Source organism: Triticum urartu, chromosome 5 (assembly GCF_003073215.2).
Source record: "Triticum urartu cultivar G1812 chromosome 5, Tu2.1, whole genome shotgun sequence".
Classification (NCBI taxonomy): domain Eukaryota; kingdom Viridiplantae; phylum Streptophyta; class Magnoliopsida; order Poales; family Poaceae; genus Triticum; species Triticum urartu.
The window spans coordinates 620,062,577-620,134,665 of record NC_053026.1 but is presented as its reverse complement, the minus strand read 5'-3'; the positions used below and the strand labels follow the sequence as shown (position 1 = coordinate 620,134,665).

Genomic DNA, 72,089 nt, shown 5'->3' with positions numbered 1-72,089 from the left:
CCCAAAAGAGGACGGGCTACAAGCAAGAAACAATCTTAGGGCTAGACACAAAGAGGATGCCGGTTTACGGCGACTCCCTCATGATGATAATGAGACCTAGCCTCAAACAGCATGTAGGGTTGTCACCGGATGATGTTTCCCGGGGCCCGAAGCTGTATAAATCCCTGTCTTGTGTTGCGTCTCTCGATTCCGCTCAACCCCTCTCAAGCTACCATATAGATGCGTTGGCCTCGCGACTAAGTCCTGACACTAAGGACATCTGCCGTGACAATTCCACGACAAGGGGGGTGATGTGCGGCGTCGGGGCCTGGACATCGATCCCGTTGATCGGGTCTTTGATGATGAAGCAGGGAAACAAGGACAAGGTGGGGGTCACTGATGGATCACTAACCAACCTATACTAAGAAGTTTAGGATAAGCATGTAAGGTATGAAAGTAGGTAACAACAACAGGCTATGCATCAGAGTGGGATCATACAGAAAGCAGTAGCAGTTCTAATGCAAGCATGAGAGGGAAAGAAATAGGCGATATCGGAATGCTCAAGGGGGGTTTGCTTGCCTGTTTGCTCTGGCAAGGAGGGGTCGTCGTCGACGTAGTCGATCACAGGGGCGACATCGGTCTCGGGGTCTACCGGAGAGAAGAGGGGGAAGAAACAGTAATTACAGAGCAAACAATGCATCACAAGGCATAACATGACGATAGGCAGAGCTTGGGTTGCCCTAACGTAGTACTACACGTTGCAGACGGAGGGGATAAACATCCGAGGATGAATTCCCAACGTTAGTTGGATTCCGGACAGAGGAAAAGAGGGGGAAAGTTCCATGTTCAGCATGCTAGGGGCATGTGACAGATGAACTGACCGCGTATTCAGATTCGTTGGATTTTTTGAGCAACTTTAATGTAGAAAACATTTTCATCGGAGTTACGGATTATTTTCTATGATTTTTCAAAGATTAAAGCAATAATCTGGAATTATTTATATTAAAAGAAAATGAATTATGACGTCAGCAAAGTGTCAGCATGACATCAGCAGGTCAACAGACCCGCTGACTGGTCAAACTGACCAGTGGGTCCCTACATGTCATAGACAGAGGGCTAACAGTGGGTTATTTTAATTAAACATGGTTAATTAGCAGCTGGCCCCCACATGTCAGTGAGTGATTAGGTTAACTAATTAATTTTAATTATAAAAATGTTTTAATTAACTTAATTGTGCGGTGGGGCCCGCTTGTCAGGGACACGGGGCTGCCCAGTCAACTAGGGCCCATGGGGCCCACTGGTAGTGGCACTTGGGTGGCCCCAGGCCAACCACGTAGGTGGCGGCCGGCGTTTCGCCGCCGGCTACGTCAGAATGCGGCGGGGGGCACCCGGGCCTCGTCAGGATTTCGCTACACGGTGTCGTTCGTCGTGCGGCTTGGTCCATTCGAACGGCCACTCGATGTCGCGTCGAGTGGTGGTGGTGGTATGGCCGGGCTTTGCCGGAAATGGCGGCGGCGAGCGGCGGAGCGGACGCCGGAGCTCGGGCGTCGTCGGATACGACGCTGCATGGCACGGGAGAGCGAGCTAGCTAGCGCTACGGGGCCCTACACGCGTGCTGAGCATGACTGCGAGCTCGGACGAGCTCATCGGCGAGCGTGGCCACGACGAGGAGCTCGACGACGGCGCTGTGTTCGGCCACAGCAGAAGCGACGAGCTACGGGCGCAACAAGCTAAAGGAGGAAAGGGAAGAGGTGATGGAGCTCACCGAGCGGCTCAAGGTGGCCCGTGGAAGCTTTGTAGCGCAGTGGAGACGACGAATCGATGGCGGCGATTTGCGATGGCCGAAGATGCGGACGAAGGGGGAAACGGCGCTGCCGCGCCTCCGAGATCCAGCTGAGGCCACCGGTCGAAGGAGTCGACCCCCGCGGAGCTCACCGACAGGGTCAGCGGGCGCAGGGCCGTGGGTGGCCGCGACAACGACGGAGGACGGCGGCGACCGCGCTCGGGCGTGGATGGGGAACCGGGGGAGAGGAAGCGAGCGGGGAACTGGTGGGGAGAGGGACAGGCAGAGAAAGAGAGGGAGCAAGTGGGAGAGATGGGTGGAGGCCGAGGCGTCGGGGCGGCCTTGTCCTCTCCCGCGTTGTCGACGAGGTGATGCGGCGCCGACCGTGGGCGAGAGCGCCCTATAGCGGCCGAGTTCGAGGAACAGGAAGGAGGGGGAGGCAACCGGTGCAGGGAGTTGGGCCGTCGGGGGTAGGTGGGCTTGCTCGGGTGGAGGGGGGGCGAGGCTCAGGGGGAGTCAGGGGCCTTCTCTCTCTCTCCCTTTTCTTTTTTTTCCAGCAGCTTTTGTATTTTCCTTTTTGCCAAAAATGACTTTGCAAAATTATGCCACTGGACAAAACAAATTCCTAGAATTAAAGTGCACTGCCACAAAAAGGTTGGGAGGCTTTTGGAATAGTTGTCAATTTTATAAATTAAAAAGGGCATTTAATTTATTGCTTAGGTCACTGTCTTAAGTAGTGTAGGCCACTCAAACCCTTTGCAAAAATGTTGGTCCACCACCAATATTAGTTGTGGAATATTTGGCACATGATGGACATTTTAGTTTTCATGTTTGAGCATTTTGAATTTCACTCATAATTTGAAAATGAATTCAACTGGAATTTGAAAGAGTGAGGAGACAAAGATGATCAAACACTTGTTTAGCAAAATGATTAACTTAACCCAGGGGTTACTGTAGCATCATTACACCGGGGTGTTACGTATATTGAAGTGATGTCGATGAAAGATGTTACTGTGATATGTCTAACTTTTTGTCCCTTTCGAGCCTTGCTGGCATATGTGCTAATACCATGGAAATATTTTGTACGTGTGGTGGTCGGATCACAAGCTTAAGAGACTATTTTTAGTTGTTCATGCCTTATAGTATAGCCCATGTATAAAAACATATACTTTCTTTGATCCATATTAATTGTTAATATAGAGCGAAGGGGGTATTTCCTCTTTATGTATGTTGTTATATGAATTATGTCATATGTTGCATGAACTATGTCCTACTACATATGTAATTTGAACTATGTCTTTGTGTGTGATCTACGTCCTATGCATATGCGCATTGCATGAAGGAAGGAGAAATGGGGATTGCCGAGAGGAGAAATGAAGCTCACCCCCTGCTTTCCACGGACATATTCGAACATGTCCGCAGACATACGTGGGAAAATATATTTTTTTGTGTGTGACACACCCTTGGAGATGCCTTTAACTACGCGACCGGATATTCAACTGAGTGGCGAGCATGCAGAATGCCCATGGATCACGTGAAGCTAGTTAGCCGGGGAACGCAAACCTTTCCATCAATCTACATCAACGTAGAAATAAACCGACCAAACGGTCGCCGGTGTTCACACACCACAACGAGGCCGTGACCCGTGAGGCGTACGTACATATGTAGGCTATAGGCCAACGACGGTCGTGAGTTGTATGCATCGTCGCAGGTCCGCAACACATGATGTATACTTGCGCTCGTGATGGTCAACAGTCTACTCTTCTCCTCGTACAGTGCTAGTCCGGTCCGTTGTTCTTCCAGGTCCGCCCGGCGCGTACCTACTTGCGTGGTTACGGTCGCCGTCGCCGTCGCTTCCGGTGTCCTTCCAAACTCCCCGGTCGCCGTCGCATGAGGCGACAGCAGCTCGGCGTCATGGGCTGCATTTGGAAGGCCCACTTTGGTCTGTCAATTGGAAACCGAACAAGAGTGCATGGCCCACGAGCTGATGGGCCTGGTTGATTTACACCATTCTGTAAGGGTGTTCTGGAAAGTGTTCGGGATGAGAAAGCAAACACTCCAAGTCCCTAATGAATCTCTAAATGAGAAATATTTGGGTATGCCTTCAGATGTGGGATCTTCAAAGAACGGTGCTTTTAAGTTATTGAAGGACAGATTATGGAGTAAAATACAAAGTTGGATTGAGAAGACTCTATCCATAGCAGGTAAGGAAGTATTGGTAAAATCAATGGCGCAAGCTATTCCTGTTTTCTCAATGTCTTGCTTTAAACTTCCTCGGGGATTATGTGAACATCTCAACATGCTAATAAGGAAGTTCTGATGGGGTAGCAAAGAGGGGCACCGGAAGCCTAGCTGGGTTTCTTGGGAGGCGATGACACAACCCAAGGCTATGGGTGGATTAGGTTTCAAGGACTTTGAACTTTTTAATCTCGCAATGTTAGCTAAACAGGGCTGGAGGATCTTGCAACAGCCACACTCGTTGAGCGCTCGGATTCTAAAAAGTGTGTACTTCCCAAATTCAACAATACTTCAAGCCGAGTTGGGCTCTCGGCCAAGTCAAGTATGGAGAGCGCTTAAGGAAGGTGTTGATGTTTTGAAACTTGGACTGATAAAACGTATCGGTAATGGTAACGGTACCGATGTATGGCTGGACAACTGGATACCCCGAGATGAAATGATGCGCTCTTATGGAAGCAAGATTGTTAATCCACCCAGGTTAGCTTCAGATTATTTCAACTTAAGCACCGCTTCATGGGATAAGCAAAAAGTTGAAGAAACCTTTATGCCTATGGATATTGAAGCTATCCTAGCGATTCCTATATGCACCCGCAACTTTGATGCTTTCTGGGCTTGGCACTTTGAAAGGAATGGTAAGTTCACAGTCCGGTCAGCGTATAGAATGATGGTGGCCATACGGAACAGAAGGGGCGCTTGGCTTGAAGGAGCGGCTGGACCCTCGACGGCACGTAATGAGGAGAAGTCATGGAAGCAGCTTTGGAATGTGTAGGTACCTGCAAAAATCAGGATGTTCCTATGGAGATTAGCAAGACAATCCCTCCCTACTGAGGATGTTTGAGCTCACCGCAATATGTCTACTACTAGCTCCTGTAGTTTCTGTGGCTCGCACGACTTGTGGAGACACTCCCTCCTTGAGTGTTCAGTAGCGCGGTGTGTATGGGCCTTGGAGGACGGCGAAACGGTGGATCGGATGATCGCTACGATGGAACCAAATGCAAAACAGTGGCTCTTTACTCTCATGGCATCCTTGAGTCATAGCAGCTTCGTTCGGGTGGCGGTGACTTTGTGGGCAATCTGGACGGCTCGGCGAAAATATATACACGAAGGAATCACCCAAAGCCCGCATGCTATCTTCTTGTTCGTCAGCAGTTTCATCCGAGAGCTAGAATTGGTTCAGGCAAAACCACAGCGCAATTTACAGGGAACCCCTCGAACAATTCCAGTGGTACATGTAAGGCCAAAAGCACCTCCGGAGGGATTCGTGAAAATCCATGTGGACAGAGCGGTCTACCGAAATCGACGTGGGACGGCGGCGGCAGTATGCCGTGACCAGACGGGCAATTATCTGGGCAGTTCGGCGTTGGTCTTGCCAGGGATCACTGACCCACCCACATTGGAGGCGATTGCTTGCAGAGAAGGATTGGCTTTGGCGGATGATTTTCTCTTGGGGAACCTAATAATCGCGTCCGACTGCAAGCAGGTTGTTGATGATATCAAGCTTCGTAACCAGGGTTCTTATGGTTCGGTGATTACAGAAATTTTACTTTGCTCTTCGGATTTTAATTGTAATTTCGTTTTTGAAAGCCGTTCTTCAAACGGTGACGCTCATAGGTTAGCTAAGCATGCACTGTCTCTCGGTGTGGGGCGCCACATTTGGTTGGCCAACTCTTACAATCCGAATTGTATACCACTCCATGTGGATTTTGATCAATAAAGCTTAGCTTTTGCCCTAAAATTTTTTTACACCATTCTGTACAGTTTGTTTTGCCGATGAAGAAGAAAAAGGAACCCATAGCCGAAATACTCCTTTCAAAGATCACTCCCACATTTTCAGGTTGTGACAAGTGACACACTGCATGTGCTTCACTTATCGCAATCTGGGAGTTTTCCCTTTTTTTCATAGATTCCTTTATTCAAAACGTTTTATCTCATAAACCGTGCGTCCAAATCTTGAACCGTTTTTATCATTGGTTTATACATGTCAAGATCTTCAAAACTAAATCCCATATTGATAGGTTTTGACGAACTTTTTTCTATCAAACAAAACCAAACCGGGAGCATGTTTTTTCCCTTTCTGTAATTTCCGATACGCACGGCTGTGCCTCTCATCGAAGCTAAACTATGCCTCCCACTGAAAAAAGAATGAGAAAATATTTTTTTTGTTTCCTTGAGGCACTGCCGTGCGTCTGGTGGAAGCAAAACCATGCCTCTCACGGCAGGGAAAAAAGAGAGAGAATTTTTTTTCCCGAGAGGCACAGCCATGCCTCTCGCGAAAGCAAAACCATGTCTTTCGTGGAATCAAAATCATGCCTCTCACGAAAGGAAAAAAAGTAAATACATTTTTTTCGTTCTCGAGAGGCACGACCGTGCCTCTCGCAGAAGCAAAACCAGGCCTCTCACAAGAGGAAATAAACTTGTTTTTTCGCGCAAAAACAGTTTTTTTTATAAAAAAATCATCGAAAAGCTAAGAAGGCCGATAAAAAACCGAAAAGCCGAAGAAACCCATCTAAAAATCCGAAAACACGTGAGAATAAAATCCAAAGGGAGCGCCCAGAGCATGACACATGGCGATGGCTGAGAGCGTGTCTAGCTCACACGCAAGTGATCGTTGGGAGGCTTCTGAAGCAGCGCTCCTCCTTGATTAGTTGCTCTCACCCATAGCATATTTTTTCCTTGACTTCGGAGGAGAATGGCCAAGATATGGGCAGAGCTCCTATACGCTGCCCGTGTGCGTCCGATCGTCGCAGTTTCGCTGAATCAATGCGCACACGGGCCAGCGCAATTATCACGAGGCAAGCGAAAATTCCATAAAATAGAATTGCCCGCGTGGGATCGAACCACCGACCTCATGTTGGATTCTAGCGAGGCTAGCTCGGCTAACGACCTTGAACGATATAAACGCAGTGCTAAGCTTAAAGTAGAAAGGACAACGGTAAGTCCTTAAAAAGACATTCAACGTTTTTATAAAATAGATTGAACAAATTTTCAAATTGAGTGAGTTTTTCTGTAAAAAAAATACTAAACAAAATTGAAATACACAAATGAACATTTTATAGTAAACGTGGAACAATTTATTAATAAACGATGAAAAAAATTTAAATACACAATAAGCATTTTCTAATATATGTTGAACAATTTAATAATACATGATGAACATTTTTATAATGTAAGGTGAACTATTTCATAATATACAATGAACATTTTCTTAATACGATGGAGACTTTTGTAATACGATGTGAACTTTTTATACAATACGCAATAAAGAGAAGAAGAACATAAACAGAAAATAAAAAAAAGGAAGGTAAAAGAAACAAGATGAAAGGAAAACAAAGAACCAAATCAAAAGAATGAAAAAACGAAACAAAACAACTGAAAATCGCCTAAAAGGCTAAAAAAACTGGAATCAAAAAATACATAAAAGAAAAACGAAAAAAACACCCCGCAAGAGACAAGGAAATAACAGCGAACCAAATCCGCACGTGGGCCGGCCCAAGTGGTGACTCTCTTCAGCGAAGGCTCGTCCTTTTTTTTGAGCCGGGCATAACCCCTTTCCATTACTTAGCATAACGGAAATAAAGGGAAGCGAGCTCAAAGCACCGCTCGAAAACCCACAATGAGCACTCGTCATCGAGCAGCTCACCATGGGGCGAAAACCCAACGACACCCTAAAACCAGCCGACTAACTCTAACCAGGAGAATTCCAACAAGTTTTAGGAGGGTTACTCCAGACATAAACCATGAGCCCACGCAGGGGCGAAAGGACTATTTTTCCAGATATAGTTAAGTACTCACGCAGGAGCAAACGAACTATCTTTCAGCAGCAAAACGCTTCAGCTCTCAGTTTGAGGTTCCCCTCGGCGCTGCACAGATCCGCATCATGTTCGACGCATTGGTCCTCAGTATCTTGGCTCCGCGCTCCATCATCTCTCGATCATCTCCTGTCATCAAACCTGCCCAGTAGGTAAGAAAACCACATGCAGAGTAAACCACATCAAAAGGCGACCTCATCTGTTTAGACTCAAAGGTAACACGGTTACGATTAATCCACATCGCCCAACAGAAACCTGCTAGACCAAAGGTATAAAATTTCTCCCCATCAGGTAAAAACATGTAAGCCCATGAATAGTACTGCCAAATGTTACTTGGACACAGATCCGTGCCCAGTACACAGCCTACAGTCCTCTAGAGGACTCTGGCCACAGGGCAAGTGAAGAAGAGATGCTGGGATGTTTCTCTCTCCGCACAGAAGGAGCAGGCAGGATTTCCCAGCCACTTTCGTCTACTCATCACATCTCTAGTTAGGATAGCGTCCTGAAACAGTTGCCAAAGGAAAATTTGAATTTTAAGGGGAATTTTTGCTTTCCATATCCACTTGTAGTTTGCCCCCGCCACATTTCTTTCCAAATATTCATAAACGGATTTCGTAGTAAACCTACTTTTCTTCCCCAAGGTCCAAACCACTTGGTCGGCTTCGCCAGTCATCGGCCAAGTCCCCACTATAGATTTGATATTACTCCATTGCTCAAGCATGGGAGGGTGGAGTTGCCTTCTAAAAAAGCTTTTTTCCTCCACCCCTTCCCTGAACTTAGCAACCGTGATATCCTTGTTGGAAATATGCCCTAGAGGCAATAATAAATTAGTTATTATTATATTTCCTTGTTCATGATAATCGTTTATTATCCATGCTAGAATTGTATTGATAGGAAACTCAGATACATGTGTGGATACATAGACAACACCATGTCCCTAGTAAGCCTCTAGTTGACTAGCTCGTTGATCAATAGATGGTTACGGTTTCCTGGCCATGGACATTGGATGTCGTTGATAACGGGATCACATTATTAGGAGAATGATGTGATGGACAAGACCCAATCCTAAGCCTAGCACAAGATCATGTAGTTCGTATGCTAAAGCTTTTCTAATGTCAAGTATCATTTCCTTAGACCATGAGATTGTGCAACTCCCGGATACCGTAGGAGTGCTTTGGGTGTGCCAAACGTCACAACGTAACTGGGTGGCTATAAAGGTACACTACAGGTATCTCCGAAAGTGTCTGTTGGGTTGGCACGAATCGAGACTGGGATTTGTCACTCCGTGTAAACGGAGAGGTATCTCTGGGCCCACTCGGTAGGACATCATCATAATGTGCACAATGTGATCAAAGAGTTGATCACGGGATGATGTGTTACGGAACGAGTAAAGAGACTTGCCGGTAACGAGATTGAACGAGGTATTGGGATACCGACGATCGAATCTCGGGCAAGTAACGTACCGATTGACAAAGGGAATTGTATACGGGGTTGCTTGAATCCTCGACATCGTGGTTCATCCGATGAGATCATTGAGGAGCATGTGGGAGCCAACATGGGTATCCAGATCCCGCTGTTGGTTATTGACCGGAGAGCGATCTCGGTCATGTCTGCATGTCTCCCGAACCCGTAGGGTCTACACACTTAAGGTTCGGTGACGCTAGGTGTATAGATATGTAGTATGCGGTAACCCGAATGTTGTTCGGAGTCCCGGATGAGATCCCGGACGTCACGAGGAGTTCCGGAATGGTCCGGAGGTAAAGAATTATATATAGGAAGTGCTATTTCGGCCATCGGGACAAGTTTCGGGGTCACCGGTATTGTACCGGGACCACCGGAAGGGTCCCGGGGGTCCACCGGGTGGGGCCACCTGTCCCGGGGGGCCACATGGGCTGTAGGGGGTGCGCCTTGGCCTATATGGGCCAAGGGCACCAGCCCCAAGAGGCCCATGCGCCAAAAGGGAAAGGAAGAGTCCTAAAGGGGGAAGGCACCTCCGAGGTGCCTTGGGGAGGGATGGACTCCTCTGGCCGCACCCTTCCTTGGAGGAAGGGCCAAGGCTGCGCCCCTCTCCCTTGGCCCTATATATAATGGGGGGAAGGGAGGGCACCACCTAAGCCCTGGCGCCTCCCTCTCCCTCCCATGACACATTCCCTCCTCCCGCAGCGCTTGGCGAAGCCCTGTTGGAATCCCGCTACTTCCACCACCACGCCGTCGTGCTGCTGGATCTCCATCAACCTCTCCTCCCCCTTGCTGGAATCAAGAAGGAGGAGACGTCGCTGCTCCGTACGTGTGTTGAACGCGGAGGTGCCGTCCGTTCGGCGCTAGGATCATCGGTGATTTGGATCACGACGAGTACGACTCCATCAACCCCGTTCTCTTGAACGCTTCCGCGCGCGATCTACAAGGGTATGTAGATCCACTCCTCCCTCGTTGCTAGATGACTCCATAGATTGATCTTGGTGACACGTAGGAAAATTTTGAATTATTGCTACGTTCCCCAACAGTGGCATCATGAGCTAGGTCTATGCGTAGTTACTATGCACGAGTAGAACACAAAGTAGTTGTGGGCGTTGATTTTGTTCAATATGCTTACCGTTACTAGTCCAATCTTGATTCGGCGACATTGTGGGATGAAGCGGCCCGGACCAACCTTACACGTACGCTTACGTGAGACCGGTTCCACCGACTAACATGCACTAGTTGCATAAGGTGGCTGGCGGGTGTCTGTCTCTCCCACTTTAGTCGGATCGGATTCGATGAAAAGGGTCCTTATGAAGGGTAAATAGCAATTGGCATATCACGTTGTGGTTTTTGCATAGGTAAGAAACGTTCTTGCTAGAAACCCATAGCAGCCACGTAAAACATGCAAACAACAATTAGAGGACGTCTAACTTGTTTTTGCAGGGTATGCTATGTAATGTGATATGGCCAAAAGGATGTGATGAATGATATATGTGATGTGTGAGATTGATCATGTTCTTGTAATAGGAATCACGACTTGCATGTCGATGAGTATGACAACCGGCAGGAGCCATAGGAGTTGTCTTACTTTATTTATGACCTGCGTGTCAACATAAACGTCATGTAATTACTTTACTTTATTGCTAACCGTTAGCTGTAGTAGTAGAAGTAATAGATGACGAGACAACTTCAAGAAGACACGATGATGGAGATCATGATGATGTAGATCATGGTGTTATGCAGGTGAAAAGATGATCATGCAGCCCCAAGATGGAGATCAAAGGAGCTATATGATATTGGCCATATCATGTCACTATTATATGATTGCATGTGATGTTTATCATGTTTATGCACCTTGTTTACTTAGAACGACGGTAGTAAATAAGATGATCCCTCATAATAATTTCAAGAAAGTGTTCCCCCTAACTGTGCACCGTTGCGAAAGTTCGTCGTTTCGAAGCACCACGTGATGATCGGGTGTGATAGATTCTTACGTTCACATACAACGGGTGTAAGCCAGATTGCCTCGGAACACATGCGAAACACTTAGGTTAACTTGACGAGCCTAGCATGTACATACATGGCCTCGGAACACAAGAGACGAAAGGTCGAGCATGAGTCGTATAGAAGATACGATCAACATGAAGATGTTCACCGATGTTGACTAGTCCGTCTCACGTGATGATCGGACACGGCCTAGTTGACTCGGATCATGTAATCACTTAGATGACTAGAGGGATGTCAATCTGAGTGGGAGTTCATAAGATGAACTTAATTATCCTGAACATAGTCAAAAGGTCTTCGCAAATTATGTCGTAGCTCGCGCTTCAGTTCTACTGTTTAGATATGTTCCTAGAGAAAATTTAGTTGAAAGTTGATAGTAGCAATTATGCGGACTAGGTCCGTAAACTGAGGATTGTCCTCATTGCTTCATAGAAGGCTTATGTCCTTAATGCACCGCTCAGTGTGCTGAACCTCGAACGTCGTCTGTGGATGTTGCGAACATCTGACATACACATTTTGATAACTACGTGATAGTTCAGTTAAACGGTTTAGAATTGAGGCACCGTAGACCTTTTGAAACGTCGTGAAACATATGAGATGTTTCGAGGGCTGAAATTGGGATTTCAGGCTCGTGCCCACGTCAAAAGGTATAAGACCTCCGACGAGTTTCTTAGCCTACAAACTAAGGGAGAAAAGCTCAATTGTTGAGCTTGTGCTCAGATTGTCTAAGTACAACAATCGCTTGAATCGAGTGGGAGTTGATCTTCCAGATGAAATAGTGATGGTTCTCGGAAGTCATTACCACCAAGCTGCTAGAGCTTCGTGATGAACTATAATGTATCAGGGACATATATGATGATCCTTGAGATATTCGCGATGTTTGACACCGCGAAAGTAGAAATCAAGAAGGAGCATCAATTGTCGATGGTCGGTGAAACCACTAGTTTCAAGAAGGGCAAGGGAACAAAGGGATACTTCATGAAACGGCAATTCAGCTGCTGCTCTAGTGAAGAAACCCAAGGTTGAACCCAAACCCGAGACTAAGTGCTTCTGTAATAAAGGGAACAGCCACTGGAGCAGAATTACCCTAGATACTTGGTAGATAAGAAGGCTGGCAAGGTCGATAGAAGTATATTGGATGTATTACGTTAATGTGTACTTTACTAGTACTCCTAGTAGCACCAGGGTATTAGATACCGGTTCGGTTGCTAAGTGTTAGTAACTCGAAATAAAAGCTACGGAATAAACGGAGACTAGCTAAAGGTGAGATGACGATATGTGTTGGAAGTATTTCCAAGGTTGATCAAATATCGTACGCTCCCTCTACCATCGAGATTGGTGTTTGCGTTGAGCATAGACATGATTGGATTATGTCTATCGCAATACGGTTATTCATTTAAGGAGAATAATGGTTACTCTGTTTATTTGAATAATACCTTCAATGGTCTTACACCTGAAATGAATGGTTTATTGAATCTCGATCGTAGTGATACACATGTTCATGCCAAAAGATAGTAATGATAGTACCACCTACTTGTGGCACTGCCACGTAAGTCATATCAGTATAAAACGCATGAAGAAGCTCCATGTTGATGGATCTTTGGGCTCACTCGTTTTTGAAAGGTTTGAGACATGCGAACCATGTCTATTGGTGTATATGCATGAAGAAACTCCATGCAAATGGACCGTTTGGACTCACTTGATTTTGAATCACTTGAGACATGCAAATCATACCACATGGGCAAGATGACTGAAAGCCTCGTTTTCAGTAAAATGGAACTAGAAAGCAACTTGTTGGAAGTAATACATTTTGATGTGTGCAATCCAATAAGTGCTGAGGCATGTAGTGGATATCGTTATGTTCTTACTTCACAGATGATTTGAGAAGATGTTGAGTACATTTACTTGATGAATCACGAGTCTGAATTATTGAAAGGTTCAAGTAATTTCAGGGTGAAGTTGAATGATCGTCGTGACAAGAGGATAAAAGATCTATGATATGATCATAGAGATGAATATCTGAATTACGAGTTTGGCACAGAATTAAGACATTGTGGAAATTGTTTCACAACTAATACAGCCTGGAACACCGTAGTGTGATGTCCGAACATCATAACTGCACCCTATTGGATATGATGCATACCATGATGTCTCTTATCGAATTACCACGATAGTTTATGGGTTAGGCATTAGAGACAACCACATTCACTTTAAATAGGGCTCCACGTAATTCCGATGAGATGACACCGTATGAACTATGGTTTAGAGAAACCTAAGCTGTCATTTCTTAAAAGTTTGGGCTGCGACGCTTATGTGAAAAAGTTTCAGGCTGATAAACTCGAACCCAAAGCGGATAAATGCATCTTCATAGGACACCCAAAACAGTTGGGTATACCTCCTGTCTCGGATCCGAAAGCAATAAGGGATTGTTTCTAGAATCGGGTCCTTTCTCGAGGAAAAGTTTCTCTTGAAAGAATTGAGTGGGAGGATGGTGGAGACTTGATGAGGTTATTGAACCGTCTCTTCAACTAGTGTGTGGCAGGCCACAGGAAGTTGTTCCTGTGGCACCTACACCAATTGAAGTGGAAGCTTATGATAGTGATCATGAAACTTCAGATCAAGTCACTACCAAACCTCGTGGGATGACAAGGATGCGTACTACTTCAGAGTGGTACGTGATCCTGTCTTGGAAAGTCATGTTGCTAGACAACAATGAACCTACGAGCCATGGAGAAGCGATGATGGGCCCGGATTCCGATAAATGGCTCGAGGCCATAAAATCCGAGATAGGATCTATGTATGAAAACAAAGTGTAGACTTTGGGAGAACTACTTGATGGTCGTAAGGCTGTTAGGTACATATGGATTTTAAAAGGAAGACGGACAATGATGGTAAGTATCACCATTAAGAAAGCTCGACTTGTCGTTAAGATGTTTTCTGACAAGTTCAAGGAGTTGACTACGATGAGACTTTCTCACTCGTAGCGATGCTAAGAGTCTGTTGGAATTATATTAGCGATTACTGCATTATTTATGAAATCTTGCAGATAGGATGTCAAAACATTGTTTCCTCGACGATTTTCTTGAGGAAAGGTTGTATGTGATACAACCGGAAGGTTTTGTCAATCCTGAAAGATGCTAATAAGTATGCAAAGCTCCAGCAATCCTTCTAAGGACTGGAGTAAGCATCTTGGAGTTGGAATGTACGCTTTGATTAGATGATCAAAGATTTTGGGTTTATACAAAGTTTATGAGAAACTTGTATTTCCAAAGAAGTGATTGGGAGCACTATAGAATTTCTGATGAGTATATGTTGTTGACATATTATTGATCAGAAATGATGTAGAATTTCTAGAAAGCATATAGGGTTATTTGGAAAGTGTTTTTCAATGGAAAGCCTGGATTAAGCTACTTGAACATTGAGCATCAAGATCTATAAGGATAGATCAAAACGCTTAATGGTACTTTCAAATGAGCACATACCTTGACATGATCTTGAAGGGGTTCAAGATGGATCAGTCAAAGAAGGAGTACTTGCCTGAGTTGTAAGGTATGAAGTTAAGACTTAAAGCTCGACCACGGCAGAAGAAAGAGAAAGGACGAATGTCGTCCCCTATGCTTTTGTCATAGGCTCTATATGGTATGCCATGCTGAGTACCGCACCTGATGTGTGCCTTGCCACATATCTGGCAAGAGGGTACAAAGGTAATCTAGGAGTAGATCACCAGATAGCGGTCTAAATTATCCTTAGAGGAATAAGGATATGTTTCTCGGTTATGGAGGTGATAAAGAGTTCGACGTAAAGAGTTACGTCGATGCAAGCTTAACACCTATCCGGATAGCTCTGAGTAGAGATACCGGATACGTATAATGGAGCAACAATTTAGAATAGCTCCAAGTAGAACAGTTATTTGAAATGGCTCCAAATATAGCGTAGTAGCTGCATCTACAAGATGACATAGAGATTTGAGAAGTACATACGGATCTGAAAGATTCAGACCCGTTGACTATAACATCTCTCACAAGCATAACATGTTCAAACCCAGAACTCATCGAGTGTTAATCACATGGTAATGTGAACTAGATTATTGACCCTAGTAAACTCTTTGGGTGTTAGTCACATGGGGATGTGACCTTGAGTGTTAATCACATATCGATGTGAACTGGATTATTGACTCTAGTGCAAGTGGGAGACTGCTGGAAATATGCCCTAGAGGCAATAATAAATTAGTTATTATTATATTTCCTTGTTCATGATAATCGTTTATTATCCATGCTAGAATTGTATTGATAGGAAACTCATATACATGTGTGGATACATAGACAACACCATGTCCCTAGTAAGCCTCTAGTTGACTAGCTCGTTGATCAATAGATGGTTACGGTTTCCTGACCATGGACATTGGATGTCATTGATAACGGGATCACATCATTAGGAGAATGATGTGATGGACAAAGACCCAATCCTAAGCCTAGCACAAAATCATGTAGTTCGTATGTTAAAGCTTTTCTAATGTCAAGTATCATTTCCTTAGACCATGAGATTGTGCAACTCCCGGATACCGTAGGAGTGCTTTGGGTGTGCTAAACGTCACAACGTAACTGGGTGGCTATAAAGGTACACTACAGGTATCTCCGAAAGTGTCTGTTGGGTTGGCACGAATCGAGACTGGGATTTGTCACTCCGTGTAAACGGAGAGGTATCTCTGGGCCCACTCGGTAGGACATCATCATAATGTGCACAATGTGATCAAAGAGTTGATCACGGGATGATGTGTTACGGAACGAGTAAAGAGACTTGTCGGTAACGAGATTGAACAAGGTATCGGGATACCGACGATCGAATCTCGGGCAAGTATCGTACCGATAGACAAAGGGAATTGTATACGGGATTGATTAAGTCCTTGACATCGTGGTTCATCAGATGAGATCATCGTGGAACATGTGGGAACCAACATGGGTATCCAGATCCCGCTGTTGGTTATTGACCGGAGAGTCATCTCGGTCATGTTCTCGGTCATGTCTTGCATGTTCCCGAACCGTAGGTCTACACACTTAAGGTTCGGTACGCTAGGGTTATAGAATATTATACTGGTTAACGAATGTTGTTCGGAGTCCCGATGAGATCCCGGACGTCACGAGAGTTCCGGAATGGTCCGGAGGTAAAGATTTATATATGGGAAGTCTTGTTTTGGTCACCGGAAAAGTTTCGGTCACCGGTATTGTACCGGGACCACCGGAAGGGTCCCGGGGGTCCACCGGGTGGGGCCACCTGCCTCGGGGGGGCACATGGGCTGTAGGGGGTGCGCCTTGGCCTATATGGGCCAAGGGCACCAGCCCCAAGAGGCCCATGCGCCAAGAGAAGAGGGAAAGGAAGAGTCCTAAAGGGGGAAGGCACCTCCGAGGTGCCTTGGGGAGGAGGGACTCCTCCCTTGGCCGCATCCTTCCTTGGAGGAAGGGACAAGGCTGCGCCCCCCCTCTCCCTTGGCCCTATATATAGTGGGGGAAAGGGAGGGCAGCCTCAACCTAAGCCCTGGCGCCTCCCTCTCCCTCCCATGACACATCTCCCTCCTCCCGCAGCGCTTGGCGAAGCCCTGTTGGAATCCCGCTACTTCCACCACCACGCCGTCGTGCTGCTGGATCTCCATCAACCTCTCCTTCCCCCTTGATGGATCAAGAAGGAGGAGACGTCGCTGCTCCGTACGTGTGTTGAACGCGGAGGTGCCGTCCGTTCGGCGCTAGGATCATCGGTGATTTGGATCACGACGAGTACGACTCCATCAACCCTGTTCTCTTGAACGCTTCCGCGCGCGATCTACAAGGGTATGTAGATCCACTCCTCCCTCGTTGCTAGATGACTCCATAATAGATCTTGGTGACACGTAGGAAAATTTTGAATTTATCTACGTTCCCCAACACGGGAGGTTACCGGAACCCCCCGGGAGGTATATGGGCCTTAGTTGGCTTTAGTGGAAGAGAGGAGAGGTGGCCAGGGTTGGGCCGCGCGCCCCTCCCCCCTAGTCCGAATAGGACATGGAGAGGGGGGTGGCGCCCCCCTTTCTTCTCTCTCTCCTCTTTCCCCTCCCGAATCCTATTCCAACTAGGAAAGGGGGGAATCCTACTCCCGGTGGGAGTAGGACTCCTCCTGGCGCGCCCTCTCCTGGCCGGCCGCACCCCCCCTTTGATCCTTTATATACGCGGGCAAGGGGCACCCCTAGACACACAAGTTGATCCGTGTGATCATATTCTTAACCGTGTGCGGTGCCCCCTTCCACCATAGTCCTCGATAATATTGTAGCGGTGCTTAGGCGAAGCCCTGCGACGGTCGTACATCAAGATCGTCACCACGCCGTCGTGCTGACGGAACTCTTCCCCGACACTTTGCTGGATCGGAGTCCGGGGATCGTCATCGAGCTGAACGTGTGCTAGAACTTGGAGGTGCCGTAGTTTCGGTGCTTGATTGGTCGGGCCGTGAAGACGTACGACTACATCAACCGCGTTGTGCTAACGCTTCCGCTGTCGGTCTACAAGGGTACGTAGATCACACTCTGCCCTCTCGTTGCTATGCATCACCATGATCTTGCGTGTGCGTAGGAATTTTTTTGAAATTACTACGTTCCCCAACATTGGTATCAGAGCCTAGGTTTTATGTGTTGATGTTATATGCACGAGTAGAACACAAGTGAGTTGTGGGCGATATAAGTCATGCTGCTTACCAGCATGTCATACTTTGGTTCGGCGGTATTGTTGGATGAAGCGGCCCGGACCGACATTACGCGTACGCTTACGCGAGACCGGTTCTCCCGACGTGCTTTGCACAAAGGTGGCTAGCGGGTGACAGTTTCTCCAATTTTATTTGAACCGAGTGTGGCTACGCCCGGTCCTTGCGAAGGTTCAAACAGCATCAACTTGACAAACTATCGTTGTGGTTTTGATGCGTAGGTAAGATTGGTTCTTGCTTAAGCCCGTAGCAGGCACGTAAAACTTGCAACAACAAAGTAGAGGACGTCTAACTTGTTTTTGTAGGGCATGTTGTGATGTGATATGGTCAAGACATGATGCTAAATTTTATTGTATGAGATGATCATGTTTTGTAACCGAGTTATCGGCAACTGGCAGGAGCCATATGGTTGTCGCTTTATTGTATGCAATGCAATCGCGCTGTAATGCTTTACTTTATCACTAAGCGGTAGCGATAGTCGTGGAAGCATAAGATTGGCAAGACGACAACGATGCTACGATGGAGATCAAGGTGTCGCGCCGGTGACGATGGTGATCATGACGGTGCTTCGAAGATGGAGATCACAAGCACAAGATGATGATGGCCATATCATATCACTTATATTGATTGCATGTGATGTTTATCTTTTATGCATCTTATCTTGCTTTGATTGACGGTAGCATTATAAGATGATCTCTCACTAATTATCAAGAAGTGTTCTCCCTGAGTATGCACCGTTGCGAAAGTTCTTCGTGCTGAGACACCACGTGATGATCGGGTGTGATAGGCTCTACGTTCAAATACAACGGGTGCAAAACAGTTGCACAGCGGAATACTCAGGTATACTTGACGAGCCAAGCATATACAGATATGGCCTCAGAATACGGAGACCGAAAGGTCGAGCGTGAATCATATAGTAGATATGATCAACATAGTGATGTTCACCAATGAAACTACTCCATCTCACGTGATGATCGGACATGGTTTAGTTGATTTGGATCACGTAATCACTTAGAGGATTAGAGGGATGTCTATCTAAGTGGGAGTTCTTAAGTAATATGATTAATTGAACTTTAATTTATCATGAACTTAGTCCTGGTAGTATTTTGCAAATTATGTTGTAGATCAATAGCCTGCGTTGTTGCTTCCCTGTGTTTATTTTGATATGTTCCTAGAGAAAATTGTGTTGAAAGATGTTAGTAGCAATGATGCGGATTGGATCTGTGATCTGAGGTTTATCCTCATTGCTGCAGAGAAGAATTATGTCCTTAATGCACCGCTAGGTGACAGACCTATTGCAGGAGCAGATGCAGACGTTATGAACGTTTGGCTAGCTCAATATGATGACTACTTGATAGTTTAGTGCACCATGCTTAATGGCTTAGAATCGGGACTTCAAAGACGTTTTGAACGTCATGGACCATATGAGATGTTCCAGGAGTTGAAGTTAATATTTCAAGCAAATACCCGAGTTGAGAGATATGAAGTCTCCAATAAGTTCTATAGCTAAAAGATGGAGGAGAATCGCTCAACTAGTGGGCATGTGCTCAGATTGTCTGAGTACTACAATCGCTTGAATCAAGTGGGAGTTAATCTTCCAGATAAGATAGTGATTGACAGAATTCTCTAGTCACCATCACCAAGTTAGTAGAACTTCGTGATGAACTATGATATGCAAGGGATAACGGAAACGATTCCTAAGCTCTTCGTAATGCGGAAATTGACAAAGGTAGAAATCAAGAAAAATATCAAGTGTTGATGGTAGACAAGACCACTAGTTTCAAGAAAAGGGCAGAGGGAAGAAGGGGAACTTCAAGAAGAACAGCAAGCAAGTTGCCGCTCAAGTGAAGAAGCCCAAGTCTGGTCCTAAGCCTGAGACTAAGAGTTTCTACTGCAAAGGGACTGGTCACTGGAAGCGGAACTACCCCAAGTGATTGGCGGATAAGAAGGATGGCAAAGTGAACATAAGTATATTTGATATACATGTTATTGGTGTGTACTTTACTAGTGTTTATAGCAACCCCTCAGTATTTGATACTAGTTCAGTTGCTAAGATTAGTAACTCGAAACGGGAGTTGCAGAATGAACAGAGACTAGTTAAGGGTGAAGTGACGATGTGTGTTGGAAGTGGTTCCAAGATTGATATGATCATCATCGCACACTCCCTATACTTTCGGGATTAGTGTTGAACCTGAATAAGTGTTATTTGGTGTTTGCGTTGAGCATGAATATGATTTGATCATGTTTATTGTAATACGGTTATTCATTTAAGTAAGAGAATAAATTGTTGTTCTGTTTACATGAATAAAACCTTATATGGTCACACACCCAATGAAAATAGTTCGTTGGATCTCGATCGTAGTGATACAAATAATCATAATATTGAAACCAAAAGATGCAAAGTTAATAATGATAGTGCAACTTATTTGTGGCACAGCCGTTTAGGTCATATTGGTGTAAAGCGCATGAAGAAACTCCATGCTAATGGGTTTTTGGAATCACTTGATTATGAATCAGTTGATGCTTGCGAAACATGCCTCATGGGCAAGATGACTAAAACGCCGTTCTCCGGAACTATGGAGCGAGCAACTAACTTATTGGAAATAATACATACTGATGTATGAGATCCGATGAGTGTTAAGGCTCATGGCGGGTATCATTATTTTCTGACCTTCACAGATGATTTGAGCAGATATGGGTATATCTACTTAATGAAACACAGGTGTGAAATATTTGAAAAGTTCAAAGAATTTCAGAGTGAAGTGGAGAAACATCGTAACAAGAAAATAAAAGTTTCTACGATATGATCGCAGAGGTAAAATATTTGAGTTACGAGTCTGGCCTTCAGTTAAAACAATGTGAAATAGTTTCACTACTCACGCCACCTGGAACACCACAGCATAATGGTGTGTCCGAACATCATAACCGTACTTTATTAGATATGGTGCGATCTATGATGTCTCTTACCGATCTACCACTATCGTTTTGGGGTTATGCATTAAAGACAACTGCATTCACGTTTAAAAGGGCACCATCTAAGTCCATTGAGACGACACAATCTGAACTATGGTTTGGCAAGAAACCAAAGTTGTCGTTTCTTAAAGTTTGGGATTGTGATGCTTATATGAAAAAGTTTCATCCTGATAAGCTCAAACCCAAATCGGAGAAATATGTCTTCATAGGATACCCAAAGGAGACTATTGGGTACACCTTCTATCACAGATCCGAAGGCAAGACATTCGTTGCTAAGAATGGATCCTTTTTAGAGAAGGAGTTTCTCTTGAAAGAAGTGAGTGGGAGGAAAGTAGAACTTGATAAGGTAATTGTACCTTCTCCCTTATTGAAAAGTAGTTCATCACAAGAAATCTGTTCCTGTGACTACTACACCAATTAGTGAGGAAGACTAATGATGATGATCATGTAACTTCAGATCAAGTTAATACCGAATCTCATAGGTAAACCAGAGTGAGATCCGCACCAAAGTGGTACGGTAATCCTGTTCTGGAAGTCATGTTACTAGACCATGACGAACTTGCGAACTATGAGGAAGCGATGATGAGCCTCGATTCCATGAAATGGCTTGAGGCCATGAAATCTGAGATGAGATCCATGTATGAGAACAAAGTATGGACTTTGATTGACTTGCCCAATGATCGGCGAGCCATTGAGATTAAATGGATCTTCAAGAGGAAGACGAACGCTGATAGTAGTGTTACTATCTACAAAGCTAGAATTGTCGCAAAAAGGTTTTCGACAAGTTCAAGGTGTTGACTATGATGAGAGTTTCTCACTCGTATCTATGCTTAAATCTGTCCGAATCATGTTAGAAATTGCCGCATTTTATGAAATCCAGCAAATGGATGTCAAAACTGCATTCCTGAATGGATTTCTGGAATAAGAGTTGTATATGATGCAGCCGGAAGGTTTCGTCAATCCAAAAGGAGCTAACAAAGTGTGCAAGCTCCAGCGATCCATTTATGGACTGGTGCAAGCCTCTCGGAGTTGGAATAAACGCTTTGATAGTATGATCAAAGCATATAGTTTTATACAGACTTGCGGTGAAGCCTATATTTACAAGAAAGTGAGTGGGAGCACTACAACATTTCTGATAAGTATATGTGAATGACATATTGTTGATCGGAAATAATGTAGAATTATTCTGCAAAGCATGAAGGAGTGTTTTTAAAGAAGTTTTTCAAAGAAAGACCTCGGTGAAGCTGCTTACATATTAAGCATCAAAATCTATAGAGATAGATCAAGACGCTTGATAAGTTTTTTCAATGAGTACATACCTTGACAATATTTTGAAGTAGTTCAAAAATGGAACGGTCAAAGAAAGAGTTCTTGGCTGTGTTACAAGGTATGAAATTGAGTAAGACTCAAAGCCCGACCACGGCAGAAGATAGAAAGAGAATGAAAGTCATTCCCTATGTCTCAGCCATAGGTTCTATAAAGTATGCCATGATGTGTACCAGATCTATTGTATACCCTACACTGTGTTAAGCAAGGGAGTACAATAGTGATCTAAGAGTAGATCACTGGACATTGGTCAAAATTATCCTTAGTGGAATAAGGAAATATTTCTCGATTATGGAGGTGACAAAAGGTTCGTCGTAAAAAGTTACGTCGATGCAAGTTTTGACACAGATCTGGATGACTCTAAGTCTCGATCTAGATACATATTGAAAGAGGGAGCAATTAGCTAGAGTAGCTCCGTGCAGAGCATTGTAGACATAGAATTCGCAAAATACTTACGGATCTGTATGTGACAGACCCGTTGACTAAAATTATCTCACAAACAAAACATGATCACACCTTAGTACTCTTTGGGTGTTAATCACATAAATGATGTGAACTAGATTATTGACTCTAGTAAACCCTTTGGGTATAGGTCACATGACGATGTGAACTATGGGTGTTAATCACATGGCGATGTGAACTCTTAGTGTTGAATCACATGGCGATGTGAACTAGATTATTGACTCTAGTGCAAGTGGGAGACTGAAGGAAATATGCCCTAGAGGCAATAATAAAGTTATTATTTATTTCCTTATATCATGATAAATGTTTATTATTCATGCTAGAATTGTATTAACCGGAAACATAATACATGTGTGAATACATAGACAAACAGAGTGTCACTAGTATGCCTCTACTTGACTAGCTCGTTAGTCGAAGATGGTTATGTTTCCTAACCATGAACAAAAGAGTTGTTATTTGATTAACGGGATCACATCATTAGGAGAATGATGTGATTGACATGACCCATTCCATTAGCCTAGCACTCGATCGTTTAGTATGTTGCTATTGCTTTCTTCATGACTTATACATGTTCCTATGACTATGAGATTATGCAACTCCCGTTTGCCGGAGGAACACTTTGTGTGCTACCAAACGTCACAACGTAACTGGGTGATTATAAAGGAGCTCTACAGGTGTCTCCAAAGGTACATGTTGGGTTGGCGTATTTCGAGATTAGGATTTGTCACTCCGATTGTCGGAGAGGTATCTCTGGGCCCTCTCGGTAACGCACATCACATAAGCCTTGCAAGCATTGCAACTAATGAGTTAGTTGTGAGATGATGTATTACGGAACGAGTAAAGAGACTTGCCGGTAACGAGATTGAACTAGGTATTGAGATACCGACAATCAAATCTCGGGCAAGTAACATACCGATGACAAAGGGAACAACGTATGTTGTTATGCGGTCTGACCGATAAAAGATCTTCGTAGAATATGTAGGAGCCAATATGAGCATCTAGGTTCCGCTATTGGTTATTGACCGGAGACATGTCTCGGTCATGTCTACATTGTTCTCGAACCCGTAGGGTCCGCACGCTTAAGGTTTCGATGACAGTTATATTATGAGTTTATGCATTTTGATGTACCGAAGTTTGTTCAGAGTCCCGGATGTGATCACGAACATGACGAGGAGTCTTGAAATGGTCAAGACATAAAGATTGATATATTGGAAGCCTATATTTGGATATCGGAAGTGTTCCGGGTGAAATCGGGATTTTACCGGAGTACCGGGAGGTTATCGAAACCCCCCAGGAGGTATATGGGCCTTAGTGGGCTTTAGTGGAAGAGAGGAGAGGTGGCCAGGGCTGGGCCGTGCGCCCCTCCCCCCTAGTCCGAATAGGACAAGGAGAGGGGGGCGGCGCCCCCCTTTCTTCTCTCTCTCCTCTTTCCCCTCCCGAATCCTATTCCAACTAGGAAAGGGGGGGGAATCCTACTCCCGGTGGGAGTAGGACTCCTCCTGGCGCGCCCTCCTCCTGGCCGGCCGCACCCCCCTTTGATCCTTTATATACGGGGGCAAGGGGCGCCCCTAGACACACAAGTTGATCCGTGTGATCATATTCTTAACCGTGTGTGGTGCCCCCTTCCACCATAGTCCTCGATAATATTGTAGCGGTGCTTCGGCAAAGCCCTGCGACGGTAGTACATCAAGATCGTCACCACGCCGTCGTGCTGACGGAACTCTTCCCCGACACTCTGCTGGATCGGAGTCCGGGGATCGTCATCGAGCTGAACGTGTGCTAGAACTCGGAGGTGCCGTAGTTTCGGTGCTTGATCGATCGGGCCGTGAAGACGTATGACTACATCAACCGCGTTGTGCTAACGCTTCCGCTGTCGGTCTACAAGGGTACGTAGATCACACTCTCCCCTCTCGTTGCTATGCATCACCATGATCTTGCGTGTGCGTAGGAATTTTTTTGAAATTACCACGTTCCCCAACAAGTAGTCTGCATAAGGAATTCACCCCCCGACCAGGAAATAATCTCCAAGGTTTCTCTCCTAGTCCCACACAATATGCCTCGAGACTTACCAATCGAAGGGATCCAGTTCCAATTGAACTTATCAAGAGGGTCAATTTTTCTAAGGAGTTTAGGGGTGAAATTCTTCTTCTTAGTTTCCTGGATACCAAGGAAGTCCAGGGAATGATCTTTTATTATATCAGCGAAGCAGGTAGTCATCCCTTTCTTACCTGCTCCCCTGCAGTTCCAAAATATACCGTTCATTTTTTCTTTTTGACACCCCCCTGCCTGGTGTTTCTACTAGGAAGCAGAGTAGATCCACCGGTAACATTTTGCAAGGAAGCCCCTCCCTTTTTGACTTCTAGTGCAAGGTCTAGCTATCACCACATTAATCTTTCTCTCTCTCTTTTCTTCCTAGATCGGACCACAACAAAGTTATCATTATCCACATCACTATTATCCTCCCAGTTCATATTAAGAGGAGTCTGGTCCCCTTTTGCATTAGTTAATACCAAATGTCCCCCACCCACATCAGGTTGAGTCTGTTTGTCCTTAACAGTTTCCACATTTCTACATTTTTCTAATTCTCTAATGATATCAACATTAGTAAAATCAGCATCTGGGATGTTTACCCCCATTTTCACAGCTCTGAGAATAAGTTCAGGATTAGATAGCGTATCAAAAGAGTTGGGGACTCGAGGAGTACCTTCGATGTCTCTCTTTTTTGCAGCTGCCCTGGCCTTTTCGTCAACCCTCTCCATCTTGTTATGTGCATTCCTCAGACTGAACCGAAGATTTTCTTCAGTGACCAGGGGAGGAGCAGGGATCATTTCAATATCCCCCTCCATATCAGGAAACTCCACTCTGTATTCATTATTTTTGGCCGTCTTGGCCTCCCCAACCACCTTCTCAACCTGCTGATTTTTTTTCACAATATCAGAGTAAGATTTTTTGTTTTTTTGCATACTTATAACAGCAGAATTTTCATTTTGTTCTCTTACTTTTTCATCCATTGTCTCCTGATTGAAGGAATCTAAAAACAAGGTCGTGTGCAGTGACTCATCAGATTCCAAACTCTCCTGCGACTCCCAAATAGGGTCCTATTTTCCCCCTGGGAAATGCAGGGAGATTTCCCTCCAAGCCCAGTGGAAAAACTACCCAGGTTAGCTCCAGGAGTCGACAGCAAGGAATTTTTCATCTCCATATTTTTTTCACCAGGATTAGAGAAAGCTTGAACAACTTTTTTCTCTCTATTAGGATCCCTCACCAGAATCTGATCCACTTCATAAAAGAAATCATAAAAATGATCACCAAGCACAGCCTCTGCGACTGCAGGAATCTCCTCCACATTTCTACAACCAATCCGGACCCTGACAGATGCCGGACGGTGCAAGGTAGCAGCATCTACTTCCAAAGGAACACCCACCAGCGAGGCAACATAAGCCAGATTCCTATTACTCCTTTTGTCCAGAGGGATATTGCTAATTTTGACCCAAGCTATTTCCATAACCCCTTTAGCCCCAACAGCAGATGACCATTTAGTAACATGAATAACAGCCCCGCTAGTTTTAAGAGTGATTTCCCCACATAGCAAATTTGGGCCACTGCTCGAGGATTAGGAAAGCGCACTACAAAGGTTCCTGGTCCTATTGCATGAGCTGAACAGCGCCAATCAGTAGCTAAGTAAGCAGATAAATCAAGTTCCATTTGTCTAGTAGATGTTTCTCCCTCTACAATCGTGACCACAATGTTATTAGCCCTCTCTTTAAGCTGGTTGGCAGAGCAAGCGTCATGAATATAGTAAAACCCTTGCCCTTTGCCCTGGAACGCACACATCGGTGCCACACATTCCCATGGCAGAAATTCAGTACAAACAGAAGCAAGGTGTCCTAATTTGCCGCATCTTTCACAATATGCTTGAGGGCATCGAATAGGAGGATGTTCATAAGACTTGCAAATGGGGCAGGCAATGGATTTTTTTGGATGGAGGCACCTGAGCGGGGTTTTGTATTCCCTGTATGTGGCGCCGAGGTGAAGCAGATTGATGCCCGGTGGAGATGCCGCCAGATTCGGACGATTCCTTGGCCTTCTGCACCCAGATCCCGCCGTCTTGGTCGCGATGCTTGGGCGCCGCCGCCTCGTCCCACCGCGAGGCGCCCTCCGAGGCTGGCGCGATTGTGGAGGATGTAGAGTTGGTGTGGTCGCTTCCCTCGTCCCGCTTCCATGAGAACTTGCTGTGGTCGCCTCCTAGGGCCATTGCCACGGCCAGGTTGCCGCCCTCCTCCGCGGTTCGCATGTCCCGCTCCACCCCCTCCACGGTTCCCGCGCCCCGCCTCGGTCGCCATGGGAGGAGGTGGTACCTTAGCGGTCGCGACCTCCGCAAAGGATCTGGGATCCCCTCCGACCTTGCCCTTCCACCACTCGAACGACTCCTAATTTCTCGATCTAGGGTTTTTCTCCGCCGCCCAGAAGTGGGAGAATGATTCCTCTAGGTCAAGGATTGGGCGAGGCGGGGGCTTTATACCAGTGTTTCCCACCTGCCGATGAGGATGGATGGCCGGATCAGCTCCCACGTGGCTTGCATCCGCCATTGGCGGGCGGTGAGTGGGGCTTGGGTCCGTTTCGCCTGGACTTGGCCCACGCACACGCAGCCCCGTGCCCTTCCCGTGTATCGCATTGCCACGTCCCTCGCCCCGCGCCTCCTTCGTCGGCGTAGCGCTCGCCGCTGGTAGTCAATCTCGAATCTTCGCGAAATGACACGAGAAGGAAACAATCTCGCCGATGTCGACGATTTCCCCCGAACGGAGAAACCGCGCGTCCACGTAACTCCGCGCCTGTCCGAGAGAACGAGGCGGAGAGCGTCTCGCCGTAGCTTGAGCACGCCGTCGGAGAAGGAGACTGTGCGTGTGATGAGATCGGCGGCGAAGGAAACCCGCCATCGCACATCCTGTTCGTCGCCAGTCGTGTTGCTACTCGAGCACGCCATCCCGGCGGTTTTCTGATGAGCTCGTGGCCGCGAGGCCGGGGGCGCAGCCAGCGGAGGTGGCACGGCGCGGGGTCGTGACAGAACCGGTGTGCAGCTCAGGAGGCCGGGGCGGTTTGCAAGAGGGAGCAGGTGTGGAGACCCCGAAGGCTCGTCCTTTGACGCTTGCGGGCGTCAAATAGGATCCCGCATATATGGGCGCCTCCACTGTCGTGGTGGAGGGGCTTGTTGACCCGACATCCCTTGAAGCACGAGCGTGCATTGAAGCACCCGCTCTGGCCGTGGACCTTCACTTGGATTTCATCCGTGTCGCATCAAAGTGATGAGAAACATTGATTCTGAAGTGCCTTGTCGATATGTCACAACTCTGCGAGAGCTCAAAGACCGAAGAAACATGTTTTGAGACGTGCTTTTCATTCATGAAGGACATCAGCATAATGGAGAGGGTCATATACTTGCCAAAGCGCCGAGTTCTCTTCCCACCGGGCGCCATGTTCTGCTAGGTTCTACGCCTGATATAATGTGTATGCCGATGAATATTGAAGGTAAAGGGTGCAGTTTCTATTAAAAAAACTTGGAGGAGGATGGGCACGAGACGAAAGAAAAAAGAGAACAGAGATGCAGTCCGCACGGCGGCGGAAACGAAGGGTGCGCGCGGCCATGGCCCACCTCGATGCCGCCTTCTCGCCCTTGCGTGCAGCTGGGCCGCGGTGCGTGGCGAGGCTGGGCCTTTGGCGCGCGCTTGTGAGGGGGAAACGGCGCGGTGGTGGTGGCGAGAAAATTGGTGAGGGCGGTTGCGAAGAGAGCGGGGAGAAGTGCGGATCGTGCGAGGCGGATAGGGCCCACCTGTCGGCGCCGCTAATTGCCGGCAGTTGCTAACACACAGCGTACGGTTCCCTCTTCTGTCCAAGGCGGTTCAGTTACGCTCTCCTCTCCGTGTAGTAGGTTGTAGGCTGCAAGCCAGCGCGCGACAGCAACCGACCGCCCACGCTCCAGTACGCGCGCGCGCGCGTCGTCCATGGCGGTGAGCTTCCACCCGGCATTTCCATTGGCAACCGCGCCGCCGCTGCCCCACCACCTCGACGCCGCCGCCGACCCGGAGGTCGCCGACGCGCTCCTCGGCTTCCTCTGCGACCCGACCGACCCCGCCATGGACGCCGGCATCGACGGCTTCCTCGACCTCAGCCCCGTCGACCCCGACGATGGCGCCGACGTCGACGACCTGCAGCCGTGCGCCAAGAGGCCGCGAGCCGGCTGCGGCGGCGGCGACGACGGCCACGCGTGGCTCGACTTCGAGGGCGTCGATGGCCAGCCATGGAGGCCGGAGTTCGCGACCGAGTTCGTCCTGCCACTGCCCCCGCCCCCGCCGCAGACGCCTCACGCGGGGTTCGTGCGCGGAGCGGACGCGAGGAGAGCCGAGGGCAACGGGCGCGTGGGCCAGACCGCGCCAAGCGCGGCGGCGAGGGAGCGCCGGAGGCGGATCAGCGAGAAGACGGCGGAGCTGTCGCGCCTGGTCCCCGGCGGCCACAGGCTGAACACCGCCGAGATGCTGCAGGAGGCCGGCCGCCACGTGAAGCTCCTCCAGGCCCAGGTCGGCGTGCTCGCGCTCATGCGCACCCTCGAGGTAACGATCAGCAGCAACCGCCGCGACATTCCTCTGTTCTTGTGCGCTTAACTGATTGAATTCCAGCAGGAGAAGATCGTACCGCCCGTGGCGAGAGAGCGAATGCACGCGCTGCTGACCTGCGGCGGCGTGCAAGAGCGGCTGGCGGCGGAGGGCAAGTGTCTGGTGCCGACGAACCTGGTGGAGGCCATGGCCGAGGACAAGGCCGTCAGGTCCAACGCACCGCTGATCAGAGACCTCACCCGGTTCAGCGAGTCGCTGCCGGAGCAATAGCTGCCAGACGCGGAGTCTCCGACCACGGCAGCACCGCGCGCGCTGCGCATCCGTGACCGTGCGCGTCTCGACCATGCACGCACGGGGGGTCGTTGTCGGTTTTTGAAGACAACAATCGTCGTGCATGCGCCGCCGCTGCTATCCCTGTGTTTTTTTGGTTCTGATAAGATGCATCCATGTGTGTGCATAGCTAATCGATAGGTTAATTAGGTGTAGGCATCACGGTTAATTTAGATCTGTTTGATTCAAGCTAAATGTAGGAACACCGCATGACACCGTCCGAACACCGCTCGATTTTGTAAGCGCATGTATGGGACGATGGATCGCATCATATGAATATATGATTATCGATAGATTTGGTGACTTTGAGTTCAAATATATTTTGTGATGTCTTTCTCCCCGTAGCCACCAAGAACCAATTTAGATAGAGGAGAGAGAAGGAGGGCCGAAAACCAGCGCACCCGGTTTCTTTACCTTGGGCGGCGTCGGGAGGCAGGGCAACGCGAGCCCTTTGTTCCATGTGTATTCAGTAGTACACTTTTTTTAGCAAGGGTTTTGATTGCCCATGACTTTGGCTCGGGCTTCGTCGAGTAAGTTTCCTCTATATCTTCATTCGAAGCTTTGGTTATCCCAACATCTATTGGAGTGTCCTTAGGATTTGTGCAGGGACATTCGCGTCTTTTTGTTGTGGTACTAGTGGCCGCACGCTTCTTCCTTGATGATAGGTGGCTATGATTGGATCTTAACACGTTGATGGTTGGGACAGTGGTCGTGTATGGTCTTCGTCTTCGTGCTCTTTGAGTTGTTGTTGAGGGTAGTTAGTGGAGTCAATAGTGGAAGTTTGACACTTAGGGACCGAGTTGACGCCCCATCATCCATTTTTGCGGCATCGACGAGGATTTGGCATCCTTTCCTCCCCATGGATGCCTTTCTAGTGCATCAGGTCATTTTTCGTGCTTCATGCTCCTCCCCCATCTTCGTGGTGTCCCCTTCGTCGTTGTTGTGGAATTGGCGAAAGTTGTGTTCAGGAGGTGCTTCTACATTGGTTTATCTGTGCATTAGCATGGTAACTTCCTGATTGCAGGATACACTGCAAGGTTGGCTCCTGCAATGGAAAATCAAGCGGGCGTAGCGACGGGAATTTTTTTTGAGATAACGGTTGGAAAATTAACTTTTTTTCAGCGATCGATGGGAAAGTTAATTATTTATTTTTTGAACTACGGGAAAGTTAACTAATACAGGCCCAGATTATACGATGGGCCGGGTTATAGCAAGGCCCGAACAACTCCCGACGCCGTCGCTAGTACCACCAGGAGGGAACGCAAAAAAAAAAAAAAAACCTAATCCAACGCGCAGACGTGGCGGTTCCTCCCCCGTTCGATGCGATGCGAGCTAGGGTTTAGGATTCCTGCGCCCACAACCCCCATATATAGCGCAGTCCTCCAGCCTCCCATGGTCCTCCCATGGTCTTCCGGCGGCCGCCCGGTCGTCTTGTTCTTGCTTTGCGTAGATCTTTTAGCTTTTTTTCTACCGGTCTTATCTTCTTGGCAGTTCGATTCGTTTCGTTCGTCTGATGCATCCCCCGTCAGATCTGCCACTTTCGTTTTATTATGTGATTGATGTTGCTGCCCTGTTCTATTCTCTTGGGTTTCTCTGTTGAGTTCTTGATGTAGATGGAAGTGAGGATCCTTTCCCCAGCTGATCGACTATGATTATACTGTGCGCAAATGTAATCCTTTATCAGAGGATTCCAAGCCAGAAATCTGATCCATCTCATCGAACTGTCTCTGCTCCTCCCTTTGTTGTATTTTCTTTCTTATTTATTTGTCGTGAAATCAAATTGAATGGACGTGAGGATCCTTTCCCCAAATGATCGACTATGATTATACTGTGCGCAACTGTAATCCCATCAGGATTCCAAGCCAGAAATCTGATCCATGGTTCTTCCATATTTTATTCCTGTTCTTCGATTTTTGTTTATTGTTATTATCGTTCTAAATTTGGATGGACGTGAGGATCCTTTCCCCAAATGATCGACTATGATTATACTATGCGCAAATGTAATCCCATCAGGATTCCAAGCCAGAAATCTGATCCATCCACTTTATTATTATTTTCCCCAAACTATTTTTTCTCTTAATGGAAGTGAGGATCCTATCCTCAAATGATTGACTATGATTATACTGCACGCACATGTAATCCTTTATCAAGCCACAGGTCTGATCGATTTAAATTTTTGCCACTTGCTATTCACTTGCTTATGTTTCTTTGCGACAGCTAATGTGAAGCGCTGCACAATGAGAGTTCTCAATCTCATGCTTTGATGCTACAGAATGATTCATCGAGCATAGAAATTACTTAATTGATTCAAAAGCTAATGGAAAATCTCAGGAAAAGCAGCTCTAATGTGTTGTATCCAGTTTGTTGACCTTGAGCCATGTTGAACCTTAGAGTTGTACGAAATGATCCGACTGATGGAAACTAGTTTACTTCAGTGGGTGCACGGTTTTGCTAAATCAGTTTATTTCGGTTTGCATCCATTCAGGTTTGGATACAGGAATTGTTCTCACTGTGATTCTGCACTCAAATTGTATGCACAGTAGTTGTTTTAAGTTTGACCATGTATATTATACACTAATAAACTGTAACAAGTAATTATATTTCCATGAATCATTATTTTCCAAGGGATGTACTCCCTCCGGTCCTTTTTAGTTCGCATATAAGATTTGTCTGGAGTCAAACCTTGTAAACTTTGACCAAGTTTGTAGAAAAATATACTAGCATTCATAATGCGAAATCAACAACATTAGATGCGTCATGACTTTAATTTTCATATTTTATAAATTTAGAAATGTAGATGTTAATATTTTTTTTCATATAAATATGGTCAAACTTTACTTCAAACAATTCTTATATGCAAAGTAAAAAGGAGGGAGTATTATCTTACTGTATTCTGGTGAGGTCGATTTGACCGCTGGATATTGATTCATGGTGTTAGCACTGATGCCTTTTCTTTCATTCTCTTCTGTTGAATTCATTATTGTTTATTGTCATTCTTGTGATGTGATGGTGATTCATATAGGTTTTTGGCAGTGGTGGCATTTGTCACTGTGAGCCTTTACTTATCTTTCCACTGAGCAGTGCTTCCAGACTTCATAATTTTTATTGTTTATTTTGTCTCTGTTTTTCCCTAATGTTACTTTGTCTGCTGTGCTGCGATTCAGTCAATAGACAGAACTATAATATTTGCTGTGGATGTTTGGGGAAATCAATTGTGATTATGATAGAACCAAGGCTTGTTTCTCGAAACATTTGCAGATGCCGCCTTCAGGTTTTTTACCCTGCCAGGCTTTAGAGATAATGATCCTTTCTGGTGCCTCTATCTTTTTGCACACAAACATTTTCACAAGTGCTGGAGTATAATGTACTAGACATGTTTAGCAGAATGATAGTTTCCCTATCCAAATTTATCTATTTTTTTGTTGCTTATTTTTCCTTTCTTTCGTGTGAATAGAATTGGATATTGTTGACTGGTGATGATTCAGGTCCGAAAGGATCTTAGCATATTTCTGTGACGCGGATTCATCCGCCATTGATCGATTCATGTTTTTACACAGACTGAAGCCTTTACCTATTATCTTCTGTTTATTTCATTTCCGTTTCCTCTGATTTTGTGATGTGGTGATGATTGATATAGGTATTTGGCAGTGGTGGCATCTGTCACCATGAGCCTCCAAACCAAAAAACGACTTCTCTTTCCACTGAGCACTGCTTGAAGTTGTCATTCTTTCCTTTTTGTACTACATCTTGTCCCTGGGAAGAGCACTAGACCAGGAAGTGCCGTATGACACTGTAAACGGCAGCCGCTTCTCTGCTTCTGCAAGTGTCCATTCCTGTATCATAACCTCTGTGGTTTGCTCTGGGAAGGAATACCATTTGCACCGGCTTGATTCAGCTGTGTGTGTGATTTGAAACGGGTCTCTGAGGGACTAAGCAATGATGTCTGTTCTCTTGCAACCTTTCTTTTTTTCCTGTTTTCTTGGGCCCGATGCCACGTCTCAGGTAGCAACATGCCTTTACCGGAGATGCTACATTGTGCCAACAAAGATTTTCACATTTGATAGGAACCTGTGGCTGTGATTCAGTCGGTACACAGAGCCGTTTTTTGTGATTACATGTATTGCCTCGCTGTAATAATTTTTGTAGTTTTTCTAGGAAATCAATGGCAATGATGATAGAACTAAGGCTTGTTTCTCAAAACATTCGCAGATGCCGCCTTAGAGCTTTGCCCTGTCAGGCTTGAGAGCTAATGCTGCTAATTCCTTCCTTGGATGTCTGAGCCATGATGATTTCCCTAGTTTATTTTGTTGTTTTTGTTGCATCTGATCTTTCTTGCCGATATATTTCACTCTCTCAGGGAATTGGTTGACAAATGGTTGGCCTTACCTTTGGAATGTTAATACGGTATAATAATTATCTCATGATGGTCTATCATTTACTGTGGTAAATATAAGCTGAATTTTAGATTCTTTTGATGTTAAACATTATTAATCTTAAATAGGGAGGCAACTGTTGTCTCTCTATTCATTGTTCTTTCTTTGTTAGTTGTCTAATTCGGATCTTGGATGGAAATCCATGGAAGCAGGTGATGACACCAAGACAGGGACATCAGAACCATGTAATGGGTATGATAGACCAAGTCTATAATGGGAATCTCTCTGATGTTCTCCGTTTTCCAAGCCTATGCGAATTTTAGTTATTTTCTTGCGTCTGCTTTGATTGTCAGCACCAGTGAGGCAGCTTTTCTTAGTTTATCATTTTGTTTGGGATTTTGTTGGTGCTATCAGCTTGGTTTAGTAAGTTGGTTGGAGCAAATTGCCGGTGATGGTGTTAAATATACTTTGCAGCGTTTTGCTTTGAAATGAACCTACAATCTGAGGCATTTGCAATCAATCCACTGTTGCCATTGTATGAAGTTAGCACAGACAGATCCACATTTCTCTATTTTTGTTTTGATCTATCAATTCAGAAATCCACTGTTTTGATTTTTACACAGGACCTGAATCGATTTTGGCGCCAAAAACTGACCATCCGTTCAGTATCTGAGCATGCGCAGATGCGGTTACTGGTGCCCCTATCCTCTCCCTCAGATGGGGTTATTATCACGCACGTAGAACAGCAAGCGAGAGCAAAAGGCAATAGAGAAAGGAGAAGAGAGGAAGCACTCGCCGCCGTCTATGTTTAGTACTGTTTAGTACATAGATTGACTACTACTTACATTTTAGTCATGTTCTAGATTTATTCTATGTAGGACTTGTGTAATTATTAGTAGGTGTGTTTATATTATGTAATGGATTGATAATATAAATAAAGTATCGGATTTCATCTGGGAAGAATGACATGTTCCTTGTGTTTATCATGTCTCATTTTTATCGAACATGTCTTTCTGATTGAGATCTTCTCTTGCATTTCAAACTTGCAAAATTTTGAATGCTTCTCCCTCATCTTATTTGGAATCACAAGGGAATGAGTTGTGATCTACTGCTCATTTGCAGAGTATCCTCTCTTACTATGAGGTCTACGCTTTGTCATTCTCAACAAATGATTACCTTCAATGTGTATCCTTATATCTGAATTGTAGCATACACAAGGTAATGGTGATGTACCTTATTACTGTGAGATCTAAGTGATCTTCAAAGTGTTATGTTCACACAATTGAGGTTGAGAATTTTTCAAGTTTTCACTTGAGTATCAAATTTTTGCATTCTTATTACACAATCATGATGGTTTTTAATTTACCACCCGTAAATTAATTATCTCTGGTTTCCCATGTAGGCGAAGATGACAGCCAAAGAGTTTGAGGAGCTTGCCCTCAATGGCCACAATTACCCTACATGGGCTATGGACATCAAGATCAGTCTTGCGCCTCGTGGAATAGCGCGTGCAATACAACCCCTGGAGACTCCTCCCGGATGGGGCCACGCCGTTGATAGAACAGCAGAACTATGCTGCCTTATTCATCATAAGGCACCATATTCCATATTCATCCAGATCTCAAGTGTGAGTATTTACAGGAAGAATCTCCTAGTACTCTGTTTCTGGCCCTCAAAACGAGGTATGGACAGCAGAAGGCAGTAGTCCTGCCCGAAGCACTCCATGATTGAACTCATCTTCGTCTTCAGGATTTCAAGTCCATCGGTGAGTACAATCATGCTGTTCATAAGATATGTTCCAAACTGCGTTTTTGTGAGAAGGAACCTACTGAGGGGGAGAAGATAGAGAAAACTTTGTCTACTATGCTCCCTTCAGCTAGGATCCTCCAACAGCAATACCGTGCTCATAACTACACTGTCTATTCCGAGCTTATTCACATGTTACTTCAGGCTGAAAAGCATGATGAGCTACTCGCTAAGAATGGCTCTCAGCGCCCAGTTGGGGCACAACCTTTACCTGAAGTCCATCTAAATGTTGCAAATAGACAGAAGTTTAATGGTACCCCTCGGGGTAAACAATCCAATTTCGAGCATAAGCGAAAGCGTAATGGGAACAGGAGATCTAGATACCCAGGTAAGGGAAAAGGCACTTCAAAGCCCAGGTTTGATAAATCTAAGCTTTGCAACAAGTGTGGATGCTCCACGCATTCTACTGAAAAGTGCACAATGCCCAAGCATCTGGTTATGCTGTACCAGCAATCTCAGGGATGCAAAGCACCTCAAGGGAAAAGGTTTGAAGCCAACTTCAACCTTTATCCGGATAGCGCAAAAGGAGCTGGTGGTTCGCACGATGTTCCTCCTGGACCGAGCAACGCCGTGATTCCTTATCTGCCTGAGGCTACTGCTGAAATTGAGAACACGTTGATTGAGAAAACTGCAAACAACGTGTTTGGCGACTTCGACTAGTCCCTCAATCTCCTAGTGATCTACTTAATTATGTCCATTTGTGATGATTGTAATAAGAACACAAGTTTGTTGTTGTCTTTATATTGTATTGTATCAGCACATTTGATATAATAAAGATTGTATTCTATATATTACTATGAGGTTTTCTTATTGAAAATTCTTTGTTTTATATAGTTTTCTACGGGGACAATCCGATGGAAGAGGAATTATGCCTTGTGGACAGTGGTGCCACAAACTCCATACTGAGGGAGATGAAATATTTCCAAACTCTGAAAAAGACGAATGCAGATATTCTAACTATCACTGGACGCGATACTGTGATTGTTGGTACTGGACGTGCCATATTCACCCTCCCAAGTGGTACATGTGTGACAATTGAGGATGCTTTACTATATCCCGATTCTGCACGTACCCTGATCAGTTATCGAGATATCCGTAAAAATGGTTTTCATATTGAAACCCATGAAGACAACAAAGAGGAGTATCTACTCTTTACTAAAGATGATGGATATGGCAAAAAGGTACATGAGAAAATTCCTTCTCTATCGTCCGGTTTGTACTATACGTACATCAAACCTGTGGAACATGTTGCATACAAAGTAATTTTTCAGAATGTTAACGCATTCCAAACCTGGCATGATCGCCTAGGCCATCCTGGAATAGGGATGATGAGAAAAATTACTAGCAATTCCATTGGTCATAATTTGCTTGAGTCAAAATTTCCTCAATCTTCTGATTTTGTGTGCACATCTTGTGCCACGGGAAAGCTAATTTTGAGGCCCTCACACCTCAAAATACAAGCTGAACCACTTTAGTTCCTTGAACGTATTCAAGGAGATATTTGTGGTCCCATTCAGCCATTATCTGGACCTTTCCGGTATTTCATGGTTCTGATTGACGCATCTATACGATGGTCACATGTGTGTCTTCTATCCACACGAAACCATGCATTTGCCAAGATAATGAGGCAAGTCATTAAGTTGCAAGCTCATTATCCTGAAAGTCGAATTAAATCAATTCAAATGGACAATGCTGCAGAATTCTCCTCACGTGCTTTCAATGATTATTGCATGGCTTTGGGGATTGAAGTTCAACACTCTGTTCCATATGTCCATACACAAAATTGTTTGGCTGAAGCATTGATTAAGAGGATCAAACTCATTGCAAGACCTTTGTTGATGAATTGCAACTTGCCAACCTCTTGTTGGGGTCACGCTGTTTTACACGTTGTTGACTTGATACAATTGAGGCCAACTGCATATCACAGTTCTTCCCCTCTGGAATTGGTACGTGGAAATCCTCCAAGCATTTCCCATCTACGTAAGTTCGGATGTGCTGCATACATCCCGATCTCACCACCACAACGGACATCTATGGGCCCACACAGGAAGTTGGGGATCTATGTGGGGTACAAATCGCCGTCGATTATTAAGTACCTGGAACCCCTGATTGGGGATCTGTTCACAGGCCGTCACGCTGATTGCATATTTAATGAGGAACATTTTCCGGCATTAGGGGGAGATTTCAAGTACCAGAAAGAATGCCCGGAAATTGATTGGAATGCTCATTCCATTTCATCCTCTGATCCACGTACCCATGAGACCGAACTTCAAGTTCGGAAGATCATTAATTTGCAACATCTTGCAAATAATCTGCCAGATTCATTTACTGATTTGAAAGGTGTTACAAAATCCTTAAACCCGGCCAGAAATGCGCCAGAAAGAGTGGAGGTACCAATAAAAACCACTCAACTCCCTATTCCTAAAAAGAGGGGGAGTAGTACGGCCTCTGACCCGGAGCATGCTTCTAGCAAGCAGCAAAGGAAATCGAGGAGAAAAACCTCGGAGTCAGTAAATGCAGGTCAACTCAACGTTGACAAACACCTGATGGGTAGTATACACCCAGTGGAAGGGCAACCTCCACAACCCAGTTCCAGTGTGCACAAACTGACTGGGACATCGGAACACCCAGACTCGATCGTATTGGGAAATCACGAAGAGTCACTAGGGGTGCAGGAAATTTCCATCAACTATGTTGATTCTGGAGAATCATTTGACCGTAAGACTACGACTGTCGACATATATTTTGCTGAAAAGATTGCAGATACCCTTCTCACTGATCATGATCCAAGGTCTATCGTTGAGTGCCAAAAGCGCTCCGACTGGCCTAAATGGAAGGATGCAATCCAAGCAGAAATTGCCTCGCTTAACAAAAGAAAGGTATTCACTGAAGCAATACCAACACCCCCAGTGTTTTCCCTGTGGGATTCAAATGGGTTTTTCTGCGGAAACGGAATGAGAACAATGAGGTGGTGAGATATAAAGCAAGGCTCGTAGAACAAGGTTTCACGCAGAAACCCGGCATTGATTTCACTGAAGCATATTCTCCAGTAATGAGTGCAACTACTTTTCGATATCTTATATCTTTGGCAGTGCAAAATCGTCTATCTATGCAGTTGATGGACGTCCTGACCGCATATCTTTACGGGTCACTAGATTCGGACATATATATGAAGGTTCCTGATGGAATCTCCATTCCGAATAAAAATGCAAAACGCAACATGTATTGTGTAAAGCTGAATAAGTCATTATATGGCTTAAGGCAGTCGGGACGGATGTGGTACAACTGACTCAGTGAGTTCCTTCTTCAGAAAGGTTACTGATACGTCTCCGTCGTATCTACTTTTCCAAACACTTTTGCCCTTGTTTTGGACTCTAACTTGTATGATTTGAATGAAACTAACCCGGACTGACACTGTTTTCAGCAGAATTGCCATGATGTTGTTTTATGTGCAGAAAACAAATATTCTCAGAATGACCTGAAACTCCACGGAACATCTTAGAAAAAATAATAAAAAATCCTCGTCAAAGATGAAGACCAGGGGCCCCACACCTTGTCCACGAGGGTGGGGGCGCGCCACCCCTCTAGGGCGCGCCTCCCTACCTCGTGGGCCCCCTGGATGCCCTCCGACGCCAACTCCAACTCTATATATTTGCTTTCGGAGAGAAAAAAATCAGAGAGAAGAAATCATCGCGTTTTACGACACGGAGCCGCCGCCAAGCCCTAAAACCTCTCAGGAGGGCTGATACGTCTCCAACATATCTATAATTTTTGATTGCTCCATGCTATATTATCTACTGTTTTGGACTATATTGGGCTTTATTTTCCACTTTTATATTATTTTTGGGACTAACCTATTAACCGGAGGCCCAGTCCAGAATTGCTGTTTTTTTGCCTATTTCAGTGTTTCGGATAAACAGAATATCAAACGGAGTCAAAACGGAATAAAATCTTCGGGAACGTGGTTTTCTCACCGAATGTGATCCAGGAGACTTGGACCCTACTGCAAGGGATCAAAGAGGAGGTCACGAGGGTGGGGGGCGCCCCCCCTAGGGCGCGCCCCCTGCCTCGTGGGCCCCTTGGTGCTCCACCGACGTACTCCTTCCTCCTATATATACACACGTACCCCCAAACGATCAGAACAGGAGCCAAAAACCTAATTCCACCGCCGCAACTTTCTGTATCCACGAGATCCCATCGTGGGGCCTGTTCCGGAGCTCCGCCGGAAGAGGGCCGTCATCACGGAGGGCTTCTACATCATCATAGCCTCTCCGATGAAGTGTGAGTAGTTTACCTCAGACCTTCGGGTCCATAGTTAGTAGCTAGATGGCTTCTTCTCTCTCTTTGAATCTCAATACAAAGTTCTCCCCCTCTCTTGTGGAGATCTATTCGATGTAATCTTCTTTTTGCGATGTGTTTGTTGAGACCGATGAATTGTGGGTTTATGATCAAGTCTATCTATGAATAATATTTGAATCTTCTCTGAATTCTTTTATGTATGATTGGTTATCTTTGCAAGTCTCTTCAAATTATCCGTTTGGTTTGGCCAACTAGATTGGTAGTTCTTGCCATGGGAGAAGTGCTTAGCTTTGGGTTCGATCTTGCGGTGTCCTTACCTAGTGACAGAAGGGGCAGCAAGGCACGTATTGTATCGTTGCCATCGAGGATAACAAGATGGGGTTTATTTCATATTGCATGAATTTATCTCTCTACATCATGTCATCTTGCTTAAGGCGTTACTCTGTTTTTAACTTAATACTCTAGATGCATGCTGGATAGCGGTCGATGAGTGGAGTAATAGTAGTAGATGCAGAATCGTTTCGATCTACTTGTCACGGACGTGATGCCTATATACATGATCATGCATAGATATTCTCATAACTATGCTCAATTCTATCAATTGCTCAACAGTAATTTGTTCACCCACCGTAGAATACTTATGCTCTTGAGAGAAGCCACTAGTGAAACCTATGGCCCCGGGTCTATTCTCATCATATCAATCTCCATCACTTTAATATTGTTTTGCTTTTTACTTTGCTTTTACTTTTTACTTTGCATCTTTATACCAAAAATACCAAAAAATATTATATCTATTAGATCTCACTCTCGTAAGTGACCGTGAAGGGCTTGACAACCCCTAATCGCGTTGGTTACGAGTAGCTATCGCTTTGTGCAGGTATGAGGGACTTGAGCGTGGGCTCCTACTGGATTGATACCTTGGTTCTAAAAAACTGAGGGAAATACTTACGCTACTCTGCTGCATCATCCCTTCCTCTTCGGGGAAAACCAACGCAAGCTCAAGACGTAGCAAGAAGGATTTCTAGCGCCGTTGCCGGGGAGTCTACGCAAAAAGTCAATATACCAAGTACCCATCACAATCCCTATCTCTCGCATTACATCATTTTCCTCTCGTTTTCCTTTTGCCCCCAATTCACCCTTGCCGCTTTATTCGCCCTCTCTCTCTATCCTCCCTCTCTATTTGCCTTTTTTTCGTCCGCTTGCTTTTTGTTTGCTCGTGTGTTAGATTGCTTGTTTGTCGCGATGGCTCAAGATACTACCAAATTGTGTGACTTCACCAATACCAATAATAATGATTTCCTTAGCACTCCGATTACTCCTCTTACCGATACTGAATCTTGTGAAATTAATACTGCTTTGTTGAATCTTGTTATGAAAGATCAATTCGCCGGCCTTCCTAGTGAAGACGCCGCTACTCATCTGAATAGCTTCGTTGATTTATGTGATATGCAAAAGAAAAAAGATGTCAATAATGATGTCGTTAAATTGAAGCTATTTCCTTTTTCACTTAGAGATCGTGCTAAAGCTTGGTTTTCGTCTTTGCCTAAGAATAGTATTGATTCATGTAACAAGTGCAAAGATGCTTTTATCTCTAAGTATTTTCCTCCCGCTAAGATCATCTCTCTTAGAAACGATATAATGAACTTTAAACAACTTGATCATGAACATGTTGCACAAGCTTGGGAGAGAATGGAATTAATGATACGTAATTGCCCTACTCATGGTTTGAATTTGTGGATGATTATACAAAAAATTTATGTCGGATTGAATTTTGCTTCTAGAAATCTTTTAGATTCGGCCGCGGGAGGCACATTTATGGAAATCACTTTAGGAGATGCTACTAAACTCCTAGATAATATTATGGTTACTTATTCTCAATGGCATACTGAAAGAACTTCTAATAAAAAAGTGCATGCGATAGAAGAAATTAATGTGTTGAGTGGAAAGATGGATGAACTTATGAAATTATTTGCTACTAAGTGTGTTTCTTCTGATCCTAATGATATGCCTTTGTCTACTTTTATTGAGAATAACAATGAATCTATGGATGTGAATTTTGTTGGTGGGAATAATTTTGGTAACAACGCTTATAGAGGGAATTTTAATCCTAGGCCATATCCTAGTAATCCTTCTAATAATTATGGGGATTCCTACAACAACTCTTATGGAAATTATAATAAGATGCCCGCTGATTTTGAATCTAATATTAAAGAATTTATTTCTTCGCAAAAGAATTTTAATGCTATGATTGAAGAAAAATTGCTTAAGATTGATGATTTGGCTAGGAACGTTGATAGAATTGCTCTTGATGTTGATGCTTTGAAACTTAGATCTATTCCACCTAAGCATGATATTAATGAGTCTCTAAAATCGATGAGAATTTCAATTGATGAGTGTAAAGAAAGAACCGCTAGGATGCATGCTTCCAAAGATCCCTTTATTAAAGCATGTTCTTCCAATTCCTATGAAAATCAAGATGAAGATCTAAAAGTTATTGATGTGTCTCCAATTAAATCTTTATTTTGCAATATGAATCTTGATGAAACTGAATATGATCTTCCTTTACCTAGAAGGCGTTCTAAAATTTCGGAGTGTTTAGATCTTAATGATGAAATTGATGAAGGTGGGATTGAAAGAAATAAAAATCTAGATGTTGCTAAACCCACTATATTGGATTTCAAGGAATTTAATTATGAAATTTGCTCTTTAATTGATTGTATTTCCTTGTTGCAATCCGTGCTAAATTCTCCACATGCTTATAGTCAAAATAAAGCCTTCACCGAACATATTGTTGATGCCTTGATGCAATCTTATTAAGAAAAACATGAGTTGAAAGTTTCTATCCCTAGAAAACTCTATGATGAGTGGGAACTAACTATTAAAATTAAAATTAAAGATCATGAGTTTTATGCTTTGTATGATTTGGGTGCTAGTGTCTATACTATTCCCAAGACTTTGTGTGATTTACTAGATTTCCGTAATTTTGATGATTGCTCTCTAAACTTGCATCTTGCGGATTCCACTATTAAGAAACCTATGGGAAGAATTAATGATGTTCTTATTGTTGCAAATAGGAATTATGTGCCCGTAGATTTCATTGTTCTTGATATAGATTGCAATCCTTCTTGCCCTATTATTCTTGGTAGACCTTTCCTTAGAACGGTTGGTGCGATTATTGATATGAAGGAAGGGAATATTAGATTTCAATTTCCATTAAAAAAGGCATGGAACACTTTCCAAGAAAGAAAATAAAATTACCATATGAAACTATCATGAGAGCCACTTATGGATTGCCTACCAAAGATGGCAATACCTAGATCTATCCTCGCTTTTATGCCTAGCTAGGGGCGTTAAACGATAACGCTTGTTGGGAGGCAACCCAATTTTATTTTTATTCCTTGCCTTTTGCTCCTGTTTAGTAATTAATAAATTATTTAGCCTCTGTTTTTTTTTTGTGTTTAATTAGTGTTTGTGCCAAGTAGAACCGTTGGGAAGACTTGGGGAAAGTCTTGTTGAACTTGCTGTAAAAAACAGAAACTTTAGCGCTCACGAGAACTGCTGTCATTTTTATTTGAAGAGTGCTATTTAGTTAATTCTTTTTGAAGATGATTAATAGATAAATTCCTCACGTCCATCAATTTATTTTAGAATTTTTGGGGTTCCAGATCTTGCGCTAGCTTCAGATTACTACAAACTGTTCTGTTTTTGACAGATTCTGTTTTTTGTGTGTTGTTTGCTTATTTTGATGAATCTATGGTTAGTAAAATAGTTTATAATCCATAGAGAAGTTGGAATACAGTAGGTTTAACACCAATATAAATAAAGAATGAGTTAATTACAGTACCTTGAAGTGGTCTTTTGTTTTCTTTCGCTAACGGAACTCACGAGTTTTCTATTTTGAGTTTTGTGTTGTGAAGTTTTCAAGTTTTGGGTGAATTTTTTTGATGGATCATGGAACAAGGAGTGGCAAGATCCTAAGCTTGGGGATGCCCATGGCACCCCCAAGATAATACAAGGACACCAAAAAGTCAAAGCTTGGGGATGCCCCCGGAAGGCATCCCCTCTTTTCGTCCACTTCCATCGGTAATTTACTTGGAGCTATATTTTTATTCACCAACATGATATGTGTTTTGCTTGGAGCGTCTTGTATTATTTGTGTCTTTGTGTCTTAGTATGCCACAATCATCCTTGCTGTACACATCTTTTGAGAGAGCCATATATGAATTAAAATTTGATAGAATACTCTATGTGCTTCACTTATATCTTTTGAGCTAGATAATTTTGCTCTATGTGCTTCACTTATATCCTTTGAGCTAGATAATTTTGCTCTAAGTGCTTCACTTAAATCTTTTAGAGCACGGTGGTGGATTTGTTTTAAAGAAACTATTGATCTCTCATGCTTCACTTAAATTAATTTGAGAGTCTCTTAATAGCATGGTAATTTGCCTAATAATAATATGCTTGGCATTCAAGATTTGTGAAACTTTCTTTTGAGTGTGTTGAATACTAAGAAAATATTGAAGCATGATAATTGTTTTGAGATATGGAGGTGATAATATTAAAGTCATGCTAGTTGAGTAGTTGTGAATTTAAAGAATACTTGTGTTGAAGTTTGTGATTCCCGTAGCATGCACGTATGGTGAACCGTTATGTGATGAAGTCGGAGCATGATTTATTTATTGATTGTCTTCCTTATGAGTGGCGGTCGGGAATGAGCGATGGTCTTTTCCTACCAATCTATCCCCCTAGGAGCATGCGTGTAATACTTTGCTTTGATAACTTCTAAATTTTTGCAATAAGTATAAGAGTTCTTTATGACTAATGTTGAGTCCATGGATTATACGCACTCCCACCCTTCCACCCTTGCTAGCCTCTCTAATACCGCGCAACTTCCGCCGGTATCATACACCTACCATATACCTTCCTCAAAACAGCCACCATACCTACCTATTATGGCATTTCCATAGCCATTCCGAGATATATTGCCATGCAACTTTCCACCATCTAGTTCATCATGACACATCCATCATTGTCATATTGCTTAGCATGATCATGTAGTTGACATAGTATTTGTGGAAAGCCACCGTTCATAATTCTTTCATACTTGTCACTCTTGATTCATTGCATATCTCGGTACACCGCCGGAGGCATTCATATAGAGTCATACTTTGTTTTAGTATCGAGTTGTAATCATTGAGTTGTAAATAAATAGAAGTGTGATGATCATAATTCAATAGAGCATTGTCCCCAAAAATAGAAGGCCCAAAAAAAGGGGCAATGCTACTATCCTTTTTTCCACACTTGTGCTTCAAAGTAGCACCATGATATAGCAAGTCTCATATATTGTGCTTCCAAGTAGCACCATGTTCTTCATATAGAGAGTCTCATATGTTGTCACTTTCATATACTAGTGGGAATTTTACGTTATAGAACTTGGCTTGTATATTCCAATGATGGGCTTCCTCAAATTGCCCTAGGTCTTCGTGAGCAAGCAAGTTGGATGCACACCCACTAGTTTCTTTTGTTGAGCTTTCATACATTTATAGCTCTAGTGCATCCGTTGCATGGCAATCCCTACTCACTCACATTGATATCTATTGATGGGCATCTCCATAGCACGTTGATACGCCTAGTTGATGTGAGACTATCTTCTCCTTTTTTGTCTTCTCCACAACCACCATTCTATTCCACCTATAGTGCTATATCCATGGCTCACGCTCATGTATTGCGTGAAAATTGAAAAGTTTTGAAAAAGTTAGAGTATGAAACAATTGCTTGGATTTTCATCGGGGTTGTGCATGATTTAAATACTTTGTGTGGGGAAGATGGAGCATAGCCAGACTATAAGATTTTGTAGGGATAACTTTCTTTGGCCATGTTATTTTGAGAAGACATAATTGCTTTGTTAGTATGCTTGAAGTATTTTTTTATGTCAATATAAACTTTTGTCTTGAATCTTTCTAATCTGAATATTCATACCACAATTAAGAAGATTTGCATTGAAATTATGCCAAGTAGCACTCCGCATCAAAAAATCCCTTTTTATCATTTACCTACTCGAGGACGAACAGGAATTAAGCTTGGGGATGCCTGATACGTCTCCAACGTATCTATAATTTTTGATTGCTCCATGCTATATTATCTACTGTTTTGGACTATATTGGGCTTTATTTTCCACTTTTATATTATTTTTGGGACTAACCTATTAACCGGAGGCCCAGTCCAGAATTGCTGTTTTTTTGCCTATTTCAGTGTTTCGGATAAACAGAATATCAAACGGAGTCAAAACGGAATAAAATCTTCGGGAACGTGGTTTTCTCACCGAATGTGATCCAGGAGACTTGGACCCTACTGCAAGGGATCAAAGAGGAGGTCACGAGGGTGGGGGGCGCCCCCCCTAGGGCGCGCCCCCTGCCTCGTGGGCCCCTTGGTGCTCCACCGACGTACTCCTTCCTCCTATATATACACACGTACCCCCAAACGATCAGAACAGGAGCCAAAAACCTAATTCCACCGCCGCAACTTTCTGTATCCACGAGATCCCATCGTGGGGCCTGTTCCGGAGCTCCGCCGGAAGAGGGCCGTCATCACGGAGGGCTTCTACATCATCATAGCCTCTCCGATGAAGTGTGAGTAGTTTACCTCAGACCTTCGGGTCCATAGTTAGTAGCTAGATGGCTTCTTCTCTCTCTTTGAATCTCAATACAAAGTTCTCCCCCTCTCTTGTGGAGATCTATTCGATGTAATCTTCTTTTTGCGATGTGTTTGTTGAGACCGATGAATTGTGGGTTTATGATCAAGTCTATCTATGAATAATATTTGAATCTTCTCTGAATTCTTTTATGTATGATTGGTTATCTTTGCAAGTCTCTTCGAATTATCCGTTTGGTTTGGCCAACTAGATTGGTAGTTCTTGCCATGGGAGAAGTGCTTAGCTTTGGGTTCGATCTTGCGGTGTCCTTACCTAGTGACAGAAGGGGCAGCAAGGCACGTATTGTATCGTTGCCATCGAGGATAGCAAGATGGGGTTTATTTCATATTGCATGAATTTATCTCTCTACATCATGTCATCTTGCTTAAGGCGTTACTCTGTTTTTAACTTAATACTCTAGATGCATGTTGGATAGCAGTTGATGTCTACTACACAACCTTCTTCTTGTAGACGTTGTTGGGCCTCCAAGTGCAGAGGTTTGTAGGACAATAGCAAATTTCCCTCAAGTGGATGACCTAAGGTTTATCAATCCGTAGGAGGCGTAGGATGAAGATGGTCTCTCTCAAGCAACCCTGCAACCAAATAACAACGAGTCTCTTGTGTCCCCAACACACGCAATACAATGGTAAATTGTATAGGTGCACTAGTTCGGCGAAGAGATGGTGATACAAGGCAATATGGATAGTAGATAATAGTTTTTGTAATCTGAAATAATAAAAACAGCAAGGTAGCAAGTGATAAAAGTGAGCGTAAACGGTATTGCAATGATGGTAAAACAAGGCCTAGGGTTCATACTTTCGCTAGTGTAAGTTCCCTCAACAATACTAACATAATTGGATCACATAACTATCCCTCAACATGCAACAAAGAGTCACTCCAAAGTCACAATAGTGGAGAACGAACGAAGAGATTATGGTAGGGTACGAAACCACCTCAAAGTTTTTCTTTCCAATCAATCCGGTGGGCTATTCCTATAATTGTCACAAACAGCCCTAGAGTTCGTACTAGAATAACACCTTAAGATACAAATCAACCAAAACCCTAATGTCACCTAGATACTCCATTGTCACCTCAAGTATCCGTGGGCATGATTATACGATATGCATCACACAATCTCAGATTCATCTATTCAACCAACACATAGGACCTCAAAGAGTGCCCCAAAGTTTCTACCAGAGAATCATGACGAAAACGTGTGCCAACCCCTATGCATAGGTTCATGAACCCGCAAGTTGGTCACCAAAACATACATCAAGTGGCACGTGGTATCCCATTGTCACCACAGATATCTACGGCAAGACATACATCAAGTGTTCTCAAGTCTTTAAAGACTCAATCCGATAAGATTACTTCAAAGGGGAAACTCAATTCATTACAAGAGAGAAGAGGGGGAGGAGAAACGTAAGATCCAACTATAATAGCAAAGCTCGCGATACATCAAGGTCGTATCATCTCAAGAACACGAGAGAGAGAGAGAGATCAAACACATAGCTACTGGTACATACCCTCAGCCCCGAGGGAGAACTACTCCCTCCTCGTCATGGAGAGCACCGGGATGATGAAGATGGCCACCGGAGAAGGATTTCCCCCTCCGGCAGGGTGCCGGAACGGGTCTAGATTGGTTTTCGGTGGCTACGGAGGCTTCTGGCAGCGGAACTCCCGATCTATTGTGTGTTCTGGAAGTTTTAGGTCACGTGGGTATATATGGGTGCAGGAGGTACATCAGGGGAGTGATGGGGGTCCCACGAGACAGGGGGGCGCGCCCTGGGGGGGGCCCACCCTCGTGAGCACCTCGTTCCTTCCTTGACGTTGGGTCCAAGTCCATCGGGTGTGTTTCCTTCCAAAAATAACTTCTCCAGTTGATTTCGTTCCGTTTCGACTCCGTCTGATATTCCTTTTCTTCAAAACACTGAAATAGGCATAAAACAACAAATCTGGGATGGGCCTCCGGTTAATAGGTTAGTCCCAAAAATAATATAAAAGTGGATATTAAAGCCCAATATTGCCCAAACCAGTAGATAATATAGCATGGAGCAATCAAAAATTATAGATACGTTGGAGATGTATCAAGCATCCCTAAGCTTAATTCCTGCTTGTCCTCGAGTAGGTAAATGATAAAAAGATAATTTTTGATGTGGAATGCTAGTGGGCATAATTCCAATGTAATTCTTCTTAATTGTGGCATGAATATTCAGATACATAAGATTCAAGACAAAAGTTCATATTGGCATAGAAATAATAATACTTCAAGCATACTAACAAAGCAATTATGTCTTCTCAAAATAACATGGCCAAAGAAAGTTATACCTACAAAATCATATAGTCTGGCTATGCTCCATCTTCCCCACACAAAGTATTTAAATCATGCACAACCCCGATGACAAGCCAAGCAATTGTTTCATACTCTAACTTTTTCAAAACTTTTTCAATCTTCACGCAATACATGAGCGTGAGCCATGGATATAGCACTATAGGTGGAATAGAATGGTGGTTGTGAAGAAGACAAAAAAGGAGAAGATAGTCTCACATCAACTAGGCGTATCAACGGGCTATGGAGATGCCCATCAATAGATATCCATGTGAGTGAGTAGGGATTGCCATGCAACGAATGCACTAGAGCTATAAGTATATGAAAGCTCAACAAAATAAACTAGTGGGTGTGCATCCAACTCGCTTGCTCACGAAGACCTAGGGCATTTTGAGGAAGCCCATCATTGGAATATACAAGGCAAGTTCTATAATGAAAGATTACCACTAGTATATGAAAGTGACAACATAGGAGACTCTCTATCATGAAGATCATGGTGCTACTTTGAAGCACAAGTGTGGTAAAAGGATAGTAGCATTGTCCCTTCTCTCTTTTTCTCTCATTTTTTTTATTTTTATATTTTTTATTTGGGCCTTCTCTCTTTTTTTATGGCCTCTTTTCTCTTTTTTATTTGGGCTTCTTTGGCCTCTTTTATTTATGTATTTTCGTCCGGAGTCTCATCCCGACTTGTGGGGGAATCATAGTCTCCATCATCCTTTCCTCACTGGGACAATGCTCTAATAATGATGATCATCACACTTTTATTTACTTACAACTCAAGAATTACAACTCGATACTTAGAATAAGATATGACTCTATATGAATGCCTCCGGCGGTGTACCGGGATGTGCAATGGTGCATGAGTGACATGTATGAAAGAATTATGAACGGTGGCTTTGCCACAAATATGATGTCAACTACATGATCATGCAAAGCAATATGACAATGATGAAGTGTGTCATAATAAACGGAATGGTGGAAAGTTGCATGGCAATATATCTCGGAATGGCTATGGAAATGCCATAATAGGTAGGTATGGTGGCTGTTTTGAGGAAGGTATATGGTGGGTTTATGGTACCGGCGAAAGTTGCGCGGTACTAGAGAGGCTAGCAAAGGTGGAAGGGTGAGAGTGCGTATAATCCATGGACTCAACATTAGTCATAAAGAACTCACATACTTATTGCAAAAATCTACAACTTATCAAAGCAAAGTATTACGCGCATGCTCCTAGGGGGATAGATTGGTAGGAAAAGACCATCGCTCGTCCCCGACCGCCACTCATAAGGAAGACAATCAATAAATAAATCATGCTCCGACTTCATCACATAACGGTTCACCATACGTGCATGCTACGGGAATCGCAAACTTCAACACAAGTATTTCTCAAATTCACAACTACACAACTAGCATGACTCTAATATCACCATCTCCATATCTCAAAACAATCATCAAGTATCAAACTTCTCTTAGTATTCAACACACTCATAAGAGAATTTTATTATTAATATTGTATACCTAGCATATTAGGATTTTAAGCAAATTATCATGCTATTTAAGACTCAAAATAATCTAAGTGAAGCATGAGAGTTCATCTATTTCTTCAAAATAAAACTACGACCATGCTCTAAAAGATATAAGTGAAGCACTAGAGCAAATGACAAACTACTCCGAAAGATATAAGTGAAGATCAATGAGTAGTCGAATAATTATGCAACTATGTGAAGACTCTCTAACATTTAATAATTTCAGATCTTGGTACTCTAAATCAAACAGAAAGCAAAGCAAAATAAAATGACATCTAAGAATAGCAAACATCATGTGAAGAAGCAAAAACTTAGGATCAACCGATACTAACCGATAATTGTTGAAGAAGAAAGGTGGGATGCCAACCGAGGCATCCCCAAGCTTAGATGCTTGAGACTTCTTGAAATATTATCTTGGGGTGCCTTGGTCATCCCCAAGCTTGAGCTTTTGTGTCTCCTTAATTCCTCTCATATCACGGTCTCCCTAAATCTCAAAAGCTTCATCCACACAAAACTCAACAAGGACTCGTGAGATAAGTTAGTATAAACCATTGCCAAAACCTTATCATACTCTACTGTAGCAAATCACTAAAATTATTATTCAACATTGCATACTAAATGTCTCTGTATATTTAATAGTCCTATCCTCAAATAGAATCATTAAAGAAGCAAACATATGCAAACAATGCAAACATAACAGCAATCTGCCTAAACAGGATAGTCTGTAAAGAATGCTGCAACATCCATACTTCCCTAGCTCCAAAAATTATGAAATAAAATTCCCACTGTAGTAAATTTATCAGAGCTTAATATGAAAAATGTTTCAGCATTTTATCACATTCTGACTTTTCTAGGGAATTATTGCAACAGCGGTAAACTTTCTGTTTTCAAACAGCAACATGTATACTTGTAACATAGGCATAGTAAAGGCTATCAATGCCAATTTTATTGAAATAAAAGATTCAAAACATTGTTCTAAATAACAGCAAGCAAATCCTAACAAAATAAATTGATGCTCCAAGCAAAACACATATCATATGGCGAATAAAAATATAGCTCCAAGTAAAGTTACCGATGAACGAAGACGAAAGAGGGGATGCCTTCCGGGGCATCCCAAGCTTAGGATCTTGGCTATCCTTGAATATTACCTTGGGGTGACTTGGGCATACCCAAGATTAGGCTCTTGCCACTCCTTATTCCATAGTCTATCGAATCCTTACCCAAAACTTGAAAACTTCACAGCACAAAACTTAACAGAAAACTCGTAAGCTCCGTTAGTATAAGGAAATAAATCACCACTTCAAGGTACTGTAATAAACTCATTCTTTATTTATATTGGTGTTAAACCTACTGTATTCCAACTTCTCTATGGTTTATAAACTCTTTTACTAGCCATAGATTCATCAAAATAAGCAAACAACACATAGAAAACAGAATCTGTAAAAAATAGAACAGTCTGTAGTAATCTGGACCAAACGTATACTTCTGGAACTCATAAAATTATCAAATAAATTTATGGACCTGAGGAATTTATCTATTAATCATATACAAAAAGAATTAACTAAATATCACTCTCCAAATAAAAATGGCAGCAATTCTCGTGAGCGCTAAAGTTTCTGTTTTTTTACAGCATGATCGCAAAGACTTTCCCCAAGTCTTCCCAACGGTTCTACTTGGCACAAACAATAATTAAACAACTAAAACCACATCTAAACAGAGGCTAGATGAATTATTTATTACTAAACAGGAACAAAAATCAAGTAATAAAAGTAAAATTGGGTTGCCTCCCAACAAGCGCTATCGCTTAATGCCCTTAGCTAGGCATGATGATTTCAACGATGCTCACATAAAAGATAAGAATTGTAACATAAAAAGAGCATCATGAAGAATATGACTAGCACATTTAAGTCTAACATACTTCCTATGCATAGGGATTTTGTGAGCAAACAACTTATGGGAACAATAATCAACTAGCATAGGAGGGCAAAACAAACATAACTTCGAAATTTTAAGCACATAGAGAGGAAACTTGATATTATTGCAATTGCTACAAGCATATGTTCCTCCCTCATAATAATTTTCAGTAGCATCATGAATGAATTCAACAATATAACCAGCACCTAAAGCATTCTTTTCATGATCTACAAGCATAGAAAATTTACTACTCTCCACATAAGCAAGATTCTTCTCATGAATAATAGTGGGAGGAAACTCAACAAAATAACTATCATGTGATTGAAAATTAAGATCAAGATGACAAGTTTCATGGTTATCATTATTCTTTAAAGCATACATGTCATCACAATAATCATCATAGATAGGAGGCATGCTTTCATCATAGTAAATTTGCTCATCAAAGCTTGGGGGACAAAAAATATCATCTTCATCAAACATAGCTTCCCCAAGCTTGTGGATTTACATATCATTAGCATCATGGATATTCAAGGAATTCATACTAACAACATTGCAATCATGCTCATCATTCAAAGATTTAGTGCCAACCATTTTATAGATTTCTGCTTCTAGCACTTGAGCACAATTTTCCTTTCCATCATACTTACGAAAGATATTAAAAAGGTGAAGCGTATGAGACAAACTCAATTCCATTTTTTTATAGTTTTATTTTATAAGCTAAACTAGTGATAAAACAAGAAACTAAAAGACTCGATTGCAAGATCTAAATATATACCTTCAAGCGCTAACCTCCCCGGCAACGGCGCCCGAAAAGAGCTTAGTTGACGGGGTGTTAGTGCCGCTTTCCTCGCCTCCCCGGCAACGGCGCCAGAAAAGAGCTTGATGTCTACTACACAACCTTCTTCTTGTAGATATTGTTGGGCCTCCAAGTGCAGAGGTTTGTAGGACAGTAGCAAATTTCCCTCAAGTGGATGACCTAAGGTTTATCAATCCGTAGGAGGCATAGGATGAAGATGGTCTCTCTCAAGCAACCCTGCAACCAAATAACAAAGAGTCTCTTGTGTCCCCAACACACCCAATACAATGGTAAATTGTATAGGTGCACTAGTTCGGCGAAGAGATGGTGATACAAGTGCAATATGGATAGTAGATGATAGTTTTAGTAATCTGAAATAATAAAAACAGCAAGGTAGCAAGTGATAAAAGTGAGCGTAAACGGTATTGCAATGATGGTAAACAAGGCCTAGGGTTCATACTTTCGCTAGTGTAAGTTCCCTCAACAATACTAACATAATTGGATCACATAACTATCCCTCAACATGCAACAAAGAGTCACTCCAAAGTCACTAATAGTGGAGAACGAACGAAGAGATTATGGTAGGGTACGAAACCACCTCAAAGTTTTTCTTTCCAATCAATCCGGTGGGCTATTCCTATAATTGTCACAAACAGCCCTAGAGTTCGTACTAGAATAACACCTTAAGATACAAATCAACCAAAACCCTAATGTCACCTAGATACTCCATTGTCACCTCAAGTATCCGTGGGCATGATTATACGATATGCATCACACAATCTCAGATTCATCTATTCAACCAACACATAGGACCTCAAAGAGTGTCCCAAAGTTTCTACCGGAGAATCACGACGAAAACATGTGCCAACCCCTATGCATAGGTTCATGAACCCGCAAGTTGGTCACCAAAACATACATCAAGTGGCACGTGGTATCCCATTGTCACCACAGATATCTACGGCAAGACATACATCAAGTGTTCTCAAATCTTTAAAGACTCAATCCGATAAGATTACTTCAAAGGGGAAACTCAATTCATTACAAGAGAGAAGAGGGGGAGGAGAAACATAAGATCCAACTATAATAGCAAAGATCGCGATACATCAAGGTCGTATCATCTCAAGAACACGAGAGAGAGAGATCAAACACATAGCTACTGGTACATACCCTCAGCCCCGAGGGAGAACTACTCCCTCCTCGTCATGGAGAGCACTGGGATGATGAAGATGGCCACCGGAGAAGGATTGCCCCTTCGGCAGGGTGTTGGAACGGGTCTAGATTGGTTTTCGGTGGCTACGGAGGCTTCTGGCGGTGGAACTCCCGATCTATTGTGTGTTCTGGAAGTTTTAGGTCACGTGGGTATATATGGGTGCAGGAGGTACATCAGGGGAGCCACGAGGGTCCCACGAGACAGGGGTGCGCGCCCTGGGGGGCACCCTCGTGAGCACCTCGTTCCTTCCTTGGCGTAGGGTCCAAGTCCATCGGGTGTGTTTCCTTCCAAAAATAACTTCTCCAGTTGATTTCGTTCCGTTTCGACTCCATCTGATATTCCTTTTCTTCAAAACACTGAAATAGGCATAAAACAACAAATCTGGGCTGGGCCTCCGGTTAATAGGTTAGTCCCAAAAATAATATAAAAGTGGATATTAAAGCCCAATATTGCCCAAAACAGTAGATAATATAGCATGGAGCAATCGAAAATTATAGATACGTTGGAGACGTATCAACGGTCGATGAGTGGAGTAATAGTAGTAGATGCAGAATCGTTTCGATCTACTAGTCACGGACGTGATGCCTATATACATGATCATGCCTAGATATTCTCATAACTATGCTCAATTCTATCAATTGCTCAACAGTAATTTGTTCACCCACCGTAGAATACTTATGCTCTTGAGAGAAGCCACTAGTGAAACCTATGGCCCCCGGGTCTATTCTCATCATATCAATCTCCATCACTTTAATATTGTTTTGCTTTTTTACTTTGCTTTTACTTTTTACTTTGCATCTTTGTACCAAAAATACCAAAAAATATTATATCTATCAGATCTCACTCTCGTAAGTGACCGTGAAGGGCTTGACAACCCCTAATCGCGTTGGTTGCGAGTAGCTATCGCTTTGTGCAGGTACGAGGGACTTGAGCGTGGGCTCCTACTGGATTGATACCTTGGTTCTCAAAAACTGAGGGAAATACTTACGCTACTCTGCTGCATCATTCCTTCCTCTTCGGGGAAAACCAACGCAAGCTCAAGACGTAGCAAGGGCTGATCTGGAGTCCGTTTGGGGCTCCAGAGAGGGGGATTCGTCGTAGTCGTCATCATCAACCATCCTCCATCGCCAATTTCATGATGCTCACCGCCGTGCGTGAGTAATTCCATCGTAGGCTTGCTGGACGGTGATGGGTTGGATGAGATTTATCATGTAATCGAGTTAGTTTTGTTAGGGTTTGATCCCTAGTATCCACTATGTTCTGAGATTGATGTTGCTATGACTTTGCTATGCTTAATGCTTGTCACTAGGGCCCGAGTCCCATGATTTCAGATCTGAACCTATTATGTTTTCATGAATATATGTGAGTTCTTGATCCTATATTGCAAGTCTATAGTCACCTACTATGTGTTATGATCCGGCAACCCCGAAGTGACAATAATCGGGACCACTCCCGGTGATGACCATAGTTTGAGGAGTTCATGTATTCACTATGTGCTAATGCTTTGTTCCGGTTCTCTATTAAAAGGAGGCCTTAATATCCCTTAGTTTCCGATAGGACCCCGCTGCCACGGGAGGGTAGGACAAAAGATGTCATGCAAGTTCTTTTCCATAAGCACGTATGACTATATACGGAATACATGCCTACATTACATTAATGAATTGGAGCTAGTTCTGTGTCACCCTATGTTATGACTATTACATGATGAACCACATCCAGCATAATTATCCATCACTGATCTGGTGCCTATGAGTTTTCCATATACTGGTTTACGCTTATTTACTTTCCCGCTGCTACTGTTACAATCACTACAAAATACCAAAAACATTACTTTTGCTGTCTTTACTTTTGTTGCTGCTACCACCACTATCATATTACTATGCTACTAAACACTTTGCTGCAGATACTAAGTTTCCAGGTGTGGTTGAATTGACAACTCAGCTGCTAATACTTGAGAATATTCTTTGGCTCCCCTTGTGTCGAATCAATAAATTTGGGTTGAATACTCTACCCTCAAAAGCTGTTGCGATCCCCTATACTTGTGGGTTATCAAGACTAATTTCTGGCGCCGTTGCCGGGGAGCATAGCTCTATTCTTTGAGTCACTTGGGATTTATATCTGCTGGACACTATGAAGAACTTGAAAGACGCTAAGACCACAATTTATCCCTCAACTACGAGGGGAGGTAAGGAACTGCCATCTAGCTCTGCACTTGATTCACCTTCTGTTATGAGTAAGCTAGCGACACCTAAACCTGCTTATGCTATTCGTTTCGATATGCCGCATGTTATTGATGATGCCACTTCTGCTATGCATGATACTTATGATGAAACTTCTTCTATGCCTGATACTACTGTGCCCCTTGGTGAATTTCTTGATGAACAAATTGCTAGGGCTAGAGAAAAAGAAATTATTGAATCTGAATACGATGATGATAGTGATGATGAAAATATGCCTGTTATTCCTGAGGGTTATGTTTTTGATAAAGAATCTTCTTTAGCTATTTTAGCTTGCAGGGATAGATGTGAGCTTAAGAGGTTATTAGTTAAATGGAACAAAGAATCACTTAGAGATAAAATGAAACCAGACCCTGCTTTTGCTACTTCACCTATATGTGTTCCTGATAAGGATTATGAATTCTCTGTTGATCCTGATATAATTACTTTGGTTGAATCTGATCCGTTTTATGGCTATTAATCTGAAACTTTTGTGGCACATCTTACTAAGTTAAATGATATAGTCGCCCTGTTTACTAATGATGAGAGATCGCGTTACTTTTATATACTCAAAATATTTCCGTTCTCATTAAAGGGTGATGCTAAGATATGGTTTAATTCTCTTGATCTTGGTTGTGTGCGTAGTCCCGAGGATATGATTTATTACTTCTCTACTAAATATTTCCCTGCTCATAAGAAACAAGCTGCTTTGAGGGAAATATACAACTTCATGCAAATTAAAGAAGAGAGTCTCCCACAAGCTTGGGGGAGGCTTCTCAAGTTACTTAATGCTTTGCCTGATCATCCTCTTAAGAAACCTGAAATACTTGATATCTTTTATAATGGACTAACCGATGCTTCCAGAGATTACCTCGATAGTTGTGCTGGTTCTCTTTTCAGGGAAAGAACACCAGATGAAGCTGAAATTCTATTGAATAATATGTTGACAAATGAAAATAATTGGGAACCTCCTGAGCCAGCTCCTGCTCCAATTACTGAGTCTATTCCTAAACCAACTCCGAAGAAGAGAGGTGTTCTATTCCTCAGTCCCGAAGATATGCAAGAGGCAAAGAAATCTATGAAAGAAAAAGGTATTAAAGCTGAAGATGTTAAGAATTTACCTCCTATTAAAGAAACACATGGTCTTAATATACCGCCTATTGAAGAAACATATGATCTCAATTCTTTATTTACTGAAGAACTTCCTGATCCCGATATCCCGACACAGGTAGTAAAGGTAAATTCTCTCTATAGATATGATAAAGCTGAAGTCCCTCCTACTAAAATTGCTAGTCAGTGCTTGGATGAGTTTGATAACTTTATGTTTAAGCAAGATGACTTCAATGCTTATTTTGGTAGACAATTAAAAGAAAATGCTTATATGATTAGACGCTTGGGTGATTATATGGCTAATATTAAAGGTGAACTTAAACTTGTTAGCAAACATGCTTCTATGGTTACCACTCAAGTAGAACAAGTACTTAAGGCTCAAAAAGAAGTGCTTGATGAAATGAATAGTAAGAAAAATGATTATGTTGTTAGAGTGGCTACTAGAACTAGTAGAATGACTCAGGAACCTTTGTATCCTGAAGGCCACCCTAAGAGAATCGAGCAAGATTCTCAAAGAAATAATATTGATGTTCCTAGTTCTTCTAAAAAGAAGAAGAAGAAAAATGATAGAACTGTGCAAACTTCTAGTGAACCTATTGCTAAACCACCTGATAATCCAAATGATATCTCTATGTCTGATGTTGAAACACAATCTGGTAATGGACATGAACCTAATGAAAATATTAATGATGATGTTCATGATGATGCCCAACCTAGTAATGATAATGATGTAGAAATTGAACCTGCTGTTGATCTTGATAACCCACAATCAAAGAATCAACGTTATGATAAAAGAGACTTTGTTGCTTGGAAACATGGTAAAGAAAGGGAACCTTGGGTTCAGAAACCCCTGCCTTTTCCTCCGAAACCATCCAAGAAAAAGGATGGTGAGGATTTTGAGTGCTTTGCTGAAATGATTAGGCCTATCTTTTTGCGTATGCGATTAACTGATGTGCTCAAAACAAATCCTTATGCTAAATATATGAAGGATATCATTAATAATAAAAGAAAGATACCGGAAGCTGAAATTTCCACCATGCTTGCTAATTATACTTTTAAGGGTGGAATACCAAAGAAACTTGGAGACCCCGGAGTACCTACTATACCTTGCTCCATTAAAAGAAATTATATTAAAACTGCTTTATGTGATCTTGGAGCCGGTGTTAGTGTTATGCCTCTCTCTTTATATCGTAGACTTGACTTGCATAAGTTGACACCTACTGAAATATCTTTGCAAATGGCTAATAAATCAACTGCTATACCTGTCAGTATCTGTGAGGATGTGCCTGTTGTGGTTGCAAACGTTACTATTTTAACAGACTTTGTTATTCTTGATATTCCCGAGGATGATAGTATGTCTATTATTCTTGGAAGACCTTTTCTTAATACTGCAGGGGCTGTTATTGATTGCAACAAAGGCAATGTCACTTTTCATGTTAATGGTAATGAGCATACGGTACACTTTCCGAGGAAACAACCTCAAGTTCATAGTATCAACTCCATTGGAAAAATTCCATCGATTATAATTGGAGGTTTTGAATTTCCTCTTCCTACTGTCAAAAAGAAATACGATATACTTATTATTGGGGATGTGCATATCCCCGTTGAGGTAACTTAGTGTTATTCAAAATTTCTCCGGTTTCATGATTATCGGAATGAGTTTGTTAACAAGACTTGATCAACCTTGTTAGTGGATTCTTTTTGATGAGCATGAGATGGATGAAACTAGAAGCACAAACTTCTGTACCCTCTCTATACTTTCTGTTAATTAGTAGAAATAAAGTAAAAATAATATTTTTTCTGTCTGTTTCCTGGCTTATCCATGCAATATAAAAATATCCCAAAAATAAAAGTCCTCAGAATGCCATGCCAATTTAATAAGATTTTTTCGGGAATATTTGAGGATTTACTGTGCAAAAATTACCGCGGGAGGAGCTGCCACCTGGCCACGAGGGTGGTGGGCGCCCCCCCTTAGGGCGCGCCCCCCTGCCTCATGGGCCCACGGTGGCCCTCCTCCACTTATCCCAGCACCCATCTTCTTCCTCTGTCTCACACAAACCCGAAAAACCAACTCAAGCACGAGTTCCAGCCACTTTTGCTGTGATTTTCGATCTCCTTGCTCAAAGCACCTCTCGCAAAACTGCTTGGGGGGATTGTTCCTTGGTATGTGACTCCTCCATTGGTCCAATTAGTTTTTGTTCTAGTGCTTTATTCTTTGCAAATTTGTGCTGCATAGGTGACCATGTTCTTGAGCTTGCATGCCAAATTTATATGGTTCCAAGTAGTTCCAATGCTTGATATAGGCTCTAGGCACTTGTAGGAGTAGTTGCTATCAGTTTTATTGAAGTTGGTTCACTTTTGTTTGAAGTTACTAAAAATTTCAGATTATTTCAGAAAAATAATGAGGAGACTTTTGAGGGGTTCATCGAGCCGAAGCTCAAAGGATAAACAAAATGAAGAAGCTCAGAGGCCCAAATATAATTTGCCTCGTACCGCGGAGATCCGGCCGTGTGAATGGCCTTCTGATAATTTCTTGAGAGAGGCCGAGATTTATGAGGATTTCTATTCATTGATTAAGAATGCTGGCCTCACCGACTTCGTCCGCGACCAACATCCACAGTATCTCTTACTCACAAATACTTTTGTGCAAAACTTCTACTTTTTCCCTAAAGAGTCACCTCCTTCAGTAGAGTTTCATTTATATGACGTTGTGAAGAAAATGCCATTGTCTGAATTTTGCGCAGTCTGCAACATACCTCCTGATGGTATCTTAGAGGAACCACCTCGTAAAGAGTTGGAACCATTTATTAACCTTATCTCTGTGGGAGAAACCAGGAAGGTTTCTGATGCAAGAATCACTAGCATACATTTTCCTGTATTACGCTATTTTGCTTTATTTGCTAGTCGATGCTTGATTGGTTGTGGGAACTGTGGGAACCTTAGTGTTCCTGATATTATTATTCTGTTCCATGGTTTATACCGCGACAACACTGTCAGTATGGGCGGAATTATTGCTAGGCGGTTGAGTCTGAACCGTACTAAAGGCCCCATCTTTGGAGGCATTTATGCTTCTCGCCTTGCTGCACACTTTAACATAGCTATTAGGCATTATGAGAAAGAAGAAAAATTGCTGCCTAATGCTTATCTAGACTATAAGAGCATGATAGCCCATGATTTTCTTGTTAAGGACAGGAATGGAGAGCTCAAATATAAGTTATACTTTGATAAACATTATCCTGAAACTATTACGTTGCGTGCTCCTTCTTTGTTTAATTTTGTAGGACCCTACCTCGTTACGTGGGCTGCCGTCCAAGCTTACAAGAATCCTGCACCAGCCCCGGAACAGGAACCACAAGATGAGCCTCCACGACAATCTGTTTATTCTTGGGATCCAGAGATGACTGTCAGCCAGTGGCAATCAGAGTCTTCTTCTTCATCACAGTATGATCCCAACTATTCTTCGTCGCAGTACGACCCCAGCTACACTTACGGGTATCCGCCAGGCTATCCCTGGCAATAGACCAACTTAGGCCAAAAGCCTAAGCTTGGGGAGTACGTATTTCTCACCGGCATTACATTTATGTTCACACACACTCATTGCTAGATGTCGGTGCTCATACTCTTTCACTGTAATATCCATGCTAGTTTATTTTGTTTTTCCTGCTTTCTTCTTGTGTGTTTGTTAAACCTTAAGAAAAACCAAAAAATTAGTAGTAGTTTATTTTTCTGCTGTAGTAGTGGTAATTAAAAAGAAAACCCAAAAATATTTTCCGTTCTTCTTTTGCTTGTTGGGAGCTTTCCCATGTAAATAGTTTTATTTCTTTTCTTTTCTTCGGGGGTCAGGAGGAGAAGACCATAATTAAATTGTTGAAGTGGCTCTTATATGCATTATTGTTGAATTAACCCAGAGCCCATATGCCTTGTCTTCTCCTGTTTATTGAATGCTCGCAGATTCTAGCTTAGTCCAATGCACGTGCACTCTTATTATTATTCACATCGTTCGGTCGTGCAAGTGAAAGGCAATTATGATTATATATGATGGGCTGACTGAGATGAGAAAAGCTGGTATGAACTCGACCTCTTTTGTTTTTGTAAATATGATGAGCCCCTCGTTCTTGATTCAGCCTATTATGAATAAACATGTTTGCAATGACAATTAGAGATCATAGTTGCTTGTGCCATGCTTGATTAGCTAGAGTTATAATGGTTTACCTTGCGTGCCAACATGCTATTGAGATGGTTATGATGTGGTATGATGGGGTGGTATCCTCCTTTGAATGATTTAAGTGACTTGACTTGGCACATGTTCACGCTGTAGTTGAAACAAAATCAACATAGCCTTCATGATATTTATGTTCATGGTGGATTATATCCTACTCATGCTTGCATCCAATGTTTATTAATTTTAATGCATGTACATGGCTGTTGTCGCTCTCTAGTTGGTCGCTTCCCAGTCTTTTGCTAGCCTTCACTTGTACTAAGCGGGAATACTGCTTGTGCATCCAATCCCTTAAACCACAAAGTTATTCCAGATGAGTCCACTATACCTTCCTATATGCGGTATCTACCTGCCGTTCCAAGTAAATTTGTATGTGCCAAACTCTAAACCTTTAAATAAACATTCTGTTTTGTATGCTCGAATAGCTCATGTATCAACCAAGGTTGTCCTTATCTTCCGTGTTATGCGGGTTATTCTCAAGAGGAGTGGACTCCGCTCCTCACTCACGAGAAAGTGGCTGGTCACCGGGATGCCCACTCCCATGCTTTATGCAAACTAAATCAAAATTAATTGCAAACAAAACTCCCCCTGGGACCTGATGTATGTTGGAGACACTCGTTGTTTCGAGCAAATCATGGATTGATGCTTGTTGGTGGAGGGGGAGTATAAACTTTACCATTCTGTTTGGGAACCGCCTATAATGTGTTTAGCATGGAAGATATCGCCATCTCTTATTTGTTACGTTGACAATGAAAGTATACCGCTCAAAATACAATTTATCTCTATTTCAAAACCGAGCTCTGGCACCTCTACAAATCCCTGCTTCCCTCTGCGAAGGGCCTATCCATTTACTTTTATGTTGAGTCATCACCCTCTTATTAAAAAGCACTAGCTGGAGAGCACAGCTGTCATTTGCATTCATCACTATTAATCTATGTTGGGTGTGACTATGATTGGATCTCTTTTACCATGAATTACAATGTCTAGTCAGTCCTTGATCTTTAAAGGTGCTCTGCATTTATGTTTTGCGGTCTCAGAAAGGGCTAGCGAGATACCATCTTGTTATATCATATTATGATTGTTTTGAGAAAGTGTTGTCATTCGAGATTTATTATTATGGCTTGCTAGTTGATTATACTATTGATATGAGTAATTATGAGACCTGAGAATTATTGCAAATGTGGTTAGTTATGATCTCTGCTGAAAACTTGAATACTGGCTTGACATAGTTACAACAACAAGAGCAAACAGAGTTTGTAAAAGTTTTTCTTTCTTTCTTTCAGTTTGTCAACTGAATTGCTTGAGGACAAGCAAGGGTTTAAGCTTGGGGGAGTTGATACGTCTCCGTTGTATCTACTTTTCCAAACACTTTTGCCCTTGTTTTGGACTCTAACTTGTATGATTTGAATGGAACTAACCCAGACTGACGCTGTTTTCAGCAGAATTGCCATGATGTTGTTTTATGTGCAGAAAACAAATATTCTCGAAATGACATGAAACTCCACAGAACATCTTAGAAAAAATAATAAAAAATCCTCGTCAAAGATGAAGACTAGGGGGCCCACACCCTGTCCATGAGGGTGGGGGGCGCGCCCCCCCTCTAGGGCACGCCCCCTACCTCATGGGCCCCCTGGATGCCCTCTGACGCCAACTCCAACTCTATATATTTGCTTTCGGAGAGAAAAAAATCAGAGAGAAGAAATCATCGCGTTTTACGATACGGAGCCGCCGCCAAGCCCTAAAACCTCCCGGGAGGGCTGATCTGGAGTCCGTTCGGGGCTCCGGAGAGGGGGATTCGTCGCCGTCACCATCATCAACCATCCTCCATCACCAATTTCATGATGCTCACCGCCGTGCGTGAGTAATTCCATCGTAGGCTTGCTGGACGGTGATGGGTTGGATGAGATTTATCATGTAATCGAGTTAGTTTTGTTAGGGTTTGATCCCTAGTATCCACTATGTTCTGAAATTGATGTTGCTATGACTTTGCTATGCTTAATGCTTGTCACTAGGGCCCGAGTGCCATGATTTCAGATCTGAACCTATTATGTTTTCATGAATATATGTGAGTTCTTGATCCTATCTTGCAAGTCTATAGTCACCTACTATGTGTTATGATCCGGCAACCCCGAAGTGACAATAATCGGGACCACTCTCGGTGATGACCATAGTTTGAGGAGTTCATGTATTCACTATGTGCTAATGCTTTGTTCCGGTTCTCTATTAAAAGGAGGCCTTAATATCCCTTAGTTTCCGATAGGACCCCGCTGCCACGGGAGGGTAGGACAAAAGATGTCATGCAAGTTCTTTTCCACAAGCACGTATGACTATATACGGAATACATGCCTACATTGCATTGATGAATTGGAGCTAGTTCCGTGTCACCCTATGTTATGACTGTTACATGATGAACCGCATCCGGCATAATTATCCATCACTGATCCGGTGCCTACGAGTTTTCCATATACTGGTTTACACTTATTTACTTTCCCGCTGCTACTGTTACAATCACTACAAAATACCAAAAACATTACTTTTGCTGTCTTTACTTTTGTTGCTGCTACCACCACTATCATATTACTATGCTACTAAACACTTTGCTGCAGATACTAAGTTTCCAGGTATGGTTGAATTGACAACTCAGCTGCTAATACTTGAGAATATTCTTTGGCTCCCCTTGTGTCGAATCAATAAATTTGGGTTGAATACTCTACCCTCGAAAGCTGTTGCGATCCCCTATACTTGTGGGTTATCGGTTACTCCAATAGTGCTGATTGCCCATGTGTTTTCATCAAGAAGTCCTCTACAGGATTTTGCATCATTTCTGTGTATGTTGATGATCTCAACATCATCGGCAGCACACCAGACATTGATGAAGCACGCAATCACCTAAAGATGGAATTTGAGATGAAGGATTTGGGTAAAACCAAATTTTGCTTAGGTATTCAACTTGAGCACCTTCCCTCAGGAATGATCGTACACCAATCTGCCTATATCCAGAAAATATTGGAGAAATTCAATATGGACAATTCCTATCCATCTAAAACTCCCATGGTGGTTCGATCTCTAGACATAGAGAAAGATCCGTTCAGACCAAGGGATGATGGAGAAGAGGTGTTGGGACCTAAAGTTCCATACCTTAGTGCTGTTGGAGCGCTTATGTATCTTGCAAATTGCACAAGACCTGATATTGCATTTGCAGTGAATCTACTTGCTAGACATAGCGCAGCTCCCACCAAACGTCATTGGTCTGGAGTGAAGAATATCTTTCGATATCTCCAAGGCACAAAGGATGTTGGCCTATTTTTCCAGTTCCAGAAAAATCAGGACTCTGATGTAATTGGATATGCAGATGCCGGCTATTTGTATGATCCCCATAATGCCAGATCTCAGACCGGCTTCGTGTTCCTACATGGTGGCACTGCTACATCATGGAAGTCTTTGAAATAGACTCTGGTGGCAACATCTACCAATCATTCTGAAATAATTTCATTATTTGAAGCAACATGCGACTGTGTATGGCTTCGCAGAATGATAAACCACATACAATAGTCATGTGGAATGGGTTCGATAAAATTATCTATGAAGATAATGCGGCTTGTGTTGCGCAGATGCAAACAGGATACATCAAGAGTAATATCACCAAGCATATTTCTCCTAAATGGTTTTCCCCCCATAATCTTCAGAAAAGCGGGGAAATAAGCATTCTGTAAGTCAAATCATGCGACAACCTTGCTGATTTATTTACCAAGTCTCTACCAAATTCTACATTCCAGAAATGTGTTCATGGAATTGGTATGCGAAGACTTAGGGACTTGCAGGTGTCAGGGGGAGTCTCTTCTTGAGATATACTCATTTTAATGACATCACATTATGCTATCTTTCTTTGTGAGTATATGTTTCAGGGTCTCATCAAAGATTTTATGAAGAACTTTTGAAGGAGAATCTTTTGAGATGATAGAGCTTTCCGGACAATCGTGAAGATGATCTACATGGTCAAGCGTAGATTAGGGGGAGTGTTAAAAATAATTCTGTAATTAGGGGAAAATCTCCCCTTGCCCAAACCGTCGTTGCGGTTTGTCCCGCAACCGACGCCTCCCTTCGATCTCCTGGAACCGACGCCTCCTCGAGGGATCGTCGTGTCTCTTAGGGACATATAAAAGGGGGCTTGTAACCATCGATCAGGAGATTCGATCATTCTAATTCAAACAAAGTTCATTGCACGAATACCCCTTCACTACTTCCTCCTACGACCTCTTAGCTAGGGTTTCATTGCCTCTCGACGGCGCCGCCGTTGGTCCGCCTCGTCTCCTATGGTCCTTGGATCATGGAGATGCAGTGGATCTTGGCCTTTGTTGGCGGGATGGCTTCGTTTTTAGGTGTTTTTTTGGAGTTTTGTTAGGGTTTATGCCATGCTCAAAAAGACGAGGCGGAGGCGCCTTCTTGAAGATGGAATAAGGTCCTCTCCGCCTAGCCCTCGTGTCTGCAATGCTTCTAGCATCGTCGGAGGGTGTGTGGAGGTGTGTCCCCGGCGGATCTCGTGGGATCCAATCATCGTTTGTCTTTAGTGGATCCGCTTCGATCCGGTCTTTGTTCGTCTGCGTCTATGTGTTTGCAGGTTGGATTCTTCCGATCTAGGCTTCTTTTCAATGTTGGTGGTTGTTGTTCTGGTGCGCTGGTGCTATGAGGCCTTAACACGACGACTTTCCGATTGTCTGTTACAACAATGTTTGCTCGGCTACAATGAGGGAGGGACAATGACAACGGCGCTCCAATGCCTTTGGCTTTCCAGTTCTTGTAGTCATCGCTAGGTGGTCTACGGACCTGGATGTAATTTTTTGTTGTTGTTCTTTGTTACCTTGATAGTTAATGAATAGATCGGAAGTTTTATAAAAAAAGTTCATTGCACGAATCTTGTTGAAATACTACTCTATTCGGTCAACATTTCACATTACTAGCGGTGTAGGAAAATATGACTCAAAATAACATGGGCTACTATTTCATCCTTATGTTGTGGACTTGTCATATTTTGCGGACTGTGAATTTTCATAGGGCATATATAGGATTAATATTAGAGTACTTCTATACAAATTTGTTTTTTTCATTTATCATGATTTTTTATCATGGGGGAGTTGGTATTTTTTTCAAGTTCGGCAGGAAGATGGAATGCTAATGACCTTTTTTTGCATGTTAATACGTGTCTCATTCATATCATAAAGATAGTACAAGTCACATAGCGACCGACATGATAAAATTGAAAAGATAGCAGAACATCTCTGAGCTTGACACCAACGCCCGTCATGTGCCTCCAGCACCACCACAACAGTCACCAAAGAAAAGAATGACAAATCACCTCCTAACCCGAGCTCGACTTGGCTCCATCACTGATATGCAGCTTTGCGGACCTCCAAGCTGGCTCACCAAAAGTGAAGCCCTTGTGGTTGAACGAATCAGACCGGGGCAACACCCCAGACACGCCATCGAACTCCAGATCTGGCACCCCACCACGACTAAGATGTCGAAAGAAGAAACAATACCTGCCATCCACGAACCACGAACCAACACATGTTCCATCTTCCATATGTCGTTGATGTAGACCACAATCTACATCCGCTCTTGGACTACCTCCCAAGCTTCGCGCCGACACTGGAGCAAATGCCGTCGCAACGGCGGAGCCCGAGTACATAGGTCCATCACAAGGATGTCGCCGCTGCCACGCCATCCTTGCTTGAACAAACTGGATTCCAAATTTATCCCTAACCATAGGACCGATGGCCTCGTCAGAAAAGGATCCGAAGAATCTTTATTCAATGTCCTCATCGTCGCCGCCGAAGCCAAGACGATGAACAATCTAAAACCTAGACTACAAGGGAGTAGAAACGATCCACACACGTGGATCCGGAGACCTTTCTCACCACCAACGACCGAGGGTGCCGGAGGAGAGGAGCCGCCGGAGGACGGCGCTGGAAGACTGGCCTCTTGGCGGCGGCTAGGGTTCTAGTCGCCAGGATGAGAGGAAAACGATCTAAGCACGTACAGCGCGTACCGCTTGAATGCTAATGACCTTGCAAAAGATATACTTGCTAGAAATATTTTATTTGGTGTATGTGACTTTAGTTTCTTGGTACACAGCCATGTGAGGCACATCCACACGAGTTTCATCTAATATAATAATATGTCAGAGGTACTTCATTCCCTTTGGTTTCAATGATCCAAGAAATCTTGCAAATTATGGATTGTGTTGTGCTAATTTCTGATAATTCATACAAGGAAAATACTTTGCAATAGAGATAACCCGATCTGATTTTGTGTGTACCTTCCCCTCTGATTCTTTGCCTTGTCACAACATCCCCCTACCTATCTTTCATTGCTTATCTTCTAAATAGTAAAATGTCTATTGCTCGCTGGCGCAGTCCATCGTGTTTCTCCAAACCATTTTAAAGGATAACACATCACCCCATTCCACCATCTTCTACATTGTGTCTTTGTAAATCTTCATGTCCAACCTACATTGTCAAACAAGGCTCTCCTTGGATGGCAATATCAATGGTAGAAGAGCTACTATGGAGTCATTTACACACTTTTTTGCATGTTAATTGCAAATGTTCGAGAATCATTGGCCCTTTCCGTAAAACCTAACTCCCCAAACCATCTCCTTAACTGAACTCCCTAAAATTTGTGGGGTCCGCTTTGAAACAAAAAAATTAAAAATTTAGGGGCCTTCCCACCTTCTTCTAGGTAGAATCAGGCTCAAACGGAAATATCACATGGTCAAATGGGAGGCCATGTGCAAGTCTAAGGAGCTTGGTGGTTTGTGAATCACTAACTCCAAGGTGATGGATAAGGCTCTCTTCCTTAAGTGGGTATGGGAAATTGCTTCCGACCAGCAAAGGCCTTTGGGCAATATGCTTCGAGCTTAATACCCGCAGGATCGTGACATTATTTTGTTGATATAGTGATTTGGGGCTCCCATTTTGTAAATGGGGCCCAAAGCATATTAAACACCTCTTTATATCGGGGACTAAGCACATCAATGGATCTATGGATTACTGGCTGGCCTTATGGGTTGGGGATGTCTAGGCGACTCGCTCAAGGACAGTTTCCGGTTGTTCTTCGGCATCACTGCGTACCCCCAAGTGGACGAGATAGCCTTGCCGGATGGGTGGAATATTCATTTCAGGAGCTCCCTGGTCATATCAGAGTCGGTTGTGTGGGATACGAAAGTGTACCCTAATCTCCTAGGTAGATTCGGTAATTAATATCAACATGTCTCAAGGGACTAATTGACGAGGAAACGATCATCATGTCCCCGTGTCCTTGGGTTCCATAAGGACCACCACTATCGGGCTAACCCCAAGAGTTGGGAAGACCTAGGTATGCTATGGAGATTGGATAGCAGAGCCAGCAGGAGAGGAATCAGGGTCGAGGCGGACTAGTGGAGAAAGCCCACCACGGCATGTCCCAAGTAATGTAAGCTTAGCAGCGTCGAGTATATAATGCCAGCAAGGGAGCATACAGGCGATCCAACACATGCTTGAAACCGAGATGTGACACCCCAGATTTTGAGCAAACCTGACGATGCTACCACACCACTCTAAATTTCGGTAGCATTTCCTTTATTTCTAAGAAAAATCATGAATGTCTCTAACCACAACATGAGATTTATGTAATGAAATAAATCTTTTCATGAAACCAAAGAGACAATCTTGATAACTTGTTATAGTTCTAGCTGGCAATTAAATACAAGTTCTAGCATGTAGCATCTCTTCCAAGTGGGAAAGGGCAACTTAAGCATAAAGTGGGGAAATACAATGCTCTTATTCATAAAAAAGTTTAGCAAAATCTTTGAATTTATGGATATGATCAAACACAATAAATCATATGTATGTTGAGTTTTAGCTCGAATATTATTACTTTAAATATTCATGTTCTACACAACATAATCTTTATTATATTACACTACTTAAAAAGAATGTAAAGTTTCCATTTCACCCTTTCCTTCGTCGAATCTCTTTATGTATGTTCCCCTTCCATCCTCTTTTTTGATTTATTCCCCCATCTTTGATTTTTCTCTCATCTATTTTTCCTAAAAATCGACTCAATCGTCCCAACTTATCACAATTAAATTATATTTTCTTTGGCAAGTCAGGACTTTTTTTTTACCAAAACTATACTCCCTCCGTTTCATAATACAAGACATTATTAAATCTAATATACTCACATATTGAATGTAATACCACCTTATATTATGGGACATGGAGACTACTTGACAATAAGATGGCAGATAAATCATAGTGATTTATTTTCTTTCGTACGTCAATAAGTTCTTACCTAGTAAGTGCTTATAACAATAAGATGACAGGTAAATCATGGTGATTGCATAGAAACTTGCTAAGATATTAGCATAAAATATAATAATAGATGTGCAGTCATAGCCTAATCTATCACTTTCTCCATCCCATAAATATAAGAGCGTTTTTGACACTATGCACTCATTGCAACGCACGGGCAATTACCTAGTCAAACCAAAATATAGCGCAAAACATTTTGACAACAAAACATTTTAATACTCCAGTATTTTTTATGCAAATATTTTTTTGAGACATTTAGGCAAATTATTTAAAATACATGCAACCGTTAAAAGGCCGCGGTAGAGATGCAAAAGGAGCTCCTTAACGGCCTAGAAGAACTCCCAGTCGCAGGCCCCGACTCAAGCCCGCCCGAACCCAGACCAACAACACCCACAGTCCAAAACTCCAGAGCGACGGGAACCCACCACCACTCTCTCGCCCGAACCAGACGCCGCACCGCACCCGCACCCGCACAGCCCATCGGCGACCTCGCCGGAGAAGAGAGAAGAAGGTGAGAGATGGAGGCGGCGGCGGCGGCGGCCGGCGTGCAGCTGGGCACCTCGAAGCCGCAGATCGCGACCCAGGCGGAGATGGCGGAGGCGCGCCTGCCGATCCCCTACCGCGACCAGTGCGCGCACCTCCTCATCCCTCTCAACAAGTGCCGCGTCGCCGAGTTCTACCTCCCCTGGAAGTGCGAGCCCGAGCGCCACTCCTACGAGAAGTGCCAGTACGAGCTCGTCATGGAGCGGATGCTCCAGATGCAGAAGATCCGCGAGGCGCAGGCGGGCGCCAAGGTCAAGGGCAGCGTCACCATCGGCGTGCCCCTTGCCCCCTCCACCGCCAAGCTCGCCTGATCCGTCAGATTCAGGTGAGCCGCCCGCTCCTCCCCACCGTTTCTTTTTCCGTTCCAGGCATTGCGTCAACATTAATTAGGTTGATTGGGTGGAGTTCGATGGATAGCTAGGGTTTGCGGTAGGGTGGTTGACCCCTATAGCTGATTGCGAGACGATTGTGTCGGGTTCGACTCAAATTCACGGGATGCTGACAAACGTTTAGAGTCTAGATCTGTAAACCGATGTAGGCAGGGGATCTGGGATCCGCTTTCATGCCATATCCTTGCATTTCGCTGTTGCTCCGTCCATTTCTATTTTTATTCTGCAGGTTTATACTTTTTTGAGTTGTGAATTGTGAATGTTTCGACCTTACAGTGCTTTGACAGTGCAAAATGGGATTGATTACACTGGTGTAAGGCCTACCCGAATCCCTGTGTGTTTGGCCTGTGAATTATTCATTTCGGAGGTTTATACTTTTTGAGTTGTCAAATGTGAATATTTTGTGGCTATAGAGCTTTTGAAATGCGAAAAAGGGTTACATAGGTGTAAATAAAGCTAACATGAATTCCTGCTGTTTGGCCTGTGGATTTTTGTAGAGCTTCAAAGCTAATTCATAATCTATTCTGGAATTCTTTTTAATATATGTTTTTCGTGGCATCAGTGAAGCATTAAAATTTTAGACTGGTCTTGGCAGCAGAGGGGGTATCTGTTCTGGTTATATGTTGA

The 72,089-nt window shown here is 43.3% G+C and overlaps 1 protein-coding gene, 9 non-coding genes and 1 pseudogene across 10 annotated transcripts in view; all 11 read left to right on the top strand.

Annotated features, from left to right (window-relative positions):
- The first annotated feature begins 31,306 nt into the window (after positions 1-31,306).
- On the top strand, positions 31,307-31,405 carry LOC125511752. Its single transcript, XR_007285104.1, has one exon. It is a non-coding gene; the product is annotated as a small nucleolar RNA Z103 (small nucleolar RNA).
- Positions 31,406-31,477: 72 nt separating this feature from the next.
- On the top strand, positions 31,478-31,572 carry LOC125511759. The gene has a single exon (XR_007285109.1). It is a non-coding gene; the product is annotated as a small nucleolar RNA Z103 (small nucleolar RNA).
- A 65-nt stretch (positions 31,573-31,637) lies between these two features.
- LOC125511760 lies at positions 31,638-31,732 on the top strand. Its single transcript, XR_007285110.1, has one exon. It is a non-coding gene; the product is annotated as a small nucleolar RNA Z103 (small nucleolar RNA).
- Positions 31,733-31,772: 40 nt separating this feature from the next.
- On the top strand, positions 31,773-31,861 carry LOC125511763 (annotated as a pseudogene).
- A 1,447-nt stretch (positions 31,862-33,308) lies between these two features.
- LOC125511861 lies at positions 33,309-33,403 on the top strand. The gene has a single exon (XR_007285135.1). It is a non-coding gene; the product is annotated as a small nucleolar RNA Z152/R70/R12 (small nucleolar RNA).
- Positions 33,404-33,442: 39 nt separating this feature from the next.
- On the top strand, positions 33,443-33,623 carry LOC125511857. The gene has a single exon (XR_007285131.1). It is a non-coding gene; the product is annotated as a small nucleolar RNA Z112 (small nucleolar RNA).
- Positions 33,624-33,675: 52 nt separating this feature from the next.
- On the top strand, positions 33,676-33,812 carry LOC125511887. Its single transcript, XR_007285158.1, has one exon. It is a non-coding gene; the product is annotated as a small nucleolar RNA snoR2/U65 (small nucleolar RNA).
- Positions 33,813-33,856: 44 nt separating this feature from the next.
- On the top strand, positions 33,857-33,976 carry LOC125511697. Its single transcript, XR_007285060.1, has one exon. It is a non-coding gene; the product is annotated as a small nucleolar RNA SNORD14 (small nucleolar RNA).
- Positions 33,977-34,271: 295 nt separating this feature from the next.
- LOC125511863 lies at positions 34,272-34,361 on the top strand. The gene has a single exon (XR_007285136.1). It is a non-coding gene; the product is annotated as a small nucleolar RNA R44/J54/Z268 family (small nucleolar RNA).
- Positions 34,362-34,505: 144 nt separating this feature from the next.
- LOC125511859 lies at positions 34,506-34,579 on the top strand. Its single transcript, XR_007285133.1, has one exon. It is a non-coding gene; the product is annotated as a small nucleolar RNA Z267 (small nucleolar RNA).
- Positions 34,580-70,898: 36,319 nt separating this feature from the next.
- The window catches only part of LOC125511320 (NADH dehydrogenase [ubiquinone] 1 beta subcomplex subunit 7), a 5,272-nt gene continuing 4,081 nt past the window's right edge, over positions 70,899-72,089 (top strand). Inside the window, exon 1 of the mRNA XM_048676664.1 lies at positions 70,899-71,398. Coding sequence (XP_048532621.1) covers positions 71,049-71,384 — 336 coding nt within the window. The 5' untranslated portion in view covers positions 70,899-71,048 and the 3' untranslated portion in view covers positions 71,385-71,398. The remainder of the gene's footprint in view (positions 71,399-72,089) is intronic.